The sequence below is a fragment of the Aquarana catesbeiana genome, linkage group LG07 (genome assembly GCF_042186555.1).
Source record: "Aquarana catesbeiana isolate 2022-GZ linkage group LG07, ASM4218655v1, whole genome shotgun sequence".
Taxonomy (NCBI): Eukaryota; Metazoa; Chordata; class Amphibia; order Anura; family Ranidae; genus Aquarana; species Aquarana catesbeiana.
In genome coordinates, this window is record NC_133330.1 from 307,991,274 (window position 1) to 308,063,362 (window position 72,089).

Consider the following 72,089-nt stretch of genomic DNA (forward strand, 5'->3'; position numbering starts at 1 on the left):
GGAAAATTAGTGAGCCAATCACACAAGTAGGAAATGATGTTTATGGGGAGTGGTCAGTACGCACTCCATGAAGCCATATTGCATTGCATATATAGAAATTTATAGAGGCTACAGATTGAAAAGGAAAGGTCATTTTTAATAACATTCAATTACAATATGACTTGTATCACAATTGTGCACGCTATATTATTTTTTCTTTATTTGCTATTTTTTTTCCCCACAAAAGTGGCGTCACCCCTTTAAGAGTTTGCATTCACTTGTTCAAAGCATATTCATCGTTGTTGTAAGCGATTCAAAGAAGTTGTGTATGAATGCACTTGGAATATTAATTTTTCATTCTCATGGACATTGGGGAAGCAACACCCATATGTTCTGTAAATTGCTGATAACCATTCCCATATGCATTCATTATCTTGCACAATTCTGTAAAATATTGAAAAATAATATTTTGGGTGGAATAATCCTTTAAGGAAAAGATTCTTCTAGCTTTAGGAACAACCTTCTATTGAAGTGGTACAAGTAATACAAGGCCTAATGTGTAATAAATGACACCAGCCCTAAAACAATATGTAACACTCAAGGTATCAATGCTAATTTGCTTACACCAAACACACAAACACAATTAATGCAGCAATACCAGATTATACACACTGGTCTCTCACCAGACTAATGTGATAAACCTTTTGTTATCTAATAATTACCACTGCATATTTATATCTCCTTTACCTCGTAGAATAGGAGGAAGGGGATTGATAGACAACGTCCCATAATTCCTAGCTAATGTCCCAAAACCTTTGTCTTTATGCCTGTGGGTGGATAGTCACAGGTTTTCACGTAGAAGAACGCATAGAAAATATAATTCTTTCAAGTTATTCATCAATAAACATGGCTGAGCTAAAGAATACATCAAAGGCTACATTTTTTTTTGTACTAAAACTAACTAAAGCCCCGTACACATAATCGGATTCTCCGATGGGAAATGTTGGATGTCAGGCTGTTGGCGGAAAATCCGACCGTGTGTACGCTCCATCGGACATTTGTTGTCGGACTTTCTGCCAACAAATGTTGGCTAGCATGTTTTCAAATTTTCCGCCAACAAATGTATGTTGTCGGATTTTACAATCGTGTGTACACAAGTCCGTCGGACAAAAGTCCAAAGTACAAACACGCATGCTCGGAAGCAAGGATGAGCCAGAAGTTGTCGGTCTTGTAAACTAGCATTCGTAAAGGAGAATTAACTGTCGGAACGTGGCAAATTATGGAATCTCCAAATGCAGAGCACATTTCTCTTCTTCTTTAATAGATAATAATGAAGCTGCTTTGCTGGTGATACTGATGGAGTTATTGCAAACAAATGTTCAAAGCCTTTTTTTTTTCTAGTGATATCAAGAATAATATTATTATGTTTTTTTTTTTTTTTTTATTTGTGCAAGTTACCACAACGCCATTATCTCGTAGTTTATAAGATCAAAGATACAACTAGGTTGGTGTCCCTTGTTAATTTTACATTGTATTTTTTAAAATGTAGTTGCCTACTCCCAAACTGTCATTTGAAGTAAAACACATAGCCAAGTATTATTCTCCAAAAAAAATTAGACATGCTATCTGCCAATAGAACTTAACCAAAAAGTGCATTCTATGTATCCAAAAATATAGAAAATATACCAAATCAAATCATTATTCAACCAAAAAAAAAATGTCAAAGCAATAACTCCAAGGCCAATAATAAATAAAACTTTATCTCCTCCCATGCCACAACATGTCTGGTTGACGAACAGCCATTCAGAAACAAACTGAAAAGGACGAAATGAAAAGCGCGAATCAACATTCACCAAACTTCTATTAACACGAAATTAGCAGAAGGAGCCCAAAGGGTGATGCTAAAGAGCTGAAAATCCACGTAGTATGTTTAGTACGTCACTACGTTTGTTATTGTTGGCCAACATTTTTGTGACCGTGCGTATGCAAGACAAGTTTGAGCCAACAACCTTCTGAGAAAATTCCACTTTTTTGTTTGCGGAAAGTCTGATTGTGTGTACGAGGCTTAAGACATTTCATTAAAGAGGACCTGTGGCTGGGTATATTTGTGGTTTCAGCTAAGGAAAATGACATAAGAAGGGCTGTTTAAAAAGTATAGCTCTTACAAATCAGTATACTGAATAGTAAGCACATAGGGCTAATAAGTCATTGTCAGGGCACCATCCGCAACAGAGGTGCTGAAAGACCTGGCATCCCTACCAGTACCTTGAATGGACACAAGAATTCGCACTGGCACAGAACAAATGCACAGGGGCACACATGGATGCGCATTGGCGCACGCGCAAACAGATGTACGCCAGAACACGAATGAGCACTGGCACACAGTTACGCTCGCCCCCAGCTTAGTTTGGTGCCAAACAGCCTTTATAAGGAAGCCAGTCAGTATCTGCAGTTGCTGGTTGATCTTCAGCTCCTTCAGTACGTTGTTCCTGTGATTTCCTGTTACTGACTTGACTTGTCCTGAGCCCTTCTTCTGCCTGCCTCCTGCCCTGACCTCGGCTTGATTAACGTAACGTCTCTTCTTGCCCTCCTGTGTATGACCCCAGCTATCCACCTAATCATGTTTGCTCTGAATCCCACCTGGCACCTGACCTAAGCTTCCAACTGACTACTCTCCTGTCTCTGGGCAACCTGCTACATCTCACGGGCACCACTCCAGTAAATTATCTGTTCTCCTGGGTTCCTCTGACAAGCATCCTAGTCAGAACTTTCCTGCAAGCATTCCAGCAGGTGACCCATGCTACTTTGAGCCTGACTCCTCCTGTTTCACCTTCAGGGGAGTCTGGAACTTAGCCGCAAATGAAGCCCTCTGTCCATGGGCCTCCAGCACCAGGTACGTGATAGTCATGTTTGGTATTGTCACCCAGTGGTGTTGACAAAAAAAAAGAAAAGGAATAGCAAAAAGATTACCTTATCAATATGGTGCTGCTTACTTTTGGTCCAATCAGCAGGCCAGGGTGGAGGGAGAGGGTGATCAATCTGTAGTTTTCAAATGCATTTTGGAAAATGCAAGGTCAGCATTCTGACTGTATTCACTGTATTGGCAGAGGTGTCTGGATTCCAAAAACTGACTTAAAAGAATTACAAATTCTTTTAGCAGGAAAACCGGTTTGTAAGAATTGAATCTGTTTATTTAGCTATTCCACCCACTCTCACCCATTCAGCAGTTATTAAAATAATAAATACCTTCTGAAGACCTCTTTTATGCCCACCTAAGTCCACTGTCCATGTCCCTTGACAAGGCCACCCAAATTACTTTTTGTAACACCATCAAGCAGCTGTAGTCTCCTGGATCCTAAGAGACCCTACCACTGGACAACCAATAGGTATTATCCACATTACCAAAGCAGTGATTTGCGTCACTAAATAAGGATCTTACTCCTCTACAGGAGAAAAAGAAGACGTGGGACATGGTGTGTCACATGGAGATTCAAGTCAGTATTTTTAGCTTTTAGAATAGTGTTTTGATGGGATACCTGGAGTTCAGCTGAAAAAACCTTGTTAGAGGAAATAGCATTTATACATACTTTAAAAGCACATTTACTACCCAGCATTTGATATCAATGTCTATAAGTAGGCTGGGGAATTGGAATCACAATGGCATGAAGCCATTGGATAGAAACTTTGGATTTTGGACCATATGTATGCCTGGTTTTTTATATGTTCTGCTGGCATATACTCTAATTGCTCCAGCTCAGTGTACTGTGTAAAATGTTGGAGGTGACAGATATATTTTAGTAGAACTGAAACTGCTTAATTAATATCCGCTATGTTTCATATTATCCAAAGGGGAGGAATAATAGCTGAACTCAAGGCGATCCCTGAAACATTAGAAACCATTAGAAAATGCACCTTGCTCAGAAATTAATAAACTAACCATGACAGCTAAAGGTGATCATTACCACAATTCACCAGTGACCCTCACAATTACAGTCTTACAGGAATAAGATGCAAATTAAAAATATTGATCAACTCTTTTATGTGATTTATTAGCAGTACTTGGAGTAGGACTATTCAAAATGAAGTATCGTTGCAAAATGGCTATTTTAATAAGCTGAATGAAAGCGTACAAAAAAAAATTGAATTGTGAAAGTCTTAAACTAAATTGCCTTGTAAAGTAAGTGAAATGTGTAAAACTTATGACCTTGGTTGTTTAGAGTGAGCTGGGCAATGCATTCTAGGATGGCCTTGAGACTATGCCAAATTGATAAAACATTGTTGGCAATATCTGTGTTTTGTCGGAAATGCCCTTTCTTTAGTTCAGTGACCTTTCAGTTTGCCAGGTTCTATGAATTGACTGACTGTGAGGGCAACATCTACCATGAAAGTAAGCTCTTCATCCCTACTCAAACCTTTTACCTAGAGGAACCCTTGAAATAATTTTCAGGTTTCAGGGACCTTTTCCTGAAAACTGCTATAGCTACAGCTTGTGGTACATTAATGTGATCATTTAGTCTTAGTTTTAGATATAATAATAAATAAAAATAAAAATAATGTGGCATATCTGTCTTATTTGGTAATCAGGGCAGATCATTTGTTAGCCCTCCTCTCTATAACACAAAAATATTTTCTTTGTAATAATCTAATGATCAAAAAATGAAATAAAAACAAATAATAATAATAACCAGTGCACAGGTATTGGGAATTGTAGTTCCTCTTATATTGATGGTCAACAGAGAAAGGCACCACTACATCTGGAGGTAAGGGAAAGCATTCTCAGTTACATTGGTGGTCAGTGAGAAGAAAACCCTGATATATTGGTGGTCTTTGGAAAGAATAAAAAATAGTCTAAAAATTAGACAGCTAAAAACTTAATTGACATGGTGGTCTGATTCTACTGGCTCTGCCAAATAATGTTGACCTTGAAGCTATGCAGGCACCATTAGTCAAGAGGTAAATTTACCTTTGCTCACTGCTCAATGAACCCTACAGAACTCTGGTTAGAAAAGACTGCCCTAAGAACTCTGGCCAATTAGGAGGCAGAAGGTAGAAGTTAAAGACAACTGCCAAGTAAGGGAGTTAAAGTGAAACTAAACTTGGCAACTAAAAAAATGGGAGCAGGCAGCTCTTTATTTTAGCACAGACATGCTATGTCATCTGCAATAGCAACGACTTACCTGTCTTCTTGCAGACTTTTATTGAATGCATGCTGAGCTGTGCCGGAATTACGTAATCCTGTGCTCATGCTCGGAATGGCACCATTCCCCAATCAGCCAATCAAGAGGCCAAAGACCCACTACCCAGAAGTAGCCAGGGAGAAAATGAAAACTTTCAGTGAGTTTAGTTCCCATTTAAATGTATGGGAAGGGGTTCAGTTAGCAAACATAGCTCCCAAGTTGAGAAAGAGTAACACTTTTTACCATAATGTATGTAGGTCAAAAGACAAACCCCTGCCACATCACCAAGTTCCCAATTATATGGACCACAGAAAATTAAGACACAAAAATTTATGTACCGTATATACTCGAGTATAAGTCATTCCGAGTATAAGTCGAGGCCCTAATTTACCACAAAAAAATGGGAAAAACTTATTGACCCGAGTATAAGACGAGGGTGAGAAATGCACAGCTACTGTAAGTGGAAAAGAGGGTCAACAATGCCCATTTGCAGCCTCACTGTGCCCATTTGCATGCCTCACTGTGCCCCTTTGCATGCCTCACTGTGCCCATTTGCAGCCTCACTGTGCCCATATGCAGCCTCACTGTGCCCATTTGCATGCCTTACTGTGCCCATTTGCAGCCATAGGTCCCCCGAACTTCAAACTCGGTAGTTAAGGGTTCCTAGATGCCCCCTAGCTGCAGCCAAAATTTGGGGTCTCTGAACCCAAAGGGTCCCGAAATGACATTGCTGCAGATGGACACAGTTGACCGACTTTGGGGCCCCGTATCTCGGGGCAACTTGGTGCTAGGAACCCCAAATTTGGTGTGCAAACCCAGTGGAACCAGCACCATAAAATATCCAAAGCTGGGGTTTCCAGCACCAAGTGGCTTTTCTTCAGCAAAAAAATTCATTTTCCGAACTGACTTTGTGGCCCCGTATCTCAGGGCCACCTGGTGCTAGTAACTCCAGCTTTGGATATGTTGTGGTACCAGTTCCACTGGGTTTGCACACCAAATTTGGGGTTCCTAGCTCTAAGTGACCCTGAGATACGGGGCCCCAAACTCGGTTCAGAAAATGAAATTTTTTGCTGCAGAAAAGTGCTTGACTCCAGTATAAGTCGAGGGGGGCACTTTCAGCACAAAAAAATGTGCTGAAAAATTCGACTTATACTCGAGTATATACGGTATTAACATTTAATTTTTTTTTTTTTCATGACAAATTTTTTTATTACACTGGCTTTTCAAAATAACAAATTCAGTAATTTAGAGGTTGGATAAAAAGTGTAATATAATACTTTAGGTAGTTAATTAGTGAATTTAAATCGAGGTCTATACATCAAATCAAAAAGAGGGATACTTGAGGGGCAAAGAGGGACAGACAGATTTGGCTTCAAAGAGAGAGGCCATCCTTCCAGTTCAGGGACACTTGGAAGGTATGCATCACAGCCTGTAGATCAGAGACGTGCAGTCAGGGGAGGCTGGTGGGGCAGAGCTTGACCTGCGTTGAACATTAAAAGAAATAAAAAAATAAAAATAACAAAAAAAAAACAATTGCACTTTGAGGGTCATAGCTCGGCGACCTGGGGTCACAGAGACCCCAAATTGGCCAAAGTACTACTCCACCACTGGTGAAAATTTGGGGCTCCTGGAACCTATGGTTCCGGAGATACGGGGCTCCTTGTGCAGCCTGTCAGAAGCTACATACAGAGCGGCCACTTTAAATACAAGCTGACACACTCTGTTTGCAGCAGACTGAAAGGATGAGCTCACAGTGCCTCTCACTTCTTGTCAGAGGCACTAAGCTCAATGGACAGCTTGGAGCCTTGGACCAATGTTAAAGTACCCTTGGTCCAAGCTGTCCAATAAAAATACTGCAGTGGAGGCACGCCTCTCACTGCAGTGTCATAGAAGGGGCATGTGTCTAAAAGACAAATGCTCCCTTCCATCCCAGCCCTTTTAACTAGAAGGAAAAAATATGGGTTCATGGATATAAGATTTACCCACAATCCCATGTTTTTCTCACACAGTTAAGAGGGAGAATGAGAATCTTCTACTGCTGAAAAGATACTGTTTTAATCAAGCTAAATCATATATTATTATGCTATATGTTATAACATAATCATTTATTATTTATCTATTTACTGTTAAATTACTGGTTTGAAGTTATAACTTCAAACTTCAGTAATTTGTCTGTTAAGCCACCTACTTAAGTACAGATTTTGAAAATATAGTAAATTACCTTAAAAACAATATATAATAGTTATTTGTATATTACTTACTTATGGTAATTAACCCCTTGCTACCCAGGCCAATTCTGACACTTCTCTCCTACATGCAAAAATCATAATTTTTTTGCTATTAAATTACTCAGAATCCCCAAACATTATATATATTGTTTTAGCAGACACCCTAGGGAATAAAATGATGGTCGTTGCAACTTTTATGTTACTCTGTATTTTCACAGCAATTTTTCAAACGCGTTTTTTTTTTTGGAAAGAAACTGCTTCATGAATAAAAAAAAAAAAAAAAAACCACTAAAGTTAGCTTGATAAATACCTAACATGTCATGCTTTAAAATTGCGCACAGTTGTGGAATGTCGCCAAACTTCACTACTTAAAAATCTCTATAGGTGACACTTTACATTTTTTTACAGGTTACCAGTTTAGAGTTACAGAGGAGGTCTAGTGCTAGAATTTTTGCTCTCGCTCTAATGTTCACGGCGTAAGTAACCTGTGTGTATCTGGCTTTGATACTAGCCAGTACCTCACCAGCCACTGACCCCACCGCACGTCCCTGGTGTAGATCTCTCTCTAACCAAAATGTGCTTCTGGTCTCAATAGAGGCCTGGACAGTGGGAATGATGGGCTTGCCATTATTTGCCATTGAGACCCAGAAGCCAGCTAATAGGGATGAGCCGAACACCCCCCGGTTCGGTTCGCACCAGAACCTGCGAACGGACCGAAAGTTCGCACGAACGTTAGAACCCCATTGACGTCTATGGGACTCGAACGTTCGAAATCAAAAGTGCTCATTTTAAAGGCTAATTTGCATGGTATTGTCCTAAAAAGGGTTTGGGGACCCGGGTCCTACCCCAGGGGACATGTATCAATGCAAAAAAAACTTTTAAAAACGGCCGTTTTTTCGGGAGCAGTGATTTTAATGATGCTTAAAGTAAAAAAAAAAAAAGTGAAATATTCCTTTAAATATCGTACCTGAGGGGTGTCTATAGTATGCCTGTAAAGTGACGCGTGTTTCCCGTGTTTAGAACAGTCCCTGCACCAAATGTCATTTTTAAAGGAAAAAATCTCATTTAAAACTGCTTGCGGGTTTAATGTAATGTCGGGTCCTGGCAATATGGATGAAAATCAGTGAGACAAACGGCATGGGTACCCCCCAGTCCATTACCAGGCCCTTTGGGTCTTGTATGGATATTAAGGGGAACCCCGCACCCAAATTAAAATAAGGAAAGGTGTGGGGCCACCAGGCCCTATATACTCTGAACAGCAGTATACAGGCTGTAGGTTTGTTGTTAAGTAGAATCTCTTTGTAATTTTGAACGGGTACATTTTTAACGTGTTTAGCTCCAGCCAAAAAATCTTTTTTAAGCTTTTTGGAAAACATAGGGAAGGGTTATCACCCCTGTGACATTTGTTTTGCTGTCTTTCCTCCTCTTCAGAAGATTTCACCTCACTTTTTGTCCCAATGGATTGGAAAGCATCAGTGGAAAGGAGAAATGTTTTTCCCATATTAACTCTTACAGGAGAGAATTTCCCTTCCTAGGGGTAGATTTATTCTCACTTCCTGTTGTCTCCTTCCGTTTGCAAGTAGGAGTCGTTTGTAAGTTAGTTGTTTGAAAGTAGGGTCCTTCCCTATATACTCAGCAGAAATTTGGGCCTTAGGTGTTGCTGTGGCCACAACACTGTAAGCCCTCACAGGGCTCTGCTGTGAAATATTAGATCAAGAATTGTAATTACATGCCCCTGTTGAACAGGAGCTGAAAAATTAGGCCTTAGGCACTGGTGCTGGTGCCACAACACTGCAACCCCTCACAGATACTCTAGTTGGAATGCAGGAACGAGCCCTGCTGCAAAGTATTGCATCAAAAATTGTAATTACACGCCCCTGTTAAACAAGGGCTGAAAAATTGGGCCTTAGGCACTGGTGCTGGTGCCACAAGACTGCAACCCCTCACAGACACTCTAGTTGGAATGCAGGAACGAGCCCTGCTGCAAAGTATTACATCAAAAATCGTAATTACACGCCCCTGTTAAAGAGGGGCTGAAAAATTGTGCCTTAGGCACTGGTGGTGGCGCCCAGAACCAAAAATGCTCTTACAAGCTATCAGCGTGATGATTGAGGAGGAAGAGGATAATTACTCAGGAATAGTCACTCAGCATCAGCATAGGCAGTCTTTGAAGGGATCTGAGATTTCAAAAAAAATTATTCAGTTACATCAGCATCAGGTGCTTGGTAGCTGGTGGTGATCCAAGACTCATTCATTTTTATGAAGGTCAGTCGATCGACCGAGTCAGTGGACAGACGCACCCTGTGATCGGTTACCACGCCTCCAGCAGCACTGAATGTGCGTTCCGAAAGAACGCTGGATGCAGGACAGGCCAGTAGCTCAATTGCATACTGTGCAAGCTCTGGCCAGTGATCCATCCTCAAGACCCAGTAACCCAGAGGATTTTCGGTGGGAAAGGTGTCCAAGTCTGATCTTGCCCCTAGGTATTCCTGCACCATGTAAAACAGACGCTGGCGATGGTTGCTGGAACCGATCATACCTTGGGGCTGCGGACCAAAAAATTGTCTGAACGCATCGGTCAGACGGCCACCTTCTCCACCGCTCCTTCTTTGACTGACCGAAGCCTCAGCAACACGTTGTCCAAAAACAGGAGTTTGTAACCTCCCAGTCTCTGGGAACGCGTTGCACAGATCTTTCTGCAAGGCCTCCCGAAGATGTTTCATCCTCTGCTCCCTCTGCGATGGCAAGATAAGGTCCGCAACCTTACCCTTGTAACGTGGATCAAGGAGGGTTGCCAGCCAGTATTGGTCCTTCTCCTTGATACCACGAATACGAGGATCCTTACGCAGGCTTTGCAGGATCAGGGAGGCCATGCAGCGTAGGTTTGCTGAGGCATTCGGTCCGGAGTCCTCTGGGTCACTAAGGACGACATGGTCCGCAGCCACCTCCTCCCAGCCACGTACAAGTCCATGTGTTTCTTGGGACTGATCCCTTAAAGACTGCTGCTGATGCTGAGTGCCAGGCTCCACCTCCATACTGACACAATCTTCCTCCTCCTCCTCCTCCTCTTCCTCCTCCTCCTCTTCCTGTGTGATCGGCGGGCACGCAGGAACACTGTCTGCATAAAGGGGGCCTTGAGAGCTAAGGAAGTCCTCCTCTTCCTGTCTCTGTTCTGCCTCAAGTGCCCTGTCCATTATTCCACACAGCGTGTGCTCCAACAGGTGGACAAGGGGGACAGTGTCACTGATGCATGCACTGTCACTGCTCACCATCCTCGTGGCCTCCTCAAATGGTGACAGGACAGTGCATGCATCCCTGATCATGGCCCACTGGCGTGGGGAAAAAAAACCAAGCTCCCCTGACCCTGTCCTGGTGCCATAGTCGCACAGGTACTCATTGATGGCCCTCTGCTGCGTGTGCAGCCGCTGCAGCATGGCCAACGTTGAGTTCCACCTGGTGGGCATGTCACAGATTAGGCGGTTCTTGGGCAGGTTAAACTCCTTTTGGAGGTCCGTCAGCCGAGCACTGGCATTATATGACCGGCGGAAATGCACATAGACTTTCCTGGCCTGCCTCAGGACATCCTGTAAGCCCGGGTACCTGCCCAAGAACCGCTGCACCACCAAGTTAAGGACGTGAGCCAAACAGGGCACATGGGTCATTTGTCCCTGTCGGAGGGCAGAGAGGAGGTTGGTGCCATTGTCGCAAACCACCATTCCTGCCTTAAGTTGGCGTGGCGTCAACCACCTCTGAACCTGCCCCTGCAGAGCTGACAGAACCTCTGCCCCAGTGTGGCTCCTGTCCCCCAAGCACACCAGTTCAAGCACCTCATGGCATCTTTTGGCCTGCGTACTTGCGTAGCCCCTTGAACGACTACAGAGCACCGCTGGTTCCGAGGAAGAGGCCATGGAGGAAGAAGAAGAGGAGGTGGTGGAGGAGAGAGGTGTGTCACAATCATTAGCATTTTGGAGGCGTGGTGGCGGAACAACCTCCAACACTACTGCACCTTGTCCTGCATCCTTCCCAGCTGCCAGCAGAGTCACCCAATGCACCGTGAAACTTAGGTAACGTCCCTGTCCATGCCTGCTGGACCATGAGTCAGCGGTAATATGCACCTTACCGCTGACCGCCCTGTCCAGCGAGGCATGGACATTGCCTTCCACATGCTGGTAGAGAGCCGGAATCGCCTTCCGTGAGAAAAAGTGGCGTTTGGGTACCTGCCACTGAGGAACTGCACATTCCACAAACTCACGGAAGGGGGCAGAGTCTACCAACTGAAAAGGCAGCAGTTGAAGTGCTAGCAATTTTGCCAAGCTAGCATTCAACCGCTGGGCATGTGGATGGCTGGGAGCAAACTTCTTTCGGCGGTGCAGCAGCTGGGGCAGGGAAATTTGCCTGGTACAATCTGACGTCGGTGTACCAAAATCAGATTGCCCACAAGTACGTGGCTGTGACACACCTAATTCTACACCTTCATTCCTCTCAGTGCAGGTCTCAGAGAGGACTGAAGGTCTAGTGGGGTTGGAAATCTCAGCTGATGAGGAGCAAGCAGAGGTCCTCTTTGTTCTTTGGTGTGGGTCTTTTAGATACGCTTGCCAACGAACTGCATGGCAGGTCAACATATGTCTGGTCAAGCATGTGGTACCCAAGCGGGAGATGTTTTGGCCACGCGAGATACGCTTGAGACATATGTTGCAAATAGCAGCGGTGCGATCTGATGCACTCGTCTCAAAAAAGGCCCACACCAAAGAACTTTTTGAATAACGCGCAGAGACTGCAGCGCCCTGCACATGTGGAGCTTTGGGGTGTGATGCAGTCAATGTGCTGCCCTTAGGCTGGCCCCTGGAGGGCATCCTGCCTCGTTGGTGATGTGCCGCCTCCTCCTCCTCCTCCTCTCTCCTATCAGGCACCCACATTGAGTCAGTGACCTCATCATCCCCTCCCTCCTCATCACTGGAGCAAACCTGGCAGTATGCTGCAGCAGGGGGAGCATGACTGCCAGATTGCTGTCCTTCTTGGGCACCCCCTCTGTCCGTGCTCGTGTTACTGCCTTCATCGAGCTCAGTATCATCATCAGAGCCTTCCAAACGCTGGGCATCCTCCTGGAGCATGTACCCAACACTGTGGTCAAACAGTTCGAGGGACTCCTCGGGAGGACATGGTGGGGCTAGGGAAGGAGTCACTGATGACATTGAGCCGAGGGAAGAGGCCGCTGCTTTGCCAGACAAAGTACCCTGGGCATGGGTGAGAGAGGATGAGGAGGATGAGGACGGCTTGGTCATCCACTCGACCAAGTCTTCCGCATGTTGCGGCTCAACATGGCCAGCTGCCGAAAAAAAGGCCAAGCGTGTCCCATGGCCACGTGCTGATGAGGATGCACCGTCTCCACGACCAGCACTAGACACAGAGCCTGCTTGCCCTCTCTTATTGGCTTGTGACTGTCTGCCTCTCCTTCTTGGCCTTCCAGACATACTAATGGCCTGCAGCTGCACTAAGCTGGGATATATATATATATATATATATATATATATATATATATATATATGTACTGATACTGCAGCTAGCAAAATCAACTGCCTGCCTGTAGTATGAGAACACCACCAACCTTCTACAGGTAGCTTTAGCTGAACACTGTGAGGTGGACGCACCCCACTAACTTGTAGGTTTAGCAGAACACTGTGAGCAAGATGCACTGCACTAACTGTAAATAGTCTAGCTGCCTGACTGTGGTACTAATAGGATCAAAAGAACACCAGCAATTTTCTTTAAAATACTGTAACAAGACAAGCCTGCCTGTCAGTAAGAAGATAACAGGAACGGATCTAGCTGAACACTGTGAGCAGGACGCACCCCACTAGCTTGTAGGTTTAGCTGAACACTGTGAGGTGGACGCACCCCACTAACTTGTAGGTTTAGCTGAACACTGTGAGCAGGACGCACCCCACTAACTTGTAGGTTTAGCAGAACACTGTGAGCAGGACGCACTGCACTAACTGTAAATAGTCTAGCTGCCTGACTGTGGTACTAATAGGATCAAAAGAACACCAGCAATTTTCTTCAGGTAGCTGTATTTACTGTAACAAGACAAGCCTGCCTGTCAGTAAGAAGATAACAGAAACGGATCTAGCTGAACACTGTGAGCAGGACGCACCCCACTAGCTTGTAGGTTTAGCTGAACACTGTGAGGTGGACGCACCCCACTAACTTGTAGGTTTAGCTGAACACTGTGAGCAGGACGCACCCCACTAACTTGTAGGTTTAGCAGAACACTGTGAGCAGGACGCACTGCACTAACTGTAAATAGTCTAGCTGCCTGACTGTGGTACTAATAGGATCAAAAGAACATCAGTAATTTTCTTTAAAATACTGTAACAAGACAAGCCTGCCTGTCAGTAAGAAGATAACAGGAACGGATCTAGCTGAACACTGTGAGCAGGACGCACCCCACTAGCTTGTAGGTTTAGCTGAACACTGTGAGGTGGACGCACCCCACTAACTTGTAGGTTTAGCTGAACACTGTGAGCAGGACGCACCCCACTAACTTGTAGGTTTAGCAGAACACTGTGAGCAGGACGCACTGCACTAACTGTAAATAGTCTAGCTGCCTGACTGTGGTACTAATAGGATCAAAAGAACACCAGCAATTTTCTTTAAAATACTGTAACAAGATAAGCCTGCCTGTCAGTAAGAAGATAACAGGAACGGATCTAGCTGAACACTGTGAGCAGGACGCACCCCACTAGCTTGTAGGTTTAGCTGAACACTGTGAGGTGGACGCACCCCACTAACTTGTAGGTTTAGCTGAACACTGTGAGCAGGACGCACCCCACTAACTTGTAGGTTTAGCAGAACACTGTGAGCAGGACGCACTGCACTAACTGTAAATAGTCTAGCTGCCTGACTGTGGTACTAATAGGATCAAAAGAACACCAGCAATTTTCTTTAAAATACTGTAACAAGACAAGCCTGCCTGTCAGTAAGAAGATAACAGGAACGGATCTAGCTGAACACTGTGAGCAGGACGCACCCCACTAGCTTGTAGGTTTAGCTGAACACTGTGAGGTGGACGCACCCCACTAACTTGTAGGTTTTGCTGAACACTGTGAGCAGCACGCACCCCACTAACTTGTAGGTTTAGCAGAACACTGTGAGCAGGACGCACTGCACTAACTGTAAATAGTCTAGCTGCCTGACTGTGGTACTGATAGGATCAAAAGAACACCAGCAATTTTCTTCAGGTAGCTGTATTTACTGTAACAAGACAAGCCTGCCTGTCAGTAAGAAGATAACAGAAATGGATCTAGCTGAACACTGTGAGCAGGACGCACCCCACTAGCTTGTAGGTTTAGCTGAACACTGTGAGGTGGACGCACCCCACTAACTTGTAGGTTTAGCTGAACACTGTGAGCAGGACGCACCCCACTTACTTGTAGGTTTAGCAGAACACTGTGGGCAGGACGCACTGCACTAACTGTAAATAGTCTAGCTGCCTGACTGTGGTACTAATAGGATCAAAAGAACACCAGTAATTTTCTTTAAAATACTGTAACAAGACAAGCCTGCCTGTCAGTAAGAAGATAACAGGAACGGATCTAGCTGAACACTGTGAGCAGGACGCACTGCACTAAATGTAAATAGTCTAGCTGCCTGACTGTGGCACTAATAGGATCAAAAGAACACCAGTAATTTTCTTCAAAATACTGTAACAAGACAAGCCTGCCTGTCAGTAGGAATATAACAGGAACGGATCTAGCTGAACACTGTGAGCAGGACGCACTGCACTAAATGTAAATAGTCTAGAAGATAACAGGAACGGATCTAGCTAAACTGAATACAGTGTATATATATATATATGCAACACCTGGGATGCATATATATACACAATACACTTTAAGTGCAGCTAACTGACTGACTGTCCTGCCTAATCTAGCTAACTCAAATGAAATGACACTGTCTCTCTCTCTCTCTAAGCACACCGGAACACACTGCACAGGGCCGCCGTGCAGGCGGCCTTATATAGTGTGGGGCGTGTACTAAATCCCCTGAGCCATAATTGGCCAAAGCCTCCTTGGCTTTGGCCAATTATGGCTCTCTGTTAAGGCGGCGCTGTGATTGGCCAAGCATGCGGGTCATAGTGCATGCTTGGCCAATCATCAGCAAGCAATGCACTGCGATGCCGCAGTGAATTATGGGCCGTGACGCGCCACACGAATTTGGCGCGAACGTTCGCAATTCGACGAACGATCGAACAGCCGATGTTCGAGTCGAACATGGGTTCGACTCGAACACGAAGCTCATCCCTACCAGCTAATAACCCATGCTAACAGTGAAGAAGGGGCTCTCCCAGGAAAATGAAGGCTATGGTTGTGCGGCAAAGTGAAAATTCTCCCCACAAGAAGCATATAAGAGGCCTATGGATCAGAGTAGGATCGAGTTAGGTAAAGCTCAGTCATCTGAATACAGATGTTAAAATTCCTTGACCTGGTTTGCATTGTCCCAGAAAAAGATAGATCTATCTATCTATCATGTGTCCAGAGTATATAAAAACATTTTTAAAGTTGTTATATACTAATTTTTTATAAATAAATTTTATATACTAGATAAAATTTTTTATTTGCTATGGTTTTGGTACAGTCTGTCTCTCGGCTCCTGCAGTCACATAACTCAGAGTTATTTAAACGCCGCTGATATTGCGAGATCAATGGAATAAACGCATTGGAACACTTTGGAACATTTTTCAGTAATTCAATATTTTTCATGATAATAAAATCAAATGTCAAAACATGAGGTTTCCTTATAAATTTATATTGTCTTGTCACAAACACTATATTTCTTAGGTGATGTAAAATTAAACATCCCACCATTAAGCGTCATATATTTTATTTGATATCCCAGCAGCGGGATCCTTTTAAATAAGCTGAACACAAAGTCCAAATTATTTTTTCTTTCTTTTTAAAGTGGTGAGACTAAGGACTGAAAGGTAAAAATGGTTATTCTCTATATGTAAAGAGCAAAAGGCAGTAACCTATATGGACCAACAGGAAAAAAATATTAGCAAATATTGCAGTAAACCTTCTTAAAGGACAAATGACTGACCACAGGGTAAGGCAAGGTTTTACAGAACAGGCTGTGACGGACCGTCCAGCACCCAGCTTGGGTGCTTCCGTCAAGATACAGCTTCCTCCAGTCTGGAAGCAGGTATTATAGCTGAGAATCACACCCACGAACTAGACAACACTAGCTTCGGTGCAAACTGGAACTCTCTTTTGTCATGGTTACAGTCAGGTCCATAAATATTGAGACAGCAACACAATTCTAATCTTTTTGGCTCTATACACCACCACAATGGATTTGAAATGAAACGAACAAGATGTGCTTTAACTGCAGACTTTCAGCTTTAATTTGAGGGTATTTACATCCAAATCAGGTGAACGGTGTAGGAATTACAACAGTTTGTATATGCGCATCCCACTTTTTAAGGGACCAAATGTAATGGGACAATTGGCTGCTCAGGTGTTCCATGGCCAGGTGTGTGTTATTACCTCATTATCCCATTTACAAGGAGCAGATAAAAAGTCCAGAGTTCATTTCAAGTGTGCTATTAGCATTTGGAATCTGTTGCTGTCAACTCTCAATATGAGATCCAAAGAGCTGTCACTATGAAACAAGCAATCATTAGGCTGAAAAAAAAAAAACAAACCCATCAGATAGCAAAAACATTAGGTGTGGCCAAATCAAATGTTTGGAACATCCTTAAAAAGAAAGAACACACTGGTGAGCTCAGCAACACCAAAAGACCCGGAAGACCACGGAAAACAACTGTGGCGGATGACCGAAGAATTCTTTCCCTGGTGAAGAAAACACCCTTTACAACAGTTGGCCAGATCAAGAACGCTCTCCAGGAGGTAGGTGTATGTGTGTCAAAGTCAACAATCAAGAGAAGACTTCACCAGAGTGAATACAGAGGGTTCACCACAAGATGTAAACCATTGGTGAGCCTCAAAAATAGGAAGGTCAGATTAGAGTTTGCTAAATAACATCTAAAAAAGCCTTCACAGTTCTGGAACAACATCCTATGGACGGATGAGACCAAGATCAACTTGTACCAGAGTGATGGGAAGAGAAGAGTATGGAGAAGGAAAGGAACTGCTCATGATCCAAAGCATACAACCTCATCAGTGAAGCATGGCGGTGGTAGTGTCATGGCGTGGGCATGTATGGCTGCCAATGGAACTGGTTCTCTTGTGTTTATTGATGATGTGACTGCTGAAAAAAGCAGCAGGATGAATTTTGAAGTGTTTCGGGCAAAATTATCTGCTCATATTCAGCAAAATGCTTCAGAACTCATTGGACGGCGCTTCACAGTGCAGATGGACAATGACCCGAAGCATACTGCGAAAGCAACCAAAGAGTTTTTTATAGGAAAGAATCCGATTGAGCATGCATTTCACTTGCTGAAGACAGAACTGAAGGGAAAATGCCCCGAGAACAAGCAGGAACTGAAGACAGTTGCAGTAGAGGCCTGGCAGGGCATCACCAGGGATGAAACCCAGCGTCTGGTGATGTCTATGCATTCCAGACTTCAGGCTGTAATTGACTGCAAAGGATTTGCAACCAAGTATTAAAAAGTGAAAGTTTGATGGATGATTGTTAATCTGTCCCATTACTTTTAATCCCTTAAAAAGTGGGAGGCACATATACAAACTGTTGTAATTCCTACACCGTTCATCTGATTTGGATGTAAATACCCTCAAATTAAAGCTGAAAGTCCGCAGTTAAAGCACATCTTGTTCGTTTAATTTCAAATCCATTGTGGTGGTGTATACAGCCAAAAAGATTAGAATTGTGTTGATGTCCCAATATTTATGGACCTGACTGTATGCAGTTATGTTTGTTTGTCAGCTTACCTCTCCATGTGTTCAGATTAAGAGGCCAGCCACTCTCACCTGGCTGCTTAAGTAATATCTCCTCAAGCATGGCTCCACCCCAGCCCCTATCAGGGAATTCTATATTAACCTGTGCACTGCAAGCCAGCTCTGCTGATCAATATTGTGTGTTTAACTTTCGTGTTCGACTTGGTGTGTCTTCTACGTCTGATTCCAGTTACAGATCTTGGCTTGTTCTTGACTATCCTTACCTGCTTGTTACCCTGACCTTTGGCTATCTCCTGACTATCCTTACCTGCTTGTTGATCTGACCTTTGGCTATCTCCTGACTATCCTTTGTTGTTGCTGTCTGCTGCTTCCACTCTACCTCCCTGTAGTTTACTGTGAGCGTGAGCTGGGAGGCCCTAGGGGTTGCGACCTTGAGCCAGATTGCAGCTAAATCCATCCCCACCACTAGGGGCTTCTGGTGAACACCTGCTGGCTCTTAGACTCCGCACCCTGGGAAATCTCATGCTCTAGCTCCCAGTGTCATCCGTGTAGGTACTACAGAGTACCTGCTCTCCTGTATATCCTAGAGCTCCATCCGCAGCAATCAGCCGTAGGGTCCACTACCTTGCGGTGCACTCCAGACCCCAAGCATCTGTCACCTGGGCTCAGGTGACCTGACATCTTTATTATATACTCACACAGAATATGCAGCACACAAGATCAGGTAAGAGCCTGATCACATCACCCTAACAATGCAAACTGTAAACAGTAGTCTCATTAGCACATCTAAGGAACAGCCAGCATAAACATACACAGTACACTAATTAACAACAAGCCTTGATTAGTCAGGGGGTGCCCAGACAATCCGGCAACAAGCCCACAACCCTGGATACACAAAGTACATTACACTTTATCATAAGCATAAATACATAAACATTCTACAATGGTTTGATAACAAGGTAAAGTAGTCACAATATTAATCATATCTCCAAGAGATGAGCAGACAGACAGAAACAATAGGTGACTCAATTAACAATGAGAACTCACACATAGGAAGCACACAATGTGGCAAAGACACTTAACACATAACACCTTAAACAGATTATAGCAGGAGACACCAGCATCAGGTTGTTTTAAACTGATTATATTAATATCTACTCTGAGTCTCACAGTCTAAAGCAGTCATTGCTGGTTTGGGCACAAAGGCCCCAAATCTGTATCCCAGTTCTAGATTTCCAGAGTCTGTGTGTTTCAGCAAGGCATGGACCCAAATCCGAAGCAAGACCACTCCGAGGGCCCCCAGGTATACACCTCCCAAGAATAGAGCCCCCTCAAAAGCCAGGGTCCATAGTCAGTAGGCAAGAGGCTACCCTTCAGTCCCCTCCAAAAGCCCTTGTCCTCGTTGGGTCTGTCACACAGGCCAATAATGGCTAAGCCAAATATATCTTATCAACCCAGGAGGTGTTTCTGACCTTTCTGTGAATTGCACAGGAGTAACTAATATAAACCTTCAACTTATTAGATGATCTTTCTGCTTTTTGACAGAATGTTATTTGAATCCAGAGAGCACTGATTAAAGTCAGTGATAAAGCTAAACATGAATTAAAAGGAACAAAAACATTTTAATCAATTGAAGAAAAAGGTGCATATATTGGGATTTTTTAAGAACAAAAACAGTTTGAAAAAAATAATAATAATGATATAAAAACTTCAATCTTTATTACATCTCTTAAAAACACTGTGCATTTTGTCAAAAAACAAAGTGTAAATTGGTCTATAGCCATATATATATTAACAATCATGAAAGATCTATACATAGATAATGTATGTGAAAACACTGACGCGCTTCAATTCTTGACACAAATCTTCACCAGGGAGATACAGTATATTACAGTGGTTAAATAAGACCATAAATCGCTATAATCATCATGTTTCCAAAAAGGACACCCCCCACTGTTAAGACTGTTGGAACACAAATGTCACTATGGAGTTTCCCAATATGTTGGGGCTTCTGGAAAAAAGGGGAAAAGCGCCAAGCAGCTTAAACCATCAAATATTCTTCAATATGTTAACTGCAAATGGTTCCGCTAATAGTGAACGTCTGGAAATAGTATTAAGCCTTGAAAGTCCATTTGATGCAGGATATTTAAATACCCCAGCCAAAAATACTCAACCAAAAATGAAAAAGGCATAGTGTCAGGGTCTGGATTTGAACATGCTGTGTCAGGCAATGTCTCTTCTTTTTGAGCCACCTGGGATGCTGGACAGTTCCCTGGACAATTCCTTGAATGATTCTGCCTTGAACCTTATTTGTCTTGAACCTTAAACTCTTTGCTCCTCCCATGAACTTCCTGATTTAAGCCATGTCTTTGCACTTCCTATTTACCAGATTAGTCTGCTCTCTCCAGCCAGTATCTACCCTTTGTCTTTCCAGCTGCCATCCATATCTTTGCTACCACTCGTTACTGACCCTTGGCTCGTTCCTCGACTATGTTTCAGCTTGATCCCAACCTACAACTATTTGTTACCAACCTTTGACTTGTTTTCTGACTACACTCCTGTTTGACCCTTACCTGCTATATCTGCTACTGGACCCCGGCCTGCTCACCTCCTGGTGGGGCGATCCTGAGGACTGTGACCTGGTACTAGCATACAGCTAAACCCAACTCCACCATCAGGAGCTCTGGTGAACACCGGTTAGTCTCCGCACCTCAGGTGAGCCTGCGTTATTTGCTAGGGTGACCTGCTTGTATACCAATTCTGCTGGTCAGTGGGAGTCCCCCTACTGCTATAGCTACTGGTCTCTGAGCCTGACCCCAGACCGTGACACATAGATTTTACTGCCAAGTTACAAAAAAAATCTCCCAATACAGAGGTGGATTGGCATGTGGATACATAGAGTAGGGCAACCATCCTTACCAGAAGCCAATGTTTTAAAAGTAAAAATATTTAAAGACATTCAGAAATGGTAAGAGCACCTACTGATAGAAGATGAAGAGGCAGCCTATGGTCAATGAGCTTTCAACTGGCAGCAAAGTCTAAACTCAGAAAATAGGGTCCTTCCAAACATGTCTTCTGTTGAGTTTTTTCTTCTTAGAACACAAAGAATACCCACAGAGAGCTGCAGGAGGAGGAAAAAGAAAGAGAGAAGCCAGGGCTTGGGGCAGATTCATGGACAATGTGAGAGGTGACCATCAGAGTGGGCTGCTGTGTTGGAGAGCTGCCTGCTGTACTGTTTGCCATGGTGTCAGAGAGCAAGAGACTGGGCTGCCACCTCTGCAAAAAGGTCACAGCTGCCAGAGAGCATCACTGGTTCTGTGAGAGAATGCCATTGCCAGGTCCAGAGTTACCGCTGATATCACCAGTTCCATGAGTGATCACCATTGCTGGGTCCAAAGTCATAGCCAACATCATTGGTTCCGGATGCTAGAGAGCAGGAGGAGTCATAATCTTAGACTACATGGTGGTGACAAACCACTTGCCACAGCTTCTCTGTCCACTTTATAAAGGGGCAGTGCTACCCCAACTTGGGATTATAATGTGGGTACTTACACCTGCACTATGATTCAATTCTATTTGAACACTCCATCGCAGGAACTTTGGGCCCAACAATTAAAATACTCTGGCCAGTGGGAGGGGTTTGGAGAGACTGAAGGACCTTTAGCTTTCAGTACTGCCCTTAAGATAGGACCTCCCTAGTTTCAGGGTTCAGGTCATTATTTAAAATAATAATATGCAGCACTTATTTGATAATGCATAAAACATGTAAAGTCCATATAGCTGAATTTGAGAGACAGATGAAAGCCCCGCACCAGCTTCAGTGTGATCGATGATATACACAACATCGCATTAGTTCTTAGACATGCGCAGAATGAAAAAAATAGTTTTGTTTCGATTCGGTATTTACATAAATTAGTGTTGTTAAATTATTTTTTTATTTCGTTTTCATAATTTGGTTAGTTTACTCTAATTGCATTCAAGTTTGGATATAATTTCATTTAAATTCCATTCCAACTTCAAATTCAAATTTATTCTATTTGAAATTGGAATTTCGGAAGATGGTTATATTCTTTCTATTCTTATGGTTTTTTTTTTCCTATTTTATTCTATTATTTTCTATTTTAGTCTATTCTATTTTTTCTTTTCTATTCTAATCTATTCTATTCTATTTGAATTTTGTGAAATGGTTTTATTCCTTCGATTCTATTCTATAATATTCTATTGTTTTATTTTCTATTTTATTCCTTTATTTTCTATTCTATTCTTTTCTATTATATTATATTCTTTTCTTTTCTATTCCTCTATTTTATAAACGATTCAAAATTTAAAACTATTAGAACTTGAAAACTATTTAAATTCAATTCGAAAACGTTTTTGCTTTGAAAATGATTCGAATTTCGTCCGAAATTTTGTTTCATTATGTGGGATTCATTTAAATCCATTACTATTGTAATTCAGAATCTCGGATACATTTGAATTTCTGAATAACAAAAAATTTGTCTGAGTTTCAATTCGGAAAAAAACAAACCACACATGTCTAGTGGTTTCAACAAGTCTCTTTACCAAAGGGGCTGGACATCAGGTAAAACGACTCTCATTAGAATATATGGGCTGTATATGCAAGCTCCAGGTCATAGGTAGCAAGAAACAGGCATCGCGACTATGTGCACAATCGACTCCCGGATCACAATAGTTCAGCAGAATGTGGATAAAATAAAGGCTCCCATAATGAAGCACGTTAAGAAAAACTAACTCACATTCATACATACAGTATACATACTCGGGCCAATTTTGGCAGGGGCCAATTACCTACCCAGGGCCATAGATAAGGGGGATTCACCTGTCCTCCTGTACGGGGCCCGAGCCAGCAGGGGGCTCCTGGCAGCAGGATGAATGGGATGTGGGCAGGGAGGTTGATCGGTGCAACAGGGGGCACTTACTGGAACCAATCCACTGGATGGCTCTTTTTGCAGCAGCTGAAAGCTGGCTTCTTCTCCTATCCCTCCCATTGGCTTTCAGCTGCTTCAGAGAGAGCCATATAAAGGATTGGTTCCAGTAACTGCCCCCCCCCCACCACACCGATCACCTTCCCTGTACACCATACAATTGTGTGCCCCTCCTACCTCTGCAGCACTGTTGGCTTCCCTCTTCTTCTGACCAGCAGCTGCAAGCTCAAAGTAGAATCTTTCAAGATTGAGAGTAGGGGAAGGGTTAGATAAATATGACATATTTACCAGCCCCTTCATTTCCAGAATGAACACAATGAGTGATCTGTACCGATTACTTGCTGTGTTCATTCATAACTGAAGCATTGGCTATATAGGGCCCCATGTCAGGTCATCTGTATGGGGTCCTGTGGTTTCAGCAGCCCTGAATCTACCAGTGGGAGGAAACCCACACAGGCACAGGGAGAACATACAATCTACAGGCAGGTAGCCCATGTTTGAGATTTGAAAAAAAAAAAAACAGCATCCTTGTATTTGCACAAAAATAAAATACATGAAACATAGTGCAGCGCTAAAGAGCAACAATATATAAATACTTACACATAATAGAGTAATCAGTAAATAAACAACAGTGAATAATATGTAGAAATTAGATTAAGAGTGTATTAGATTAGGAATAAAAAATCAAAGTGAATAGACACCTCTATAAATATAAAAGAAAAGTCCAAAGTGTTAAGTTGCAAGTACAATGGTCATGTGAGTCAACATGACACATCACCATAAACAGTGAGTCCAGGAAAAGATTATAAGTGAATTTCTATGTGTATAGATGATAAATCCATAGCTCCAAAGCCAATCCAGCTTCAACCACCAAATGCACGCTTACCAGAGCTAATGGAACCATGTAGCATAGGTATTAAGCCAACTGAACTGATGTGATTTCCAATTACTCCTAGAAAGGCTTAATCCAACCATAAGGACTATTTGCAGATCTCCAAGCACTCCAGGATAGGGATAATGTAGATGGTCATTGCATTCACAGGTCAACCTCCCATCTCAAGGATATATGCAAAGAAACACCAAGCATCTGCACATAGTGTAAAACCATCACTAAAATGTTATTAAAATATACACTAAACACTTATAAAAGTCTGATGAAACACAGCGCTGTATAAAAACCACATACAGTAGCTGATGTGTGTTGGCATTAAGTGTCTCCGTCCCTATTGGTATAATAGTATACAAAACAGGAATGCCCAAGAGACTTTGAGAGACACATGAAGTAGATAAAAAATTACAATTTTATTCCAAAAAACAAATCCAAAAAAAATTATGTTTAATGTTTTTTGGAATAAAATTGTAGATTTTTATCTACTTCATGTGTCTCTCAAAGTCTCTTGGGCATTGCTGTTTTGTATACCGCTGTATAAAAACATCCATCCCAAAAGTAGTAGGGAGAAAAGCCTGGATCCATGCACACAAACACAAGCTCTTCCAACGCGTTTCGTCATAATTAACATCATCTGCGGTGTCCCTCAGATAAGTGTGCTTGCTATACATTTTGTGGAGGATCACCGATTGGCTTTGGAGCTATGGATTTATCATCTATTCATGTAGAGATTCACTTATCATCTTTTTTTGAACTTACTGTTTATGGTAGTGTGTCATGTTGACTCACATGACCATTGTACTTGCAATTTGACACTTTGGACTTTTATTTTATATTTATAGAGGTGTTTATTCACTTTGATTTTTTTTTTAATCTTATTTCTATATAATATTAGACATGTGCACACTGAAATATTTTGTTTCGGAATTTCGTTATCGTCCGAAAAATAAATTTATTTAGTTACTCCCGAAATTCGTTTTTATTTATTTCGTTTTGTTAAAAAATGCATTCATCCGAAAATCCGAAATAATTAAGGTTGAATCTGTCATTGAAGGCTTATTGTGTCTGTTGAATGTTCTAAGAAGATTCGACGGAGCAGCTACTGTAAACCGTAATGCCCCGTACACACGGTCGGACTTTGATCGGACATTCCGACAACAAAATCCTAGGATTTTTTCAGACGGATGTTGGCTCAAACTTGTCTTGCATACACACGGTCCCACAAAGTTGTCGGAAAATCCGATCGTTCTGAACGCGGTGACGTAAAACACGTACGTCGGGACTATAAACAGGGCAGTGGCCAATAGCTTTCATCTCTTTATTTATTCTGAGCATGCGTGGCACTTTGTCCGTCGGATATGTGTACACACTATCGGAATTTCCGACAACGAATTTTGTTGTCGGAAAATTTTATATTCTGCTCTCAAACTTTGTGTGTCGGAAAATCCGATGGAAAATGTGTGATGGAGCCTACACATGGTCGGAATTTCTGACAAGGTCCTATCACACATTTTCCGTTGGAAAATCCGACCGTGTGTACGGGGCATAAGACACCGCAATCGTACATTTCCGGTCGAATGTTCCGCCTACAAGCTATAGTAGAATTCTAATGTTGTATGACACTAGTAATAATTATATTTATTAATTATTATTACTAGTCAACCAACATTAGTATTCTTCTATAGTCTATGGGCGGAGCATTTGACCATAAATGTCCGCTCGCTTCGTCGAATGTTCATGTCGAATCTTTTCTCTCTACGTCGAATAATCTTGGACTAATAGAGTTAGGTTAGGCACATTCAACCTTTTTTGCTATTGTCTCTATAATGTCGAATCTTTTCTCTCTATGTCGAATCTTTTCTCTCTATGTCGAATCGTTTCTCTCTATGTAGAATAATTTTGGACTAACAGAGCTAAGGTTAGGCACATTCGACCACAGGTTCGATGGATACAGATCGCTATTGTCAGCGTCATGTCGAATCTCCTATCTATATCGAACTGTTGTCGCAATGAAAACGAAAATAAAGCATTTGTTTATGTTGGATCTTTCGTTTTTCGGATTCTGCACGTTCATTATCGTTTGTAAAAACGATAGCGAAAAATACCCGAAATTTGGACGAAAATACATTCGGACGAAAACTAATGCACATGTCTAATATTCACTGTTGTTTATTTACTGATTTTAACTAATCTATAATGTGTATGTATGTCTATATTGTTGCTCTTTAGCGCTGCACTATGTTTTATGTATTTTATTTTTGCACAATTTATGTCAATTGCAGTGTTAGCAGTTACCTATACCCTTATACCTCAGTTTCTCTTTTTTATATTCTTGTATTTGCACACAATAATGTTTGCACAAAATTCTTTCTATGGCTGACCACACGAGGATTGTTTTTTTATCAGAAAAATTAGAGTTAGGGCAGATTCAGATTGTCATGATGCGTTACTGTTTGTGCGTTAATGTGTGCATTCATTTGGACATTAACTGTAAGCTCTCACACAGACATAGACTGATGTGAAAGACTATATGTGATTTGTTAAGCTCAGTAGAGTGAGTCATCTCTATATAAATGTCATTATTAGAAGAGGGCACTTCCATGATTGGTTCAGCAATGAACAGGAGGGCTAATTTTACCACATGTGTCCAGCTTAAAGGCCTAATACTGATTAGGTGATGATTGACATACTGCAGATAAGGTTCAGCAGATACAACAAATGTTATTGTGTCAGCTCCTGTTAATCTTCTTACTTGCATGACTTGAGAAAATGCCTCTAGGTAACATAGCCTCACCTGGATCCATTCACTGTGATCAGCCAAGCCAGACACCCAGCATAGCATTCCCCACGCCTTCTGCTGGTGTTGATTTTGTCCAGCTCTGCCTTTGTGTTGTTTACATTTGCATGCAGCTCTATTGCTAACCTTTCCATCTACTCATTGCCGTGGGATTAGCATGATCTTAAACCTCAACACTGCACATAAATATTTCTTTGACAGCTGAATAGCCGGGTTTGAATCGTAATTGTTTCCTAAGAACATGAATTTATTGCTCTAAAACAAGGTCAAGGCTAAGTGTAGAAAATAATGACAAGCTATTTTTGAAAGCATGTAAATAAAAGAGAAATGTAAAAAAAAAAAACTGAAGGAAGGAAAAAAAGGAGAAGGTAAGTGTTTGGGGGAGAGGAAGGGAATTTAGAGGGGAGAAGAGGAGAAGAGTGGGTAAAGCAAAAAGAGAGAAAAGCATACGAGGGAGGAAAGGAACGAGGATGGGTAGGAATGGGAGAAGGAGAAGGGTAAAGAACAGGAAAGGGGAGAATGGGGAGAAGAGGTAAGGGGAGAAGGGGAGAGGAGAGATGAGGAAAGAAGTGGGTGGAATTTAGAGGAGGAGAGGGGAGAACAGGGAAGAAGACAAAAGAAAATAAAGGGTATAGTGTGAGAGATGAAGAGAGGTAAGTTATAGAGAGGAGAGAGGTAAGTAGAGGAGGAGAGGCCAGAAAATAGAGGGTAATGGAAAGGTGGAGAGGCTAGAGGAGGGGAATAGAAGAAAAGGCAGGTAGAGAGCAGAGAACATAGGAAAGGGAAGCAAGAGTGCAAGAGAAGAGCAGAGCAGAGGATCAGGAACCTTGCATAAAAGAAGAAAATAGATAAGGTAAGAGTATTAATTATTTACTCCTCCCTTATTCCAGCACAGGATCTTGATGTCCTCCTTTAAAAGTAACAGGATATATTAAAACACAGCTGCTTGCCACGGGGATCTATAGACACGGTACCCAACCTGTGTCTACAGGAATTTTCTCTGAACAAGTCTAAGGAGAGGAGAAGAGTGGGTAAAAAAAAAAATAGAGAAGAGCATACGAGGTACAGTAGGAAAGGAAAGGCGAAAAGAGGAAAGGAAAGAGGATGGGAGTGAAAAAAGGACAGGGAAGAAGACCAAAGAAAGGGGAGAAGGTGAGAGATGAAGAGAGGAAGTTATAGAGAGGAGAGAGGTAAATAGAGGAGGAGAGGCCAGAACGGAAAGGGTATTGAAGAGTTAGAGAGGCAAGAGTAGGGGAATAGAAGGAAAGGGAGGTAGAGAGCAGAGAATATAGAAAAGAGAAGCAAGAGTGAAAGAGAAGAGCAGAGCAGAGGATGATCACAGTAAAGAGGGAATAGAAAAAAAGGAGAAGAAAGAGAAGGCAAGAAAGCAGAAGAGAAATGTAAAAAAAAAACTGAAGGAAGGAAAAAAAAGAAGAAGATAAGGGTTTGGAGGAGAGGGAATGGAGTAGGGAACAGAGTAGAAGAGTGGGTAAAGCAAACAGAGAGAAGAGCATACGAGGTACAGTAGGAGAGGAAATGTGAAAAGAGGAAAGGAAAGAGGATGGGAGAAGAGGAAGATGGGTAAAGAACATGGAAGAGGCAATGGGGGAGAAGAGGTAAGGAAAGGGGAGAAGGGGATAGGAGAGGAAGAATTGGGTGGAATTTAGAGGAGGAGAGGGGAGGACAGGGAAGAAGACAAAAGAAACGAAAAAAGAGAGGGTGAGAGATGAAGGATGAAGAGAGGAAGTTATAGAGAGGAGAGAGGTAAGTAGAGGAGGAGAGGGTATTGGAGAGGTGGAGAGGCAAGAGGAGTGGAATAGAAGGGGGTTAGAGAGCAGAGAAGATAGGAAAAGTAAGCAAGAGTGGAAGAGAAGAGCAGAAGATGATCACAGTAAAGAGGGAATAGAAAAAAAGAAGGAAGAGAAGGCAGGAAAGCAGAGTGTATGGTAAGAGAAAAGAACCAAGAGGAGTGGAATAGAGGAGAAAGCAGAAAAGAGGATGGAAGGAGAAGAAAAATGTAAAGAAAAAAAACTGAAAGAAGGAAAAAAGGAGAAGATAAGAGTTTGGAGGAGAGGAGGGGAATGGAGTAGGGAACAGAGGAGAAAAGTATGTAAAGCAAAAAGAGAGAAGAGCATACGAGGTACATACGAGGTACAGTAGGAGAGGAAAGGTGAAAAGGGGAAAGAGGATGGGAGGGGATGGGAGAAGAGGAAGATGGGTAAAGAACAGGCAAGGGGAGAAGGGGGAGAAGAGATAAAGAGAGAAAGGGGAGAAGGGGAGAGGAGAGATGAGTAAAGAAGTAGGTGGAATTTAGAGGAAGAGAGGGGAGGACAGGGAAGAAGACAAAAGAAATGGAAAAAAGGTGAGAGATGAAGAGAGGAAGTTATAGAGAGGAGAGAGCTAAATAGAGGAGAAGAGGGGAGGACAGGGATGAAGACAAAAGAAAGAATAGAAAGTGAGAGAAGAAGAGAGGAAGAAATAGAGAGGAGAGAGGTAAGTTGAGGAGAGGCCGGAAAGGAGAGGGTATTGGAGGGGTGGAGAGGCAAGAGGAGAGGAATAAAAGGAAAGGGAGGTAGAGAGCAGAGACAATAGGAAAGGGAAGCAAGAGTGGAAGAAAAGAGTAGAGTAGAGGATGATCACAGTAAAGAGGGAATATAAAAAAGGAGAAGGTAGAAAAAGCAGAGGGTATGGAAGGATAAAAGAGGCAAGAGGAGTGGAATAGAGGCGAGCGCAGAAAAGAGGATGGAAGGAGAAGAGAAATGTAAAAAAAAAAAAAAACGAAGGAAGGAAAAAAGGAGACGGTAAGGGTTTGGATGAGAGGGAAGGAATGGAGAGGGGAGCAAAGGAGAAGAGTGGGTAAAGCAAAAAGAGAGAAGAGCATACAAGGTATAGTAGGAGAGGAAAGGTGAAAAGAGGAAAGAAAAGAGGATGGGAGGGGTTGGGAGAAGAGGAAGATGGGTAAAGAACAGGGAAGGGGAGAAGGGGGAGAAGAGATAAGGAGAGAAAGGGGAGAAGGGGAGAGGAGAGATGAGTAAAGAAATCGGTGGAATTTAGAGGAGGAGAGGGGAGGACAGGGAAGAAGACAAAAGAAATGGGAGAAGGTGAGAGATGAAGAGAGGAAGTTATAGAGAGGAGAGAGGTTAATAGAGGAGGAGAGGCCCGAACGGAAAGGGTATTGGAGAAGTCGAGAGGCAAGGGAGGCAGAGAGCAGAGAAGATAGGAAAGGGAAGCAAGAGTGGAAGAGAAGAGCAGAGCAGAGGATGATCATGTTAAAGAGGGAATAGAAAAAAGGAGAAGGAAGAGAAGGCAAGAAAGCAGAGGGTATGGAAAGAGAAAAGAACCAAGATGCATGGAATAGAGGAGAGAGCAGAAAAGAGGATGGAAGAAGAGAGCAGAAAAGGGGAAGAAAAGTGGGAAGTAAGGAAAGGGGAGTAGAAAAGAGGAGGGAAGGAGAAAAGAGGAGAGGAGAGAAGAGGAAGGAAAGGAAAAGAGGATAGGAGGAGAGGAGAGAAAAGGAGGAGAGGACAAAAGAGGAGGAGAGGAGAGAAGTAGAGGGAAGGAGAGGAGAGGAACCTTGCAGAAAAGAAGAAAATAGATGAGGTAAGATTATTAATTATCTTTCCCCCCCTTATTCCAACACAGGTTCTTGATGTCCTCCTTTTAAAAGTAACAGTATATATTAAAACGCTGCTGGTTGCCATGGGGATCTATAGACATGATACCCAATCTGTGTCTACAGGAATATTCTCTGAACAAGTCTAAGCAAGAACGTGTATAACTCTTATGAACAGCATGCTCTGGGAAGGCTTTCATGGCATCTATAAATGCCACCAACAAAAATATTATTTAAAAAATGGTTATCATTATCAACTAATCAAAACATTTTATCCACGGATATCCTAGCAACAGTCAGATAAAAGGTACCCTATATATGTAGCAGGCTGTAATGTGACTCACTGATAAAATGTTGGATTCATCCAGTCTTTAATACGGCAATAAATTCCAGGAGTAAAAATCATAAAAAATGATGTAATCAGCGCGGACATTTAACTAGGCGAGCCAGGGAGGCCCTTGTGAGAGGGGTAATTTAATCATCCACAGTGAGCCACCAATCAACCTATCTGAACATTTGGACAGTAAGATAGCAGACTATGTAACTTTATATTTCGCATTCAAATAGAAAAGAAAAAAAAAAACTTTATAAAACTATTTACTTTCGCATATTTCTTGTAAAAGTTTGGCTCATATTTTTTTGGCTGATAAAAGATTTTTTTTTTTTATAAAAATGTTAAACAAGATAAAGTTTCACCAAGACTGAAAACTTGTTTACAGAAAAACAAACTTTTTTTTTTTCCTGTTTACGAAATTCAGATAAGCTACAAATAATATATTATATGAGAAATAAAAAGAAAAACAAAAAAAAAAAAGGTAAAATAGTCAAATATTCGTGACTTTTTTTTAAAAAGTTTGGTTTGATATGTGAAGTTTTAGCAAACAACTAACTGGACGAGTTGATACAAATGTTTTCTGACATGGTTTAAATGGAATTGGAGGATGTGGTTGCTATCAATTAACGCGTAAATTGTTGTGAAAATGACAACTATTAAAATATTGCTGCAGTTTCCAAAAAGGCAGAAACAACAAGTAATTGTTATGAGATGGAATTTGAGCTGCAGGTGGAATATAACGGTAAGGAGACACTTTCTTAAAAACCCAACTCGGGGAAAACTTTAAATTATACTTTGCAGTGGGGCTACACCTTCATTGCAAGGGACAATTGCTTGTTTTGTCCAGGGGAGAGGAGAAACAGTTTTACTTACTGATCCTCTGCTCCCCTGGCAGATGGTGATCCCCCTCTGTCCCTCAGTGTCAACTCATCCAGTTCGGAGCTATGGACCATCCTTTGGTCTTGATGACATCAGGACCCTAGACCTCTATTTTTAATAACAGTTACACCAGATTTACACAATTTCGAGCCCTTAGCACCTTTTTCCCCTTTCCATGTATGTGATCTTTGGAGGGAATCTTGGTAAGAAGTAGTGGATTCTGGTAACATCATTGGACCTCTGGCATTTATGATGATTATACGCAATGTGACCACACTTGTACAGGGGGTCAGATCTCTGTTCTAAGCCTCCATTTTGAGCATGATGGTGGAACTGGAGTTTGGGGAGGAGCACAAAGTGAAAGTTTAAAGTGACTGTAAACTCTCATTTTTTTAAAAATAACAAACAGGTCATACTTTCCTGCTCTCTGCAATGGTTTTGCACAGAGCAGCCCCAGTCCTCCTCTTTTGGGGTCCCCGCTGAGGTTCCCCCCCACCACCGAGTGCTTCCATATCAAGCTGCTTGCTGACACCCGTTCGGGCTCACTCGCAAGCCACTCTGTGTGCCCCACCTCCTGCTCCTTCCTCACATGCTGTGATGGACAGCATCGGGAGCTAAAGTCTCTGAGCCAATGAGGAGGGAGAGAGTCGAGAGAGCCACTGCTCTCGTGCACATCGCTGGATCGAGATTGGGCTTATGTATGAATAAGCGAGGGCTCGGTAGGAGCTGCATACGGAAGGTTCTTTTCCCTAATGTAGAGAATGCGTTATGGTAAAAGCCTTCTGCCTATACAACCACTTTCAGTCCCTGATGTCACGTTACACTATTTGAAGAATAGGGCTTATTCACATTTTGTCTTCTATGGATCAACACTTTTTTCACTGATTCGTTTTTCACATTCATATATATTTATCGACTGTTTTAAATATTTGCACTGTTACTATATTTAGATTAGCGCACCACCAGTTTTAAAGTGTTACTAAACCCACAACAGTAAAATCAGTCTGTATATGCAGTAAAGCATGCTTTTTATACTCACCGTGGAACCTAAGGGGTTAATCCTCTGCATTGTGTAAAAAGGCTGTTTGATCCTGTCTTCTCTGATCCTCCCCTTCTTCCACTGACTCCAAAACATGTCCAGATAAGACAGAGTTACCGGAGTCAGGCTGCACATGCTCAGTTTGGTGTGTGTTGCTAGAGAGGTTTTTTTTTTTTTTTTTTTTGGGAGAGTGCATGTGATCAGCACAGAGCCAATCAGTACTGTCCAGACAGAGGGTCAGGGGTCCTGGATCCTGATAGGATAGCCAGTGCAGTGTGAAAACTCCTCCTACAAGCTTTACAAGGCACTGATAGAAGTCACAAGACTGCTATATACTGCTGATGAGAAAAGGTATTTAGCCATTTATATTTACTAAAATTATTGCATTTCCATGTTCTGTGTACTGTAGGAGACCAGATATAGTGAATGCAGGGTCCTGGGTTTAGTAACACTTTAAGATCTGAGTCTATTATATTTTAATATCTAATATAGTGCAAGCTTCTTTTCCTGCATATTTTTTTTTTTTTTTTCACAAGTGCGGTTTCATTTGTATTTTTATTGGTTACTGGCCGGATCACCTGGGAAAAAAAATAGAAAAATAGGCCTGACAAAAAAAGAAAAATAATGCATCCACAACAGCTAAAGACTGGTAAGTTGCAATATATCACATTTTGTTTTGCGTTTATACACGCTTAAAAGTGGAACTTCACTCAATAAATAAAGTTCCACGGTTTCACTTCCTCCCCCAGCCTGTAATTGAGTTACAGTTTTCTTTTGGGGGGAGCAAATACGGATTTTTATTGGTCCCCCCTCCCACTTCTGCATCCTCACCTAGGCAATGATGATGTAACTTGCCCCGCCCCCTCCCCCCCTTAGCCCCCTGGGACACGCCACATGTCCCAGGAGAGAGAGGACCACTCACAAAGTGCTGTACAAGCTCATCCATGTGCAGTGGGGAGCCGGATGTGGTTTCTCAGGAAGTCACAGCCAGCTCCCTTATCCCCAGTTGGTGGTGCTGGGACCCCAGACACTAGTAAGTACCGGATTTTTAACAGACAGCAGGTACTGTATTTGTGAAAAAAAATAAAATAAAAAATAAAATAGCATTGTCTCTTTAGTATCAAATGGAAATGATTGTTTATCAGTAGGGTCTACCTACTAGGTACAGAAACATAACAAAACTATTACAAGATAATGATCGCTGAACTAGTTGATCAACAAAAATAAATAAATGTCAGTTCATAGTCAGCTCATTAGAAGAACCCTCTCCGGTTTGTAACTAAACCCAGGGGATTTCAAGTAGTTCATTTGTTTTCTGATTTTTTTGTTAGTTTTATGCTATTAGTTTTATTGTTATTCTATTCTCTCCCTATCTCCCAAATGTACTCCTGTGTTGTGGCCATGTCACTTGGGATGAAGACTACAAATGGCTGTTTTAATACAGAAAAGAGACTGCAAGAGGTCAGTAGCACTGATATTCAACAAAGGGTGGAAACACGTATTTTAAGTTTTTTTTTTTTATGAAATGACACTTGTTTAGAATACACAATGCTTTAGCAAAAGTAAATGTCATTAGGGTTTATATCTACTTTCAGTATTTATTTTAGAATTTGCTGAAATTATTTTGTCTGTGGACCAACTTGAAGTTTAGGTTTAGAACCTGTTTTGCTTTTAAAACCCATTTAAAATTAATTTTGTCAGCCCAAACACATACACAGTACATATACATTTAATTGCTGAATGTTCATTTCAGCAAACGCATAGACTATAGACAAATGTAATAAAGTCACTCAATCATGTAACATGTATGTATCAACCATAATGGCATCTACATCATTAAAAATATATTTAATAGTTTAATGATTGATGCCCAAAAGCATGACTGTAGCGTACTTCATAAATCAAAGTATATGTGTCATCAACATAGTTTTTATATAATTTAGAATGGGTCGTTATGATAATTGCTTAAGAAGAAAAAAAACATATGCTAAATGCATTATGAACTTGTGTGAAATAATACCAAAACATTTCATTAAGATTAGTAGCGTGTTAAGAATGGTGTTTGGGAATTTTAAAACTTGCCTTTTAATACCCTCCATTTTTACCCTACAATTTTGAACATTTGGTGGGATTGGTAATTTTTTGAGTGGCAGTTACTTGAAATATGCATATTATACATTATAGTGAAAAAAACATTTATAAAACAATAAAATAACCACAGGCATTCTAAAGCAGCTAAACTGCTAAATACAGATGTAGCACCCTCTCAGTGAGGCTGTTAGGTACATTTAGTTTTTGGCTCCCCTATAATTAGTGGAGCAGCTTGTGATTGCTTTGGGATGTTCTGTGCTCTACTGGTTGCAAGCTTGATTTTTTCCCCCTGTCTTCTGGAGGATTCTAGAATGTAGTGGTCTGGAAAGGCAAATCAGCAACCTGAATATTTATGCTGTCTTAGCCAATCCCTAGGGAGGGGGTGACCAGATGGTGGCTGGGAGAGTGCATAAATAGTCTGGGATTTGGAGTAGTTTGGTTCTTGCCCGGGAGGATAAGTTACTAGCCTGAAGGGCTGATGCCCTTCTATGCCCTTCTAGGCAGTCCAGCTGGAAATCTACTCATGCTCATGATGGTCCCAGCTATAATAAAGTTGGGGGGGAGCCTGTTTGCTCAAAGTCTCTGGAACTAATCAAGGGATTTCACTGGGATTTCACTGAGAATCCAGTCTGGATAATTCACTGGAGGAATGTCTGTCTGATATTGGAAGGAGATATCCAAGTATTCAGGGGCTCTGTGACCTGAATGTTGGATCCTTGTCACTGCTGCTGCTATCCCATTTGTATCAGTACTAGTGTTTGCCTGGCCTGGGATATTTCTGATGCTCAGTGTCCATTTTTCTGAGCCATTATTAAAGGGACTGCCATAAGGAGTAGTGACAAGGTGAAGAGTGCCCTCAGACTCAGACTACCTGGTGAGCTTGTCATCTGGTGTAGTGGTGTAGTGGGTAGCACTCTTGCTTAGCAGTAAAAAGGGTCGCTGGTTAAAATCCCAACCATGACAATACCTGCCTGGAGTTTGCATGTTCTCCCTGTGCCTGCGTGGGTTTCCTCTGGGTACTCCGGTTTCCTCCCACACTCCAAAGACATGCTGGTAGGTTAATTGGCCCTAGTATATGAATTTATGAATGTGGGACCTTAGATTGTAAGCTCCTTGAGGGTAGGGACTGATGTGAATGTATAATGTATATTTAAAGCGCTGCATAAATTGACGGCGTTATATAAGTGCCTTAAATAATAATAATCTGCTCTCTCCTTCCTTGTCTGCTCATGTTAATGCAGCAGACCTGTGTGGCCCCTATAACAAACCCCCTCTTTTCCATTCTAAGTTTTATTGTACAGAGTATTACAAAAAAGGCTTATACCAAGTCAAGGTTATGTATTTACATAACATGAATTAAAAATATAAATTGAATTTAAAATATGTTTTTAAAGACTGTTTTTCTTTAGTACATGACTGCATTGATTTATGTTATTTAAGAGTTCAGCTTTAAAGTGGAACTATTTTCACCTTCACTGCAGCACTGTAACGTCCCGGAGTTCCCCACTGACATCTCTGGCTGGTCTGCTTCCGGGAACTGATCTTCGGTCATTTTTATTGGCTGGGCTGAGATGACATCACTCGTGCACATGCTTGGGATTTCATTCATCTCTGCATTGATGAAATTGTATACTGAGATGTGCATGTGCAGATATGTACAGGGCAGACAGGCAGGTAAGAATCTTTAAAGCAGAAGAGACATAGTATGTCTCTTCTGCGCTAAAAATCCTGTTTGTTCATCATTTTCTTCCCCCTGAAGTTCCACTTCAACCCCTTCCCTACCAGCTGCCGCAGTTACACTGCGGCAGGATGGCTCCCTGCGTGAGCCGTCGTAGCTGTACATCGGCTCTTTAAGATGCTGTAGCAGGCACGCGCACGCCCGCAGCGTGTCCCCGGAGCTGACTTGCGTGCCTGACAGGCGCCATGACCGCCGGGCACCCGCGATCACTCGTGACAGAGCGAGAAATGGGATCTGTGTGTGTAAACACACAAATCCCGGTTCTGCCATCGGAAAGGAGACAGATCGTGTGTTCCTACTAAGTAGGCACAACGATCTCTCTCTTCCTCTAGTCAGCCACATTCCCCCCACAGTTAGAACACATCTAGGGAACACATTTAACCCCTTCCCTGCCAGTGACATTTATACAGTATTCAGTGGCTATTTTTAGCTCTGATAGCTGTATAAATGTCACTGGTCCCAAAATAGTGTCAAAATTGCAGATCACCACCACTAGTAAAAATAAATAAATAAATAAATAAAAATGCCATAAATCTATCCCTATTTTGTAGACGCTATAACTTTTGCGCAAACCAATCAATATACACTAATCCACGTACACACGATATGCCGCCGGCAAAACTCAGATGAGAGCTTTTTGTCGGAAAATGCGACCGTGTGTATGCTTCATCGGTCTTTTGCTGGCGGAATTCCAGCCAGCAAAAGATTGAGAGCATGTTCTCTATTTTTCAGTCTGGAAAAGTTCCTATCCGAAAATGCGTTCGTCTGTATGCAATTCGGACACACAAAAAATCACGCATGCTCGGAAACAATTTGACGCAGGCTCGGAAGCATTGAACTTCATTTTCTTGGCTTGTCGTAGTGTTGTACATCACCGCGTTCTTGACGGTCGAAAGTTCAGAGAACTTTTGTGTGACCGTGTGTATGCAAGGCAAGCTTGAGCGGAATTCCGTCAGGAAAACCATCCAAGTTTTTAATGACGGAAATTCGGATCGTGTGTACGTGGCATTATTGCGATTTTTTTTTTCCCAAAAATATGTAGAAGGTTACATATCAGCCTAAACTGATGAATACTTTTTTTTTGGATATTTATTATAGCAAAAAAGTACAAAATATTGTGTTTTTTTTTTTTTCAAAATTGTCACTCTTTTTTTGTTTATAGCGCAAAAAATAAAAACCGCAGAGGTGATCAAATACTACCAAAAGAAAGCTTTATTTGTGTGGAAAAAAGACATAAATTTTGTTTGGGTACAACGTCGCACAACCGTGCGATTGTCAGTTAAAGCGACGCAGTGCCATATTGCAAAAAGTGCTCTGGTCTTTGGCCAGCCAAATCGTCCGGGGCTGAAACTTGGTTCCTCTATGACTTCCTGTGGTCACGAGGAGACAGCTGTCTGACTGGACGCTGGTGCCTCTTGTGACTTCAGCAACTATCCTGGGTCAGGTAAAGTCTATTTAAGACTCCGGCTCCCGGTCTTGGCGCACTTTCTGCGAGTAGCTAGCATTGGGACAGGTTCCAGGACAGCAGTAGGGACAGTGCAGGGACTACACCTACCTTGCTTCAGGAAGCCTCCTGCTTGGGTGTGACCCGGCTAGGTCACATTCCACTCCTCGTGGCAGATGCTGTCAGTATCTTTTTAAGTCTGCAGATGGCTGTTACAGTTTGTAAATGGCTCTGGGTGGTCATGCTTACCCACAGAGCCTATTTGTATTGTGTTGGATGCCACATCATGCTGCACCCATCTCATCGGTAGGCATCAGTTGAGTTGAATTTTTATGTAGCATAAAATTGTCTGAACAATAGAACAAAGGAATCCTTCAAATCTCCAATTCTGGATCATGTGACCTCAACACCACATTAGGTGGTGATCATCCATTTACATCCTTTTTTCCATAGAGATGCATTGATGTCTGTTTTTCATCTGTCAGTGGATTGGATGGGAAACGGATAAACGGTCTGCATGTGTGAAAGGGACGTAAGGCTTATTGCTGAAACGCGTAACTCACTGTACTTTGTACACTCCGCTCGATGTAATAAAGTGAATTTTTGCGGAAAGGCAAGTTGCCGGCTCTTCAACTTATACCTCCATATTGCATTAGTGTTGGGAAGACACTCTGAGCAGGAGCACCGACAGTCCACTTCCATGGGGAATCTGTCTGGGTGTTGCACTTTTCTTCTCAGTGGGATTCTAATGCTGCTAGTTCTTTGGAAGTGGGAGCCCAAGCCTCCTAATTTTTGGTGCCTGGTGACCATCACCATTCGTTTTTGGATCAGGGCTTTCAGTACAGGGTAGAAGTAATAATAAATGTAAACATAAGTATCCTTCCTAGGCTAACACTTAACATTAATATGCACCCAATACTCAACAATTAATCCAACCTCAAAAATAATAAATGCTGAGAAGATTCAAGCAATATATCAAAATTATAATTTTTTTGAATGATTGGATTGACTATTGGCCATACAGTAAAAAGCAACTCAGTAAACGGATATTCTCATTGAAAAGTAATGATCAGTTCTGAAGAAAAAATTTGATCAAGTGTGGCTTTTTCTATGTTGTGTTAAACTATCACTTGCTCAACAGTTCATTTGAAAACATGGTTAGGTGTATGACGGGCATAACATACACAAGAAGAAAAACCTCCATTAGGATCTCAGGTAGGTATTGTTAATAATCTTTTTCCAATGCATTTCAAAGCCCCTCTTTTTATTCTGGTTTTCAGCTGGCAGGAAATGTGACCTATAACGGCCCACAAACACTCAAGAAAATGGGAAGTTAGCATGCTTGGCTTGATGAATTATTTATGTCGGTTGTGACTCTAAGTATGTGTTTTTGCTGAAAAGGTGGAGTCACATTTTAGGCATACACTTATGTATTTTCAGCATCTCTTTGTTTGCTATCTTTATCATAAAGGATCTTTTCACATCCCTTGTCTGGAGGATAATAATAAACTATTGATGGCTTGAGTGGCTGGAGGCTGGAAACTCACTGAAGAAATAAATAGTGTATTGTGTGGTGTGTTAATTCTGTCTAGGTCCTTCAATTAATTTTCTCTCTATGGCACATAGAAGACGTGACACAGACAGTCGTCTGTTTACTAGATGGCTCTTCTCTACAATGTGGTTCCAAAAATGGGGTCCATCGTCATCACAGAAGAAGGAAATACTATCAATTAGTCAAATTTTTGGCATACGATGACTTTGAAGTAAAATTTTCTCTTTGCACCCTAGAATATAAAGAACAAAACATACAATGTATTGATACATACCCTGTTTTAAGATGACCCGGTATTCGCATATTTTAAATTGTTTGTAAGATGTAAAATGTAATAAGCCTTCTATCTTTCAAAATCAGTACAATAGGATTAAGGCTTATAGAAACAGGAGGGCGTGGGGACAAGGGGACAGTGGCTGATGTTGACCCCATAACATTCCCACCCTATGAATAGCTGGACTATCTCGGTACTGATTGACAACAACATACAAATTATGTAAAAAAGGATTTATTACATATAGAAAAATACATAGAATACTTATTAAAATTGAAAAAACAGAAACTCCGGATTTCCCCAAGGAATATCTGTTATTACAAGATATAGAATGGTCTGGGTCTCGACTAGTTTTGTGGTATTACAGCTTCCTCAGGAGGATCAATCTATGAAACAAATAATATAATAAAACACAAATGTAATAGGTTCAATAGTCATAATACAGCGTGTAAGAAAAAAGAAATAAACAAAAATAATGAACTAGCTTACCCTATAGATAGGTGATCATGTGCGGTATCAAGCCACCCAGATAAGTTCCCCCTGTGGTGGACAAGGGAGATTGCGCGGAATTCTCTAAATAAAAAGCATAGAACAGGTGAGGGGCCTAAAAAGTTGGCTAGTTAGAGGATAAAGGAAAATTTTCCAATCACGTAATACAGGGGTGGAAAAAAGAGGGGGATTAAGGCTTAGTTTACAATTCCAGCCAAAACTTTCTTCTTTTTTAGATTTGCGTAGATTAAGTAAGACCTCTTTCACATGGGCGATCAAAGGGTGGTAAAAACAGGCGGTTGCACTGTGGTTGAGTTGTATGCCAATACAGCAGGTATGGATGTCAATAGCGCAGCTCCTACAGCTCACTACTCACAAAAAGGGTCACTGGTAACCTCAGAGGACATGAGGGGGGACAAAGGCAGACCACATCATGTAATACTGCTAAATGTAAAAATAAAGACTGAGCTTGTATCACTGCATCTCTGGACAGTTGATGATCCAACGTGTTTCGTCGCTGCCAGGACAGCATCAGGGACTGGAGCTGGCCAGCAACATCTCCATCACATTAATATATAATGAAAATGATCAACTCAATCAGCACTCTTCCTACTTAAAAATACAAATCAAATCCATTCAGAAGATCTACACCAAGATACCAATATTAAATACCATGTCATAAAACTAAATGTATATATATGACTCAGCATATTAAATAATATTAATAAAGCAAATTAGATCTTACTCCATGTTCATTCCAAATGGGCTATATGTTTGAAGCTCATAAATCCAGCAAGTTTCAAGATGAGACATTTTTCTCCTGCAGTTGCTACCTCGCCAGTGCGGGGAAAAATATGCCAATAATCTTCAGAGATCTTGGATCCTTTTTATGATGGGAAGCATAGTGTCAAGAAATGATTATGTGAACAAATGGAAATTAACTTTTGCAACTTGCAACAAAATGGTGATAAAGCTGCAAAACTTCTTTGGTGTCACTAACACCAATAATGTTAATAAAGCCTATATGTTGGAGCAGCACTAAATCTAAATACACCAATATAAGTGTAAAAACTCAAGAAACATATGTAGAGACAAAAATGTTTTAAAAATGTACAATATTATATGGAAAATAAATCAATTTAAAAGTCCAGTGCACAAATAAAAAAAAAAAAATCAAATAAAAATAAAGTGCATGTCCTTCTAAAGTAAACGCTGAGTGCAAACAATATTGTTAAATTCAAGTGGCAATAAAGTGCAGTCCCTCTTCCAGGATAAATAGTGAATGGTTAATAAATGGATCCCAGTGTCAACGATCATAAATTAGTGCTGAATCCCAAACAGGGCACAAATCCGCCACCATGTGCAATGGCCGCTCACCTCAAATTCAAGGATTATGCGCATCAAAATCCATATAATATCATCCACCAATGGTCATCGCACATGCAATAAGAAAACATCTCCTCGTATAGTATGAAACAATAGTTTATTTAAAACAAAAGGTAGACTCTCCTTTAAAATTGAAGATATGCTGGTAACCACAGCAGAGTGTTGTCACACATCAGCAAGACGCTAAAAATGGAAGTATTTTAAGTGACGTCACCCGGCTCCTCCGAACGCGTTGCGTCACTGCTCCTCTGCTGCCAGTTTCAGGAATATCTCCCTCAACTTCCTGAAAGTGGAAAATGTGTATACCTCTGTACAACTGCCAGGGCAGCATCGGGGGGAGCTCAACTACATGTTTTTACCACCCCCAACCGCAACTGTAAACTAAAGCAGGCCAAACAATATGGAATTTTCTTTCCTTCAACACCAGGTTAAAAGGGTGGAAAATTGCTAGATTCCCCCATCAACACAGTGTTGATAGGGGAATCCCTCTGGCAGAGCTGTTGTATTCTGACAGCGGGAGGTTTTCCAGCCATCAAAATACAATGATCACTGCCGGCAGCTATAGTCGCCGGCAGTGGTCAAAAAAAAAATGACAGGCTGGTTGTTCTGAAGTTGATCGATAGACTGACTTCAGTACAACCAGCCTGCCCATACATGGATTGATATTCATCCAGTTCAGCAGGATCCGTCTATGGCCGTCTTAACTACTTCAGCCCCGGAGAGGTTTTACCCACTTAATGACCAGACCATTTTTTGCGATACAGCACTGCGTTACTTTAACCGACAATTGCGCGGTCGTGCCACACTGTACCCAAATAAAACTGATGGCCTTTTTCTCCCACAAACAGAGCTTTCTTTTTGTGGTATTTTATCACATCTGCAGTTTTTTTTTTTTAAAAAGACCGACAATTTTGAAAAAAACAAACAATATTTTTTTGCCTTCTGCTATAAGACAAATCCAATAAAAACATGTAAAAAAAACAAATTTCTTTATAAATTTAGGCCAATATGTATTCTGCTACATATTTTTGGTAATCCGATAACCCCCTAGGAGTAGCGCTTACCTTGCGGGCGCGCTCCCGAGTCCAGCATTCGGCGTCCATAGCCGCCGAATGTATGACTTGGCCCCACCCCCTGGCACCCGCATCATTGGATTTGATTGACAGCAGTGGGAGCCAATGGCTGTGCTGCTATCAATCTATCCAATCAGGACACAAGACACTGGCCGGAGCTAGTGTGTGCACTCCCGTCGCGCAAATTTCGGGGCTCAGGTAAGTATAAGGGGGACGGGGGCGCTGCTGCATTAAAAAATGTTTTTCACCTTAATGCATAGAATGCATTAAGGTGAAAAAACGGCGAGGGTTTACAACACCTTTAAGATAAAAAAAATGGCTGCCTTTAGAACCATTTTAAGCCTAGAGCTAAATAATGAACTAAAGGCACCCCAATCATATGTAAGCTTGCACAGTTGAAACTAATTAGTGCTGAAAGTTCAAATTATTTCACAAGATCAATCATGCCTGACTCCCTTGGTTTGCTATTTGTGATTGCCAAAAAAATGCAGGCATCCGGTATAAAGCTGTCCACATAGACCTTCCTTCCACGCTGCACACCATGAGCGGTTCAAGCCTCGCTTTCAGATCGCTCTTCTGCAGGGTAGTCTTCCCGGTCACAATAGAAGACTGACAGCGGTGAGAGTCGGCAGTGCGGGGGATGATCTATGTGAACAGCTTTACCCCGGAGGCCTGCATACTTAGATATGCCTCTTTTAATCATCAACTTTGTGAGTTGCTTAATGTACCTTCATTAAATGTAACCATATTGCTACACTTAGAGGTGCCTCTCTTCTCTTTTATACTCCTATAGCTTCTGTTGGATTTTGCTTCTAATCCCCTTGTGGAGGCTTCCATTTGTGGATGGAAATTTTATGGTTGCACAACCTATCACATTGCTATCATCTTTTTATATGGACTATAAACTAAAGGACTTATGAATAAATGGTTGTGGAACAAATCATTTGAGTTCCCATTATTTCTTATGGGGAAAATCGCTTTGATATAAGAGTGCTTTGGATCACAATGCTTCCGGAATTATTCGAAATATAATTATGCTCGCAATACAAGGTTTTATTGTATATATATATATATATATATATATATATATATATATATATATACAGGGCTTTTTTTCAGCGGGAACGCGGGGGAACGCAGTTCTGGCACCTCCAGCAATGAATGAATGTATGTAATGGAAAGGAGTCCTGGGGTGTGCTGGAGGGTCTATTGATGCTGGCGGCTTGGGGAATCTATTGTCGCTAGTAAGGATCTATTTTTGCATGGGGGGGTCTATTCTTGCTGGTGGGGGGTCAATTGTTACTGGAAGGGATCTACTGTTGAGGGAGAGGTCTATTGATGTTGGCTGCTGGGAGATCTGTTGTTGCTGCTGGGGGGTCTATTGTTACTGAGGTGTCTTTTTGGTGTGGGGGAGCATTGTTGCTGGGGGGGAGACAGTCTATTGTTGTGTATGGGATCTATTGTTGCTGAGGGATGTCTATTGTTTCTGGGGGGAGGTCTATTGTTTCGGGGGGTCTGCTGTTGCTGGGGTGGGGTCTATTGTTGCTCACAGCAGGGATTCTATTTTACTGTCTTGTTATCATTAAAAAATAACTTAGTAGAACAAAATAATACTTGGTTCTGTATTCTCTAAAAGGGGCGGTACTGGGAGGTATGTATAAGGCGGAAACATTGCTCAGAGGTGGGTAGGGGGCAGAAACGATGGCTGACTCAGAAGGCAGGAGTTCCTGCACCTATTCTCTGAGAAAAAAAGCCCTGTATACATATATATAGATATATATACAGTATATATACATATACATATATACGGTATATATATATATATATATATATATATATATATATATAGACAGTATATATATATATATATATATATATACATATAATATACATATATATATATATATATATATATATATATATATATATATATGATAATTAGGATTTTCATTAGAATAGTGATATGGAGGTTTATGCATATAACTGTTGTTGTGCTGGACATATACTAGTACACAATGCCATTACTAATTCCATTGATCTCGCATGAAATACACTCATTGATCCTAACACACGAACATATAAATCTGCCAAGCTGTAGACTAGGATTAGTTGATTAGGGACTAGGGAGCATGTGAAGGTTTCCTGTAATTACAAGTACTGAACACGTTTTTATTTATTTTTTAATAATATAGAATTAGCACAATAAAACATAACAGAAATTAATTAAACACTTGCGATTACCACAGATGTTTTCTTAAAATTAGGTAAATCTTAAATACAGTAACTGGTTGTATAATGTAAAAACAAACTACAAATATACTAATGCATTCACAAAACATTGTTTAGTAGTGCATGCCTAATCTATTTTTTGTTTTCTTATAATATCCATTGGTATAAGAACAATGAATTCCACAGCTAAAGAGACTTTATCGCCAGATGATTTATTGCAGCCAAATCTTTCCCATAAGATTATATGGTGATTTCAAATATTTTACAATGCTTAAATGTTCTGCAATGCTTTAAGTTGGGGACAGGGTCCTTGAATTTCAAAATCTAGCATCTATCTATCTATCTATCTATCTATCTATCTATCTATCTATCTATCTATCTATCTATCTATCTATCTATCTATCTTTCAAAGCTTCTGAACAAGAGGCCCCCTGTAGGTCCAGTACCTGGCTCAACAACTTACGTCTCAGGGAACCCCAACTCAATTACATTCATCAGAGATCAGTGGGACGAATTCCCCTGTACAGAGGTGGCTAGAATTGGAAAACTTACAGACAGATAAAAAGATAATTGGCTGCCTCTGCTAAGGAATCACACCTCAAGGAACAGCTCAAGAAAGCCCTAGAAACATCTAGAGAAACCGTAGTTGAGAATGGCTGCTCTAGGGGGTCCTCCTAACAACATAATTGCATTGTAAGTGGTTCTGGACCTTTTTTTAAGTACTAAAAAGAAGGCCTGATAGAACACCTAGGCAACTGTGTCACATTGGCCTCAGCTGTGTGGGTAACTGCCTGGTAGGTAAATATGGACCACCATAGTAAATGAGGCTTTTCTGTCAAAGTGTAAAGTACTTCTATCATCAAAAAGAACTGATAAGTGACTGCACTTGGAACTGGGGGGGGGGGGGGGGGGGCAAGGTGGTTGTTTGGTTCACCATCCCTGCCAAACTGCTGAACAAGAGACCCCTGTAGATCCACAAACTGGCTTAACAACACAGACTCTGGGGGGGGCTTTCTAAAAGAAAGGAATCAAAGTGTAAGTGTTTGTGGACCTTTTGAAAGCATTCAGTTATTGTCTTATGCTACATATATGTGTAGAGGTCACTCCCGAAGAAGCCGCTGGAAACTTGCACAGGTTCTTCCCCAGTGGATTGCCCCGCAGCCAGGCACATGATCTCAGCCACAATTTTTCTCAATAACCAGGGGCGTGGTTTGTTGTTTTTATTTTCGGAATATTTGTATAGGGTTGAGGGAATTGAGTGGGATACTCCAAAAACAGAAACTATGTGCACATTGAGGACAGTGAACTTTCTGAAAAGCTGAGGCAGAAGTCCTTGCTTGTAGCAAACTGTGGACTTGGCTTTGAGTCCCTTCATAGAGAACTAGATAGACTAAGCTCTTCAGGACAACAGCAGATGTCCCCTTTAGCAAACACACAGCTGACTCTCTAGCACAGAGGGGTGGCAGCAGCCCAACAGTCTCTAAGATATCTCACGGCAGTCTGTACTCACAAAATGTCCAGGGGCATTGTGTTGGCTCCTTCCAACTTCCAAGTGACACCTTTCTCCAGTGACACCAGACTAGATCTTCAGCAGACATCCCCTCAGTCAGCTCTCTGCAGCTTCAACATCCAGGCCCTCAGGTCGCCTACCTGAGGCATCACAAACAGCAAGCACATGGCAGTACTGACAGCACTGCCCTGGAGGGCAGCAACTCTCCAGGCTGGACTGATCCTCTACAGGAAATGACCCAGAGCTCAGTGTCCCCAAGAATATATACGGACTCCCAGCAGCCTTCAAGGGCCTGCTCCCTGGAATTGGCCAGGGCTATATACAGTATTTCACAAAAGTGAGTACACCCCTCACATTTTTGTAAATATTTTATTATATATTTTCACGTGACAACACTGAAGAAATGACACTTTGCTACAATGTAAAGTAGTGAGTGTACAGCTTGTATAACAGTGTAAATTTGCTGTCTCCTCAAAATAACTCAACAGACAGCCATTGATGTCTAAACCGCTGGCAACAAAAGTGAGTACACCCCTAAGTGAAAATGTCCAAATCGGGCCCAATTAGCCATTTTTCCTCACTGGTGTCATGTGACTCATTAGTATTACAAGGTCTCAGGTGTAAATGGAGAGCAGGTGTGTTAAATTTGGTGGCTCTCACTCTCTCATACTGGTCACTGAAAGTTCAACATGGCACCTCATGGCAAAGTGTAATTTCTTCAGTCTTGTTGCATGAAAAGATATAATAAAATATTTACAGAAATGTGAGGGGTGTACTCACTTTTGTGAGATAGTGTAAATATTCATACTGCCATCTGCATAGCTCCACACCTATGATCCAGAGTGTCCTACAATTTACTGGAAAGAGGGAGCTATCAGACTGGCAGCAGCTGAGAACATTGACCAGGCCTAACTAATCAATTGCAGCTGCACTGGTTACAGTGAAGCAACCAGACAGCTCCACTGAACACAGTGAGCCAACACTAAATCTATCTATCAAATCCTAGCACCTATGTAGGAGGGTGCTACATATGTGTATCAATATTTTTCTGAAAAAAGAGGCTTTAGGACTACAGGATTTTTTTCTGCTTTGATAAAGATATAATACATACAGTACTTTAAAGTTATTTGTGCTGAAAATGTGTGCTAACTTTCTGGCACAGATACACAAAAAACACCAGTCACTTTTTAGAAAAAGAAAGTATTTATAAAGATAACATAACCCTACTTTTTACAGGTTTCTTTGTAATCCTGGAAAGCAAAGACAGAGAATTATGATATAGAATGGTTTGCCCAGCAGCATTATGGGTTGGAGTCTCCGATGTTCCTCTGGAGACACATAAGAGTTTTGCTTTCTCTAAATCCCACCCTTTATCTCATGATAGAAGAATGCAGACTTTAGGGGAGGAGAGGACAAATTTGAAACAACACTTCCAATTGGAAATTAATAAAATGCTTAATATAACACAAATACTCTTCGTCATAGCATTTGACTGACATATTTTCATTGCAAACGCCATAATTGCCATCTCAAATGTCTCGTTAAAAAAATAAAGACAATGAGTTTCCAAACGACAATGAAAATGATATTTTGGTCCTCAGTAATACAATACATTTTCGTTTTTAGACGTGTTTTGCCAGATTAAACATACTCATTTGCCAGAACAGTCTTGCACTAAGCCCCATTATCAACTGGTGGCCCGCAACAGTTGGAGGAGTAAAGTAGAAATGCATGGTCATGTGATTTCTTAACTGACTTTTAGAATGGATAATGTGATCCTCCATCACCGCTTCCAAAATATACCCTCCCTCCAAATTTAATTGGCTCATTAATAGTTCATGGAGATTTAAAACTCCTTCATATATTAAAGAACACAACCTGGCACAAACCCAAGCTTTTATTGGTGAGCATACAAAAAAAAAATACATTTTACAACAAAGGCTATCTTCAGTGGAAAATGAGGTCAGTAGACTCAAAGCTGTAGACAGCTCTTTTTTACTTTTCCAGTCTCCTCTGAATACCTATTGGTTCTGAAATGTGATAGGCAACCACACTGACCAATTGAGATGCGCAGGATGTAGCAGGGAGTGTGAATGAGAAAGACTTTTACATGAAAAGTCAAATTATGGATTCATATTCAGCGGACATTTCTTGACTAAATATGAGTCAGGTCTATTTTAGTGTTTGAGGTCATAAATTCATTAAAATGGTACTAAAGCTTCATATTTTTTGCAAACATTGCATGAATCTATCCATGGGCGCTGTGACCACCCCCTATTCACCTGAATTACATTGTCAGGGGGTGTTTTTGAAGCACCTGATTAGAGCCATAGGCTCTAATAGGTTTAAAAAAAAGTGAACTGCAAGCGCAAACCATTGCGCTCGCAGTCCATCCAGGTGTGTTAGCAAAGCAAATTAATATTTGCTTTGCTAACACAGAACCGCCTCTCAGCCAATCAGGATGTAATACCGGTCACCTGGTCCCAATGGCCACCTAGCAGAACAGGAAGAAGACGCTCATGGAGGACAGGAACCATCGCCACGCTACCTATCCCACAGCTCTCCACCACCATGATGGGGTAAGTGCCGGGCAGACAGCGGGCGAGTGAGCTGGCTGGGGGCACAGTGGCTGCATAATATTGGTACAGAGGCTGCTATTGATGGGGCACAGTTAGCTGCTTTTGCTGGGCATAGTGACTGCATATTATGGGCAACAAGGCTGCTATTGATGGGCACAGTGGCTGCATATGCTGGGCACAGTGACTGCATATTATGGGCACAGGGGCTGCAATTGATGGGGCACTGTTGGCTGCATTTGATGGGCACAGAGGCTTTATATGATGGGCACAGTTGGCTACATAGCTTGGGCACAGTTGGTTGCATATTATGGCCACAGTTGGCTGCATTTGGTGGGCACAGTGGCTGCATATGATGGGCACAGTGGCTGCATATGATGGGCACAGTTGGCTGCATATGATGGACACAGTGGCTGCATATGATGGCACAGTGGCTGCATTTGATGATTTTGTTTTAGTATTTTTTCCAGTTCATTTGCACCCCTCAAAATTTTTGAGCACCAGCCACCACTGACCACAGTCATGTGATATGTGATACTTGCTCTCCACCACATTGCGGGATCAGGGGATGCAGAAATAATGAACCCTCTGATGAAGCCTGCATGTATCATTCTTGGACTCACTCTTGGATGGCTTCAGACTATTTATCACCTTTCCATCACCTTTCCAGCGCCCTTCTGACCACTGCTCTCCAGGGATTGTCTGGTTAATGTGCATCCCCCTCTCTAAGCTCTGGAAGCTTTTTCCAGAGGCAGGGGAAAGCAAGCAAACTCCCAGCCCGTGAAACTTTGAACAGACTAGGACAAACGATCACTGCCCCCTTGATTGCAGATAAAGCCAAAAGCGAAATCTATCTAGCATCCTATGCTAGGAGGGTGCTATATGATCATTTATTTTATTGTTTTACCTGTAGACCAGGTGGGTATGGGGTGGGCTGAGCAACCTGGAATCCCCTGCAACCTGTATGTTGAGGTGGTGACCCAGCTGCATGTGTGTTAGGCAGCTGGACAGGTGCAACTCCTAACATACTACACTAGTGCTGGTGGATAAGATCCTGAACACCAGGTATATAGTGTAAACAGGGTTGGGTCGGCAGTGGTGGTGGGGAAGAGGCCACCCTCTTGGCGGTGAGAAGCAGACCCTTCTGTGGAATACACACCAGGTGACTTGGATCACTGAGCTAAATGGCCCCAGATGTTCAGCTGAACTGTAGGTGCCCTGACTGGGAACCATGGAAGAATGGCACTCCCAGTCACTTACAGGTTGGTGCTGCCATGGGACCAGGGGGATGGTGTAGTGGAAGGTTTCTAGCTCATCATCTATACATGGGTGAGCAGACATCTCAAGTATGCATGAGTTGTGTGGAAGTTATAGACTAAAGCAGAAGGCCCTTGGACATCCCTGTACTTCTGTAGGCCCCAGCGTTGTAACGACTACTTACGACAGCAAGAAAATAAAAGCATTAGAATGCAAGTTGTCATGAGCAAATTGTACGAAATATTTGGAAAGATATACAGCCTGTGTAAAAATAATAATAAAAATACATTTTAATATCAATCTAAACACTAATTGTGTGAAGCACAATGTTGCTTCTAGTTTAATAAGCTGATTATTGATTAGGCACACAAGATGGCCACCTCAACGGAGTATGAATGACAGGTAGACTTTAATCTTTTCATTTAGTTTTCACTATTTTCGGTCTAGCTGTACACAGAAGACAGTGACTGGAAGTACAGGATATATAAATCAATTTCAGTTTGGTTAGTTCCTTGTAAATCACAGGAGTTTGACCTTCCCTTGTCACTCTTTCGTATGCGAGAGGCACAAAGGAACAGAAAGTTCCTGCCATCTATTTACTTGTGCTCATTATTATATTCCCATAAAAATACATGCGAATAGTTCAAGAAGAAAAAAAACGTGTTGTATTTATATCGCAAGCTTTGGGCAGAAACATAAGGCTAGGTTAGCTAGAAGAGAGGAAATGCTAAAAAATAAAGAGTTGTATTTTTATTTTATTCATATAGTTCTGATGTATTCTGCAGTGCTTGTAGAGAATTTTTAACCATTCTGATTCACTCCAGTGCTGACTGTAAATATCAAGGTTACCAAAAAATATTTTAAAGAAAACCTATCATGAGGGTAGGTTGTCACTGTGGTCCTCCTTTTGAAAAAAATAGTTGCCTAACTCTTCTTGGTTTTAATACTCTTTGAGTCACTTACCTAGAAATAGCATGTGGCAGGTAAAGCCAGAGCAAGCTGGGGGCAGCACAGTGACGTAGTGGTTAGCACTTCCACCTGGCAATACTAGGGTTGTTGGTTCAAATCCCAACCACAACATGACTAAAGGATTCATCAACCTTGGTCCTTACCACTAAATTAAAGACACAGACTGCGTGACATGGGCTTTATATGGCCACAGCAGCCAAATTTTATTAACCAAAGAATAAAATAACATCACGTAAAACATACCCGTAAGTACAAATTTCAACAAAGTAATGCCCAACAACAAAAGGTCTGTAGGTGTCTTTTAAGTCACAATTTATAACTGGAATGGTCTATGCCCTCAGCCATGCCCCAACCTGCTCGAAGACGCTCCAACATCACACATACTTCCATATTCCCCTCCCCCAGGGGACCTAGCTCCTGGGAGAACAACTGTTAACCAAGTGGAAGCGCCATACCTTAGATGGGCCCCACTAATCCTGTAACAATGTAATTCCTCACTGACCCCCCAAAGGCCCTTTGAACCGCAGACTGCTGTGACAAAATTGAGCAATATACACCAGTCAGTAAATTTTACCCATATACAATGGTTTTTTTTTTTCAGTTTTCTCTTTTGTCTTATTTTATTGCAATTTTTTTTTTTTGAAAAACAAAAACATCAAAAAACAAAACAAACTCACTCAACACTAGAGACACCAATACGCCCACTACCTGTCCAGTGCGATAACTCCTAACACCAGGGCGGGAGGATGGGAAGTTGTCACTTCTCCTAACTCCTTGGAATGTTGAAGAATACGCCCCCTACGCAAGACCCTCTCCTCTGGACCCTGCCCATTCTAACTTCTGCCTCCAATCAGGTAAGGTCTACACCCCTGCCCCCACCACTGACCTAGCTGACCGCTCCCTGACCCTGTTCCTCCCCTAGTCATGCAGCCCCTCCGTCCATTTTCTCCTACGGGTCTCATTCTACCTATACAGAGTTTGCATCTCCTCCCTGAACCTGCGTGGGTTTCCAACCACACAGAGAGACATGCTGGTAGGTGAATTGGCTCCTATCTAAATTGACCCTAATATGTATATGTATAAATGTGGGTTAGGGACCTTAGATTGTAAGCTCCTTGAGGGCAGGGACTGATGAAAATGTTTAATAAATATGTTAAGCGCTGCATAAATTGATGGAGATATATAATTACTTGTAATAAAATAAAAATGAAGGGAAACACAATCACTAAGGGCTTGTTCAGATGTGCTTTGGTCTCTGAACTGCAATCTGGTTTGCTCTTCAAGGACTTCACACAAAGGAAGCAATACAAAGAGAATAGAATACTTTTTCATAAAAGTACATGGTACAGCAGGTACATATCAGGAATATGAAGAGCTGGGTTTACATATTCTTTAACACACCACAACTGGACATAAAAGTATGAATTCACACTTTAGGTTTTTCTTTACCACTATATTTTCAAGTTCTAAAATTCAGAAATTGGGACACAATGCAACTTTTATTAAAAGTAATTGAAAAAGACATAACAATTTTTGCCAAAGTGGCATACACAGGGCAGCATTTTTTTAAAGCCTACACCCCTGCGTTTCCAGACCCCACATATCCACTAAGCTGCCCTGAGCACACTTGAATAATAACACACTTTTTTGTACAAACTCCACCCCTTGTTTCAGATGAAATGGGTTTTGTTGGAGTGCTGGGTCCAAAGGCAAATGTAACCTGGGGTGCAGATCTCTACCATACGGGGGAACTCTTGTGGGTTCCTGGAGCAGTCCAAAGAAAGTATGAAGGATGAGTGCAACACAAGTTTATGAAAAGTCCACTAAATATTTATTCATCTTGATTAGGGATGAGCTTCGTGTTCGAGTCGAACCCATGTTCGACTCGAACATCGGCTGTTCGATCGTTCGCCGAATTGCGAACGTTATGGGCCGTTCGCGCTAAATTCGTGTGGCGCGTCACGGCCCATAATTCACTGCGGCATCGCAGTGCATTGCTGGCTGATGATTGGCCAAGCATGCACTATGACCCGCATGCTTGGCCAATCACAGCGCTGTCAGTAGAGAGAGCTGTAATTGGCCAAAGCCAGGGTGGCTTTGGCCAATTACGGCTCAGGGCATTTAGTACACACCCCACACTATATAAGGCCGCCTGCACGGCGGCCCTGTGTAGTGTGTGTTCCGGTGTGCTGAGAGATAGAGAGAGAGAGAGACAGTGTCATTTGATTTGAGTTAGATAGATTAGGCAGAACAGTCAGTCAGTTAGCTGCACTTACAGTGTATTGTGTATATATATGCATCCCAGGTGTTGCATATATATATATACACTGTATTCAGTTTAGCTAGATCCGTTCCTGTTATCTTCTATCTAGACTATTTACATTTAATGCAGTGCGTCCTGCTCACAGTGTTCAGCTAGATCCGTTCCTGTTATCTTCTAGACTATTTACATTTAGTGCAGTGCGTCCTGCTCACAGTGTTCAGCTAGATCCGTTCCTGCTATTTACATTTAGTGCAGTGCGTCCTGCTCACAGTGTTCAGCTAGATCCGTTCCTGTTAAATTCCTACTGACCGGCAGGCTTGTCTGGTTACAGTATATAAAGCTACCTGAAGAAAATTACAGGTGTTCTATTTGATCCTATTAGTACCACGGTCAGGCAGCTAGACTATTTACATTTAGTACAGTGTGTCCTGCTCACAGTGTTCAGCTAGATCCGTTCCTGTTATCTTCCTACTGACAGGCAGGCTTGTCTGGTTACAGTATATAAAGCTACCTGAAGAAAATTACAGGTGTTCTATTTGATCCTATTAGTACCACGGTCAGGCAGCTAGACTATTTACATTTAGTACAGTGCGTCCTGCTCACAGTGTACAGCTAGATCCGTTCCTGTTATCTTCCTACTGACAGGCAGGCTTGTCTGGTTACAGTATATAAAGCTACCTGAAGAAAATTACAGGTGTTCTATTTGATCCTATTAGTACCACGGTCAGGCAGCTAGACTATTTACATTTAGTACAGTGCGTCCTGCTCACAGTGTTCAGCTAGATCCGTTCCTGTTATCTTCCTACTGACAGGCAGGCTTGTCTGGTTACAGTATATAAAGCTACTTGAAGAAAATTACAGGTGTTCTATCCCAGCTTAGTGCAGCTACAGGCCATTAGTATGTCTGGAAGGCCAAGAAGGAGAGGCAGACAGTCACAAGCCAATAAGAGAGGGCAAGCAGGCTCTGTGTCTAGTGCTGGTCGTGGAGACGGTGCATCCTCATCAGCACGTGGCCATGGGACACGCTTGGCCTTTTTTTCGGCAGCTGGCCATGTTGAGCCGCAACATGCGGAAGACTTGGTCGAGTGGATGACCAAGCCGTCCTCATCCTCCTCATCCTCTCTCACCCATGCCCAGGGTGCTTTGTCTGGCAAAGCAGCGGCCTCTTCCCTCAGCTCAATGTCATCAGTGACTCCTTCCCTAGCTCCACCATGTCCTCATGAGGATTCCCTCGAACTGTTTGACCACAGTGTTGGGTACATGCTCCAGGAGGATGCCCAGCGTTTGGAAGGCTCTGATGACGATACTGAGCTCGATGAAGGCAGTAACATGAGCGCGGACAGAGGGGGTGCCCAAGAAGGACAGCAATCTGGCAGTCATGCTCCCCCTGCTGCAGCATACTGCCAGGTTTGCTCCAGTGATGAGGAGGGAGGGGATGATGAGGTCACTGACTCAACGTGGGTGCCTGATAGGAGAGAGGAGGAGGAGGAGGAGGAGGAGGAGGAGGAGGAGGAGGCGGCAGCACATCACCAACGAGGCAGGATGCCCTCCAGGGGCCAGCCTAAGGGCAGCACATTGACTGCATCACACCCCAAAGCTCCACATGTGCAGGGCGCTGCAGTCTCTGCGCGTTATTCAAAAAGTTCTTTGGTGTGGGCCTTTTTTGAGACGAGTGCATCAGATCGCACCGCTGCTATTTGCAACATATGTCTCAAGCGTATCTCGCGTGGCCAAAATATCTCCCGCTTGGGTACCACATGCTTGACCAGACATATGTTGACCTGCCATGCAGTTCGTTGGCAAGCGTATCTAAAAGACCCACACCAAAGAACAAAGAGGATCTCTCCTTGCTCCTCATCAGCTGAGATTTCCAACCCCACTAGACCTTCAGTCCTCTCTGAGACCTGCAGTGAGAGGAATGAAGGTGTAGAATTAGGTGTGTCACAGCCAAGTACTTGTGGGCAATCTGCTTTTGGTACACCGACGTCAGATTGTACCAGGCAAATTTCCCTGCCCCAGCTGCTGCACCGCCGAAAGAAGTTTGCTCCCAGCCATCCACATGCCCAGCGGTTGAATGCTAGCTTGGCAAAATTGCTAGCACTTCAACTGCTGCCTTTTCAGTTGGTAGACTCTGCCCCCTTCCGTGAGTTTGTGGAATGTGCGGTTCCTCAGTGGCAGGTACCCAAACGCCACTTTTTCTCACGGAAGGCGATTCCGGCTCTCTACCGGCATGTGGAAGGCAATGTCCATGCCTCGCTGGACAGGGCGGTCAGCGGTAAGGTGCATATTACCGCTGACTCATGGTCCAGCAGGCATGGACAGGGACGTTACCTAAGTTTCACGGCGCATTGGGTGACTCTGCTGGCAGCTGGGAAGGATGCAGGACAAGGTGCAGTAGTGTTGGAGGTTGTTCCGCCACCACGCCTCCAAAATGCTGATTGTGACACACCTCTCTCCTCCACCCCCTCCTCTTCTTCTTCCTCCATGGCCTCTTCCTCGGAACCAGCGGTGCTCCGTAGGCGTTCAAGGGGCTACGCAAGTACGCAGGCCAAAAGATGCCATGCGGTGCTTGAGCTGGTGTGCTTGGGGGACAGGAGCCACACTGGGGCAGAGGTTCTGTCAGCTCTGCAGGGGCAGGTTCAGAGGTGGTTGACGCCACGCCAACTTAAGGCAGGAATGGTGGTTTGCGACAATGGCACCAACCTCCTCTCTGCCCTCCGACAGGGACAAATGACCCATGTGCCCTGTTTGGCTCACGTCCTTAACTTGGTGGTGCAGCGGTTCTTGGGCAGGTACCCGGGCTTACAGGATGTCCTGAGGCAGGCCAGGAAAGTCTGTGTGCATTTCCGCCGGTCATATAATGCCAGTGCTCGGCTGACGGACCTCCAAAAGGAGTTTAACCTGCCCAAGAACCGCCTAATCTGTGACATGCCCACCAGGTGGAACTCAACGTTGGCCATGCTGCAGCGGCTGCACACGCAGCAGAGGGCCATCAATGAGTACCTGTGCGACTATGGCACCAGGACAGGGTCAGGGGAGCTTGGTTTTTTTTCCCCACGCCAGTGGGCCATGATCAGGGATGCATGCACTGTCCTGTCACCATTCGAGGAGGCCACGAGGATGGTGAGCAGTGACAGTGCATGCATCAGTGACACTGTCCCCCTTGTCCACCTGTTGGAGCACACGCTGCGTGGAATAATGGACAGGGCACTTGAGGCAGAACAGAGGCAGGAAGAGGAGGACTTCCTTAGCTCTCAAGGCCCCCTTTATCCAGACAGTGTTCCTGCGTGCCCGCCGATCACACAGGAAGAGGACGAGGAGGAAGAGGAGGAGGAGGAAGATTGTGTCAGTATGGAGGTGGAGCCTGGCACTCAGCATCAGCAGCAGTCTTTAAGGGATCAGTCCCAAGAAACACATGGACTTGTACGTGGCTGGGAGGAGGTGGCTGCGGACCATGTCGTTCTTAGTGACCCAGAGGACTCCGGACCGAATGCCTCAGCAAACCTACGCTGCATGGCCTCCCTGATCCTGCAAAGCCTGCGTAAGGATCCTCGTATTCGTGGTATCAAGGAGAAGGACCAATACTGGCTGGCAACCCTCCTTGATCCACGTTACAAGGGTAAGGTTGCGGACCTTATCTTGCCATCGCAGAGGGAGCAGAGGATGAAACATCTTCGGGAGGCCTTGCAGAAAGGTCTGTGCAACGCGTTCCCAGAGACTGGGAGGTTACAAACTCCTGTTTCTGGACAACGTGTTGCTGAGGCTTCGGTCAGTCAAAGAAGGAGCGGTGGAGAAGGTGGCCGTCTGACCGATGCGTTCAGACAATTTTTTGGTCCGCAGCCCCAAGGTATGATCGGTTCCAGCAACCATCGCCAGCGTCTGTTTTACATGGTGCAGGAATACCTAGGGGCAAGATCAGACTTGGACACCTTTCCCACCGAAAATCCTCTGGGTTACTGGGTCTTGAGGATGGATCACTGGCCAGAGCTTGCACAGTATGCAATTGAGCTACTGGCCTGTCCTGCATCCAGCGTTCTTTCGGAACGCACATTCAGTGCTGCTGGAGGCGTGGTAACCGATCACAGGGTGCGTCTGTCCACCGACTCGGTCGATCGGCTGACCTTCATAAAAATGAATGAGTCTTGGATCACCACCAGCTACCAAGCACCTGATGCTGATGTAACCGAATAATTTTTTTTGAAATCTCAGATCCCTTCAAAGACTGCCTATGCTGATGCTGAGTGACTATCCCTGAGTAATTATCCTCTTCCTCCTCAATCATCACGCTGATAGCTTGTAAGAACATTTTTGGTTCTGGGCGCCACCACCAGTGCCTAAGGCACAATTTTTCAGCCCCTGTTTAACAGGGGCGTGTAATTACAATTTTTGATGTAATACTTTGCAGCAGGGCTCGTTCCTGCATTCCAACTAGAGTGTCTGTGAGGGGTTGCAGTGTTGTGGCACCAGCACCAGTGCCTAGGGCCCAATTTTTCTGCCCCTGTCTAACAGGGGCGTGTAATTACAATTTTTGATGCAATACTTTGCAGCAGGGCTCGTTCCTGCGTTCCAACTAGAGTGTCTGTGAGGGGTTGCAGTGTTGTGGCACCAGCACCAGTGCCTAAGGCCCAATTTTTCTGCCCCTGTCTAACAGGGGCGTGTAATTACAATTTTTGATGCAATACTTTGCAGCAGGGCTCGTTCCTGCGTTCCAACTAGAGTGTCTGTGAGGGGTTGCAGTGTTGTGGCACCAGCACCAGTGCCTAAGGCCCAATTTTTCTGCCCCTGTCTAACAGGGGCGTGTAATTACAATTTTTGAAGCAATAATTTGCAGCAGGGCTCGTTCCTGCGTTCCAACTAGAGTGTCTGTGAGGGGTTGCAGTGTTGTGGCACCAGCACCAGTGCCTAAGGCCTAATTTTTCAGCTCCTGTTCAACAGGGGCATGTAATTACAATTCTTGATCTAATATTTCACAGCAGGGCCCTGTGAGGGCTTACAGTGTTGTGGCCACAGCAACACCTAAGGCCCAAATTTCTGCTGAGTATATAGGGCAGGACCCTACTTTCAAACATCTAACTTACAAACGACTCCTACTTGCAAACGGAAGGAGACAACAGGAAGTGAGATGAAATCTACCCCTAGGAAGGGAAATTCTCTCCTGTAAGAGTTAATATGGGAAAACAAGTTCTCCTTTCCACTGATGCTTTCCAATCCTTGTTCCACAAAAAAACCCAAATTTTCAAAAAACATTTTTCATTGGGACAAAAAAGTGAGGTGAAATCTTCTGAAGAGGAGGAAAGACAGCAAAACAAATGTCACAGGGGTGATAACCCTTCCCTATGTTTTCCAAAAAGCTTAGAAAAGATTTTTTGGCTGGAGCTAAACACGTTAAAAATGTTCAAAATTACAAACAGATTCTACTTAACAACAAACCTACAGTCCCTGTCTTGTTTGCACCGCCTGTATACTGCTGTTCAGAGTATATAGGGCCTGGTGGCCCCACACCTTTCCTTATTTTAATTTGGGTGCGGGGTTCCCCTTAATATCCATACAAGACCCAAAGGGACTGGTAATGGACTGGGGGGTACCCATGCCGTTTGTCTCACTGATTTTCATCCATATTGCCATGACCCGACATGACATTAAACCCGCAAGCAGTTTTAAATGAGATTTTTTCCTTTAAAAATGACATTTGGTGCAGGGACTGTTCTAAACATGGGAAACACGCGCCACTTTACAGGCATACTATAGACACCCCCCAGGTACGATATTTAAAGGAATATTTCACTTTTTTTTTTTTACTTTAAGCATCATTAAAATCACTGCTCCCGAAAAAACGGCCGTTTTTAAAAGTTTTTTTTGCATTGATACATGTCCCCTGGGGTAGGACCCGGGTCCCCAAACCCTTTTTAGGACAATACCATGCAAATTAGCCTTTAAAATGAGCACTTTTGATTTCGAACGTTCGAGTCCCATAGACGTCAATGGGGTTCTAACGTTCGTGCGAACTTTCGGTCCGTTCGCGGGTTCTGGTGCGAACCGAACCGGGGGGTGTTCGGCTCATCCCTAATCTTGATCAGGGTCTCCAAACTTTCTAAGCAAAGGGCCAATTTACAGTCCTTTTAGACATGAGGTGGGTCGGACTGTGGCCAGTAGGAGTAGAAAATGCCCCGACATCAGTGGCCCAACATTTGTTTTAATGGGAGGAACAGTGCCCCATTATTGGTATCAATGAAAAAAATAGGAAACCAATGATGGTGTCATTTTGGGGAATGGTGCCCCATCATTGGTGTTGATTGGTGAAGTAGTGTCCCAAGGGCCAGATAAAAGCAAGCAATGGGCCACAGTTTGGAGATCACTGATCTTGATAAAAGATCAATAAGTAGATCTGTCACATTTCGGTGACTCACAACTTCAGCGGGGAGCATCGATAATTTCCTAAAAAACTATTAGATAAGCACCTAAATGACCACAACATAGAGGGATATACAATGTAATATTAACATAAAAGCACACACACAGGTTGGACTTGATGGACATGCGTCTTTTTCAACCTTACCAACTATGTATCTATGTATGTAACAACTCCTCCTTCATCAGGGTGGGTTAAAGGACAAAACAATGTAGAACAATATCAACAGATAGACCTAAAGCTGGACATAGATGGAGCGATTTTCTTTTTCCTGCAGGAAAGAAAATGACTCAATTCCACCAGGCAGCGTTGATAGGGAAATCCCTCCTGCTAGCGACTATGACTATGACTAATAATCTCATGAAAAATCTGACATGCTGGTTGTACCCAAGTTGATCAATCGATTGCCTTGGGTGTAATCAGCCTGCCCATACATATTTCGAATTGAATCAGCAGGTTCAGAATTTGAACCGTCTATGTCCGGCTTAAAAGGTTTATCCATAGGTGTGCTCAGCCTATTGCATTAGGGTGTGCACCCCAAAGCTCAAACACACATGTGCAGTAGATCAGTGGACGGTGTCAGCAGAACAGTGGAAGTGTCAGTAGGGCTGAGGCTGGTGTCAGTAGGACAGTAGATGGTGTCAGTCAGTAGAGCAGTGAGCGGTGTCAGTAGGGCAGAGATTGGTGTCAGTAGTTTTTTTTTATTATTATTTTATTCTGTTATTTAAAAAAAAAAATTTTTTTTATTATTTTGTTACAATTTGTTAGGAGCCCCATTGGGTAGAGAAAGAGAAAGGAGAAAGGAACTGAGCACAGAGATTCCTCACCCAGTCCCTCTCTGTAGCATCAGCTGCCATGGGGGGGGGGGGGCATTCAGCTGGGGGAATCTGCATCACACAGGGTGATTAGAGTGTACCCAGACACACCTGCACACCCCGTGTGCATGCCTATCGATCTATCTATTGCAATTGTTTTATTTATCCAAGTTTAAGGATCCTTCTCTGCAGGATGCTGGTAGGGGACAAATGGCAGCTAGCACAGAATGATACGCTCACACCTAAGCGTTATACATGTCAGTTGTCACACACAGTATATTATATTTTGTGACATTATACTGAAATACTCAATGCTGTATTTAGATGAAAACCCATACAGTATATTCCATAGAGACATGATATATAGTATGGAAACTCTGAAAAAAAAAACAAAATACAGAGGAAGAAAACAAAATACAGTTAGACAGTCATCATAATAACGGTGTGAAAAGAGGTATTGATTTTTGCACTAGAGTTGCTTTTTATGTTCTTGTAATACTTGGTAAAATGTAGTATCTTACTAATCCAATGCCAGGGGCTTAAAGAAATTCAATTATTTTTGAAAAATATGAAAAAAATAATAATCCCAAAGCCCCCCTTCAAGAAGAAGTGATAGGCAGTTTCTTGACTGCGGGCCAGCCTTGAACAATGTCATCATGTGTCAAAGTATATGAGTGACTGAAACAGAGTTGAGTTGTGTTTTGAATGTCATAAAGGTGTCGCTGATTGAAGAGTGTAGACAGTTCCTTGAAAAATCTCTCACATCGAGCAATGTGATACAATGTCATGCACTTAGAAGTAGAAAATATTCCAAAGCCCTGAATACTCTTCAGAGAGTAAAACAGAAAAGGAGTTGAAGGTATTACAAATTAAAAAGTAACGTTTTATTACTAAAAAAAACACAAGGCAATATATATAGAAGTCTTAAAATTGCCCTGCACCTACATTAACTGCTTGCTGACCAGCCGCCGCAGTTGTACTGCGGCAACATGGCTCGGCTGCGCGAATTGCCATCATGTTATGTCGCTTCCTTTTTTGGCCACTAGGGGCGCGCGCGCGCCCTGCTCGCCCGCGGAGCCGATGCGAGTGCCTCGTGGTCGCGATCACCGCCGGGCTCCTGCGATCGCTCAGGGCACAACAAGAACCGGGATCTGTGTGTGTAAACATGCAGTTTCCAGTTCTCTGAATGGAGAAGAGACAGATCGTCTGTTCACACAGAGTATGAACAGCGCTCCCCCCTTCAGTTAGAACACACAATAGGGAACACAATTAACCCCTTGATCACCCCCTAGTGTTAACCCCTTCACTGCCAGTGACATTTTTACAGTAATCAATGCATTTTAATAGCAATGATCACTGTATAAATGCCAATGGTCCCAAAAAGTGTCAAAATTATCCAACGTGTCCGCCATAATGTCATGGTCCTGATAAAAATTACTGATCGCCCAGTTCACATTGATGCGAGTTCATAACAAATGCGATGCATCAAAAACACTTTAAATTCGCATGTCATCTCTAAAGTCATTGTTTTCAATGACGGTCGTTCACATACATGCGTTGCGATTCTTCTACAAATGTGATGCGATAAAAAATTGCATCACATTCGTGGTGCGAGTTTACTGCGTTGCGAATTTAGTCTCCATAGACATCAATGTAAATCGTTTTTGAATCGCATTGATGATTCACATATGTGCGAATTCGGTACCTCCAGCTTCTCCTCCACACACTCCACAAAAACGAGGAAGAGAACAGGAAGTTTGGGTTCCATTGGCCAGACAGAAATCGCAGTCACCTCCCAAAATGACTCATTCCCGTAGAATCGCAGTAAATTCGCAACAAACACGTAATGAATTCGCAAGAAGATTCGCAACGCAATCAGGTCAAAATCGCGCTAAATTCAAAATGCATCAGTGTGAACCGGGCCTAAAGCTTATAAATGAATGGGTTTACTTATATGTTTGTTATCCATAATGGCAGCATCCAGCATTTGGATTTTTTTAGTACATTGTAGCATTCATTTAAACTTTGATATATTCTGAACAATTAAGTTACATTAAAATAGATTCCCTTAACCTTTTTACCCAAGAGGAGCCCCTAAAATAATTTTCAGGTCTCGGGTGAAACTCTTTAAAAAACCAATGAATTCTCCATACACTAATGGTCAGTAGGAAAATGCTCCCCATATAGTGATGATCAGAATAGCATTCTTAACCACAAATAGAGCTTTTTTTTATGGTATTTGATCATCACTGCATTCTTTATTTTTTTGCACTATAAACAAGAAAAACCAACAATTTAGAAAAACAAAAACAATATTTTTTACTTTCTGCTATAAAACACATCCAATAAAAAAATTTTCAAAAATCGTAATGGCGGGGATCAGCGACTTATTGTGGTACTGTGATATTGCGGCAAACATTGTGACACTAACTGACACTTTTGACACTTTGTGGGAACCAGTGACATTATTACAGTGATCAGTGCTAAAAATATGCACTGTCACTGTCCTAATGACACTGATTGGGAAGGGGTTAAACATCTAGTGCGATCAAAGGGTTAACTGTGTTTGTGTGGTACTGTGTGAGGTGCTTTTACTAAGGGATGTGATGGATTTTTTTCCCCTACTTTGCAGGGAATAAAAATCCATCACTCCCCCCCTGTCAGGATGGAGCTCTGCCATATTTACATAGGCAGAGCTTCGTCCAGCCTCTCTCCTCGATGATCAGCAGAAGTGTACACCCCCCTACCCAGAAGTGCAGAATCACGTATATATACATGATTCTGCACAGAACGGCCACCTTGTAGCAGTAAATCCAATGCGTTGGATTCAACTTGTGTCTTGTGAAAGAGTTAAGCTCTCTGTGGATGTTGCCAAGTCAGCAGTTGACCATACTGTCTGAGCAGATGGAGATATGTTGTTGCATAAAGTGGCATTTAAAATGGAAAAAAGTATGCATTTTTTAAGCAACGCAACTTACTGCACCGCAGTGCATAAAGTTGAACGAATTGTTTGGTGTCACTTTGATAAAGTAAAAAGTAGTAAAAAGTAAACAAAGCAATGTGTTGAAACAATGCATCTCAGCCCCCTTCACAACACACACCATTGCTCACATTATACAGGGCATAACGCACACACCAACACATGTCAATAGACCCTAAAACTGCATTATTGATTTGAAACCAATTATGGATTGTGGGGGCATAGATAAACACTGTTTTTAACGCATACTGTTAGACAGGATAATTCAGTTGTTTGCAGACTGGTTGGTAAGTTGAGCTGGGAATTATCTTTGGTTTTGTTTGAAATGCGTGGCCCTTCCATGTGCTCTTTGCTGTAAAGGCCAGTTATAGGTGGAGGCAGTGACCATTTGTTTGTACTGTTGGAATACTGGTGAGGAGGTGCACTGAACACCTTTGCTGCCATTGTGCTACAGTATATGCTGGGTGTCCAGTGCACCCCTGTGCTTTTAAGGAGGGGTTCCCTGCCTCCAGACTCACCTGCCCTCTGCCTATCTATTATAATGCATGTGCTTCTACTACGGAGGCTCTCAAAATTTAGAGTTAGGACTGCAGATAATACTGGGGTGCCGTGAAGTGGCTCTGCAGCTTATGCATGTATTTGCAAATTTGTGCAAATTAACCCCTGTTTTTAATGCCTACTGTTAGACGGGATAAATCAGTTGGTTGCAGGCTGATCGGTAACAGTGGCGGCCTGTCCATAAGGAGCGCAGGGGCGCCGCCCCACTAATCCATGCAACCCGGCCTCTAATATACATGCAGGGTTCCGGATGCATGGATTTCAATGTTTTTTTTTTCTTTTAAAGCACATGATTAGAGCCTGAGCCTCTAATTGGCTTCAAAAAAGGGTGGGCCCGGGGAGCAGAGAACTGCACCCTGAGCCCACCCAGTTGTGTGACAATAGCAAATTAATATTCACTATTGTCTTCATGATTCTCCTCCCAGCCAATCAGAAAGCAGGCCTTAAGACCCGATTTGGCCAAGAGGAGAAGCGATCGTATTGGCTGCTGAGGGAAGGAGGAGGGAAGCCGCCGAGACGGAAGCTGCCGTGAAGCCGGAGACGCAGGGAGGAACCTGACGCCGAGGAGGAGGAGACGCAGGAAGGTGCCGAAGCTGCCCGTGACTTAGATGGGGTAAGTGCGGAGCTGGTGGGGGGACGAGCTAGTGACGGGGGGTGGATAGACTGAGCAACAGACCAACCAACTCACCGACCCAAAATATACAGCACCAGCCGCCACTGGTCGGTAAGTTGAGCTGGTAATTTTCTTTGGTTTTGTTTGGCTTGCGTCGCCCTTCCATGTGCTCCTTGCTGCAATGGCCAGTTGTAGGTGGGGGCAGTGGCAATTTGTTTGTAGTGGGGGCATAGATGTTTACATACAGTATGTTACCCCACACTCTCAACCTCCAGGGTTAGCAAAGGGCATGTTTTGTAACCCATAAAAACCAATCAGCATTTCTCTTTAATTTTTGCACACTTTATTGGAAACCCAACAGGTTGATTTGAGAAATCAGAAGCCTATTCTCTCCGTCTGCACAATTTTCCTCTCCACAGTTGCCCTTCTTGGAATTTCTGTCTGAAGTACAGTTACACATGATAGTTTAGTCAGGGGTATAAATAGATGGATGCAGAAAGCCCACTAAGCTTTCTCACCTCGGGACTGACGCGCAGTAAACGGTAAAACTGAGTTTTTTCGTTGCTGTGACGACTAATGTGTTATTAACAGTAACAAGATGTGTAGACACGATAATGTGTGCTGTGTTTTCTTCGTACACCGAGGAGAAAATATCTCAGCCGCTGTAATGTCACTATGAAAAAACACTCTGTTTTTTCCTGCACAGAACAATGCTAGCAAAAAAAAAAAAAAAACCTATTCATAACGGAACAGCAATATGGTCACACTATCAACAGGAGCCAGAAGGATCACTTTAGTTCACTCGTGTTTGTATGATATTGTAGGGTATTCCTAAATTAGTAACCACTGCTCAAGTGCAGGTAAGCATGACATGTTTATTATTTTAATTAAAAAAAAAAAAAAAATGGGGAGCTTTACAATCACTTCAGGTGTGGAGATCTTTAGCTAGCTTGAGCAATGTTTGACTCCTGGAGCGTTGCTGTACCTTTAGTCCCTTTACACTGTGGTAGGATGGCTGAGGGCTTTAACGCCGAGCTGCCACATATAAGCGTACAGCCGGTGTCCCTATTTTTTTAACTCTGTTTAATGGTGGCCCTACACGCTACAATAAATGATCAAATTTTTCCCAGGTTATCACTTTCAGGAATAATCAATCCATTGACTATTGTCCATAGCAGAAGGTATTCCGATAGTTATCCTCCTTAAGGCCTGTGTCTATGGGTTTGTGCTTGTGTTGATGGCATCAGTTTGAGATGCTTCTAAGATGAATCAGAATTCATGGGCATTTGATCTGCACTTGGCTCCGTCCAGATCTGTTTTTGACCTGCTTCAAGTGGGTTTTGCATTTTCATGGATTTGTATAAGAAGAGCATCAATAAAGGCACATATTCTTACTTTGATATTTGAGGGTTAAATTACTAAAACTGGAGAGTGCAAAATCTAGTGGAGCTGTGCATGGTGGCCAATCAGCTTCTAACTTCAGCTGGTTCAATTAAGCTTTGAAAAAAAACTGAAAGCTGATTGGTTTCAGATTTAGCACTCTAAAGTTCTAGTTTATCAAACCCTTGTTATACAATTATAAACTTTGATACCTTTGATATACTTTGATGGTGACCTTAACCACTTCCCACCCACCATATAAGAATATGACATCGGCAAAGTGATTGTGTTATCCTGATCGGACGTCATATGACATTGATCAGGATAACCCGCAATCGCACGCCCCCCAGTCTGACACAATGCATCTCTGATCTGGGTAAATAGTCTCTGACGGAGGCTCTTTACCACATGATCAGTTGTGTCCAATCACAGCTGATCATGGTATAAACAGGAAAAGCCGTGTATTGGCTTTTGCTCACTCGCGCTTGACAGTCCAGAGTAAAGGAAAGCCGATCGGCAGCTCTTCTGACAGGGGGGGTCTGTGCTGATTTAGGATGCCCACATAAGACCACCAGGGATGCCACCCAGGACCACCAGGTATGACCACCCATGACACTAGGGTTGCCAAATCAGTGCCCATTGTAGATGCCAGTCAGTGCCCAGCAATAAAACCTGCCAGTGCCTCCTCATCAGTGCTGCCTATCAGAGCCATCTATCAGTGCCTATAAGGGATGAACTCCCCGGTTCGGTTCACAGCAGAACATGTGAACACCGTTAAAGTCTATTGGACACGAATGTGAAAAATCAAAAGTGTTCATTTTAAAGGCTTATATGCAAGTTATTGCCATAAAAAGTGTTTGGGGGCCTGGGTCCTGCCCCAGGGGACATGTACTAATGCAAAAAAAAGTTTTAAAAACGGAGCAGTGATTTTAATAATGCTTAAAGTGAAACAATAAAAATTAAATTTATCCTTTAAATATCGTGCCTGGAGGGTGTCTTTATTATGCCTGTAAAGTAGCACATCTTTCTCATGTTTTTAACAGTACCACAGCAAAATTACATTTCTAAAGGAAAAAATGTCATTTAAAACTGCTGTAATGTATTGTCGGATCCCGGCAATATAGATAAAAATATCCCAAAAATATGGCGTGGATGTCCCCCCCAAAATCCATACCAGGCCCTTCAGGTCTGGTATGGGTATTAAGGGGAACCTCGCACCCATTTTTTTTTTTTAATGGCGTGGGGTCCCCCAGGCACTATATACTCTGAACAGCAGTATATATACTATACGGCCTGCCCTATATACTCTGCAGAAAATTGGACCTTAGGTGTTGGTGGTACCAGAACACTGTAAGCCCTCACAGTTACTCTTGTTGAGTGCAGGAACGGGCCCTGCTGTGAAATATTATATCAAGAATTGTAATTACATGCCCCTGTTAAACAGGGTCAGAAAAATTGGGCCTTGGGTGGTGGTGCCACAACACTGTAACCCCTCACAGATACTCTTGTTGGGCGCTGAATATCAGTGCCTCATCATCATTGCCCATCAGTGCCACCTCACCAGTGCCACCTTATCAGTGCCCATCAGTGAAGGAGAAAAATTACTTATTTACAAAATTTTAAAACAAATACAAAGAAAAACTTTTTTTTTTCAAAATTTTCAGTCTTTTTTTTATTTGCTTAGCAAAATCCTAAAATTTTTGTTTGGGTACAGTGTAGCATGACTGTGCAATTGTCATTCAAAGTGTGACAGCGCTGAAAGCTGAAAAATGGCCTGGGCAGGAAGGGGGGAAAGTCCCCAGTATTGAAGTGGTTAAACACATCTTGCTTTTCTGGTTTCTTAACATGGGATTGAATCATGGGATTGCAGGCTTAGACAATTAACACCAAATTCTTTGGACTAAAATTACCACTTTTATTGGTTTAAATTATGATTAAACGTTAAATAATCATACTTTATTAATCAGCCATAAATATTAATATTAATTATTATTAATTGCCCATTGTCAAGACTCAAGCAGTAAATACAAGAAACTCATAGAAAAACATAACTTAGTGGGGGACTAAATTATTTTCTGACTAAAGTTCCACTTTAATGAAGGGGGGCTTCATTAAAGTGGAACTTTATTCAGAAAACTAAGCCCTGCTAGATCACTTCAGGCCCCTTTTGCATGTATAGCTATGTAAAACATTAAAAATAAGTGTCTATACTGCTTAAATGCCTGTGTTTCAACCTGCTCTGCACATACTCAGCTGCTCAAAACTTTTTCTTCACTGTGCTGAAAATCAGAGCCACTAAAAGCTGATCTGCTGATGACCTAAAGATTTACTGCTGCTCAGGGGCTCTGGGCTTCAGCAATATGGCGGCAGCAAGAAGAAACAGGAGCAATCCTGGAGGCAATTTACAGCACACAATAATTTTGGTAGCATAATTATTGATGTGAAAAGTTTGTTCCTTTGTTAAAGAACATTATTTTCATCAAGTTGTTATAGGTAAAGTTACGCTTTAAAAAATGAAAACAAGGAAAGAAGTGCCACAACAAAAGTCAAACAAACATATATCAAATATTGTCAGCCACATGTGGTGGCTTTCCTGAACTGCTACCCTACAACAGTAAGCTGATCCATTATGACAGTGCAAGTTGAACTCTATACCCACAGTCAACATTATTTATTTTTGTTTTTTTACTTTGCATGGAGAGTAAAACGGGATGGTTAAAAATTCCTTTAAGCTTTTCCTTGCCATCTGGGTCACTCCTAGGAAGACCAAATAATGGGAAACCCAAAATATTGAGTTGCCACCAGGGCAAGAGTTGAGGAAAAATCTTGAATCAGCAACATCTGTTCCAGTGACAGTTGTATAAAAAGGAATTTTTCCCACTGTGGAGAAATGTCCTCTCACTTCCAGTTATGTCTCTGGGACAGGAAGTGTTGGAAAATTTCCCCTGAGGTGCACAGACAACTGAAAAAAAAATACTGTGGATATACTTTAGAGTGGTAGTAAAGCCTAACACTAACTATTCTTCCTTGCCAAAAGAAGTTTATTGAGTATACAATGTTATAAAGATACATAAAGATACATAAAGTAAGTTTACAAGGATCTATAAAGTAAGCTCATTGTTTTACAGTAGGGTTTATATAGGTAAATATCATGAAATTTCAAATATTAAACATTGGGTTCACGTAAACCTAAATTAAAGATATATATCATTTCCTTAGTTACTTTTGTAGGTATTTAAATGATTTATACCTACTATACATATTGTTTACAAGTAGAGTGTATATAGGTCAAATAAATTCTGATAATGAGCTTTAATCGTAAGGTGGAGAAAAAGAAAGAGAAAGAAGAAAAAGGGTTGAAAGGTAGAGGTATGGTCCACAAGGTTGTCCCGCTCGTCAGTTTATTATTCTTTTTAGTTCTCTTTGAAGCCTTAGAATGGGTGTGTCTGTAAGTCATTTAATCTGTTACCATGGCAACAGGACAGAGTCATTGAAATTTGACAGGAACTGTTGTTTTATCCAAGGATGCCAAAGTTTTTCAAATTTTGGAATTTGATTTTGATCGATGGCTACCATCTTAGCATGGGACATTGTATTATTCATTCTGTGAATTGTTTCTGCTAGTACCAATGTAGGAGATTTCCATGCCTTGGCCACTGTTTGTTTTGCAGCCGTTATTAGTTGGATCATAAGTTTGAATTGAGAGAGTGTTAACCATTCCGGTTTTAGATTAAGTAAAGTTAAATATGGATCTGGTTGTATTAGTTTTTTAAATATTTTAGATGCAATCACGAAGACTTCCTTCCAGAAGGTTTGGATTACTGGGCACGTCCACCATATGTGTAAATATGTGCCTATTTCTGGGCATCCTCGAAAACAAAGAGTTGAGGTATTAGGTGAATATTTTGCCACTCTAGCAGGTACAAGGTACCAGCGAGTTAGGACTTTATAATTTGTCTCCAGTGCTAAGATGTTGGGTGAAGATGACTTAGATGTGAGCCATATATTAGACCAGTCCGTGTCTTCTAAAGTTCGTCCCAGGTCCTCCTCCCACCTCTGAACGTAAGAGGGTCTATTAAGATTTGCTACTCCATATAATTGATTATAAAGTGATGAAATTGTACCTTTAGCAAATGGATCTTTTGTACAGATTGATTCAAAAATGGATAATTGGGATAATGGTGTATCCCCCTTTAGGAATGGTGTATAGAAATTTTTGATTTGGAGATATCTAAATATCTCAGAGTTTGGTAGATCATATTTTTCTTTAAGCGATGGGAATGAAAGGAATGATTTAGATGCTATGAAGTCATTTAGTGTCTGAATGCCTGATGTTGTCCAAGCTTTAAAAGAATTTGGGTAGATCCATGCCGGATAAAAGGCCGGATTTCTGATAAAAGAAAGGAGAGGATTGTGTGGAGATTGTAACTGATATTTGGTTTTTAGTTTATCCCAGAGAGATAAGAAGTGTTTAGTTATGGGATTATGAATTTTAAAGCGGTCTTTAGGATCAAGCCATAATAAATTTGATATTAATAGAGGGTCATTTTCTGAAGCCTCTATAAATACCCATAATGGGATTTCCTGTTTTGCATGGTATTTGGACAGACTGGCCAAATGTGCTGCTCTGTAGTAGTTAGTAAAATTAGGGTATCCCAGGCCTCCTTTATTTTTGGGAAGATGTAGTGTGTGTATAGGTATACGTGGTTTAGAAGAGCCCCATATAAACGAAGTTGCTCTTTTTTGTACTATTCTCAAAAAATAGGAAGGAATTGGAATAGGGAGGACTCTGAATAGATAAAGCAATTTGGGTAGAATAGTCATTTTGATTGCATTAATCTTCCCTATCCAGGATAAAGGAAGTTGCGACCATTGTTTTATTAGATTTGTGATCTGTCTTAATACAGGAGGATAATTGGTTGAGAATAAGTCAGAATGAGATGCTGTTAAATGAATTCCAAGATATGGGATTGATTTTTCTGCCCATGTGAATGGGAGTGCAGCCCTAGCCGGGATCAATTCCATGTTTGTGAGTGAAATATTAAGCACTAGGCATTTCTTAGGATTAATCATAAGGCCGGATAGGGCTGCAAATCCATCAAGAGCTGGTATTAAGTTAGGACCAGAGACCTGTGGTGATGATAGAAAAAGTAATATATCGTCTGCAAATATACATAATTTGTGTGTAATACCTCCTACTTCAATGCCAGTTATAGTTTGGTTTGTTCTGATGTATTGGGCCATGGGTTCGAGTATAAGGGCAAATAATAAGGGAGATAATGGGCAACCCTGTCGGGTACCTCTTTCGATATTAAAGGCTTCAGATTTGTATCCAGCATATTTTATATAGGCTTTGGGTTTATTATATAATGCTTTGATCCATGTTAAAAAGTGGGGTCCAAAACCCCATTTTTGTAATGAATATTGCATATATTGCCAGGATACTGTGTCAAATGCCCTCTTAATATCGAGAGATAGAAAACATAAAGGGATTTTCCGTTTTTTAGCAATATGTGCCAATAACACTGCCCTGCGTATATTATCGCCTGCCTGTCTATTTGGCATGAAGCCTACTTGATCTCTATGTATTAATTTTCCTATAATGCTATTGAGGCGTTTTGCTATTATTTTTGCTAATAATTTAATATCGAGGTTTAACAGAGAGATAGGCCGATAATTCACACAGGAAGTATCATCAGAAAGGGGTTTTGGGATCATACAAACAATT